At 34.9% G+C, this 72089-nt stretch overlaps 2 protein-coding genes across 2 annotated transcripts; both read right to left on the bottom strand.

The window, feature by feature from the left end:
* Positions 1 to 39116: 39116 nt before the first annotated feature.
* Positions 39117 to 43789, bottom strand: LOC132294949 (disease resistance protein RPM1-like). The gene is made up of 2 exons (XM_059793001.1): positions 40688 to 43789; positions 39117 to 39444 (listed from the first exon to the last, which is right to left on the bottom strand). Exon 1 carries the CDS (start codon positions 43514 to 43516, stop codon positions 40793 to 40795), a length of 2724 nt encoding a protein of 907 aa, XP_059648984.1. The 5' UTR covers positions 43517 to 43789; the 3' UTR covers positions 39117 to 39444; positions 40688 to 40792.
* A 1841-nt stretch (positions 43790 to 45630) lies between these two features.
* On the bottom strand, positions 45631 to 47125 carry LOC132294948 (MLP-like protein 423). The gene is made up of 2 exons (XM_059793000.1): positions 46848 to 47125; positions 45631 to 46101 (listed from the first exon to the last, which is right to left on the bottom strand). The coding sequence occupies exons 1-2, from the start codon at positions 47032 to 47034 to the stop codon at positions 45830 to 45832; spliced, it is 459 nt and encodes a 152-aa protein (XP_059648983.1). The 5' UTR covers positions 47035 to 47125; the 3' UTR covers positions 45631 to 45829.
* Positions 47126 to 72089: the final 24964 nt, after the last annotated feature.

The following is a 72089-nucleotide window of genomic DNA, read 5'->3' as shown; positions in this document are numbered from 1 at the left end:
AGGACTTTCAATCAGTGAGTAATATAGTAACGATTTGATAATGGAAAGGGGAGAAAATATAGATATATAAGGTGATAGAGAGAAAGAGAGAGAGAGAGAACGAGATAGAGAGAGAAGGATAGATAGAAATAGCAATGTTACTATATGGGAGAAGAGCTTGAGAAAGCAATAACAATAATAAAAGATTTTGAGGGTGCTGGACCTCTTATAAAGCATATGTATACAATTATTTATACAAATCATAAAGAGTCAAAAAATGAATAACTTCCTAAATATAAGCAACTAGATTACAATTGATTACCAAATTTATTCCATGTATAAGCTTTCTTCTCCACAAATTCACCGTAGTTTGAAAAATATGATGATATATCTCATCCTTTTATCTCCCACAAGATAAGGATAATTAAGTATAATAATACTTTAACTTGATCCAAAACTCTTATCTCTCCACATAACAAATCCTTAATTATCTCTTTCAACAATTCTAATTATCCCTTCATAACCCAAATCACATATGTAGCTGCCACATCATCATTCAAATACATGCCAACTCACTGCCACGTAATTTACCAAAATGGGTGTCAATAATGCCCTCAAATTTTAAATGTTTTATCGGCTGCCCGCCGCCCAAGCCGATAAGATATTTCAAATTTAAAATATATTGGAAGTAAATCAATGGTTGAGCTAATCACTTGGAATACGATGTCAAATCAATGAGCTCCAAAACTTTATTTATTATGGATCAATCCTAAGATGATCTTTATTTCATACCAGCCAGATTGGCTGATCTTGGTTCTTCCTAATTTCTCATAAAGTCAGCCGATATCAGCTGCCCAAAAACCCATGAAAGACTTACCCCCCACGTGTTTCCCAACTCCGCTAGCAATGTGTGATCACAATCGACTAGAATTAAGTTATTGTGAAGTGTCATTTTAGCCGACCTACTTATTAGTTGTACTAGATGAATGAAATTGTGCCAACAAGATGTTTTATTAGCTGATTTCCTTTTAGCCGATTGTCTTTCAACCGAATTTGTTTCAGCCGATTTTGCCTCAGCCGGTTTTACATTCAGCTCCATCAGTAGGATTGCATCATGCCCAAAAGTCCTTTGATCGGCAAGCATGACCTCACTATAATTGGCAGGAGTCGAGATTTGTTATATAATAACCTTTGCCGATTTTACATTCAGTTCAATCGGTAGGACTACATCGTACCCAAAAGTCTATTGATCGGCAAGCATGACCTCACTATAATCGACAGGCCGAAGTGGAGTGTATGGATCAACTAACTTTTGTTGAGGGTTTGCAATCACATGCCCCCCAGTAGCCGCTGGTTTTTTAGCTGATTTTTTTTACACCAATTTTGCTTTAGCCGATTTTCTCAACTGAGCTCTAGGTAACCTTTTGAAATTAACATCGGCTAGTTTTTTTTTCTTTTTTTTTTCTTGGAATTGGGCTGAGGACAGTGAGTTAAAACAATTCTTTTAGCCGATAATTGTTATTGCCGATTATTAGATGTCACAATCGGCGAAGAATTCAAGTACATAGGCCGCTTTGCTTTCAGCCGAATTTCTAGAGAAATTTCCTACTGAGATAGGCAAGGCTGGCCGATTTCAGTACCAAGCTAATAGTTTTTCTAACTTTGTTGTTGATAAGTCATTTGTTGTGATTGATTTACCACCTGCCGATAATCGGCTGCTGAAACTTGCCGATAATCTGATACTAGTGGCTGAAATTTTGCTAGTGACGGATAATAATCGTGCCGATCATACAGCTGATATTTTCTGCCGTTGAGAGTCACAAAATCATTGTTAGGCTGAAGTGGAGCATACGGGTTAACCCATTCCCATTGTGGATTGCAATCACATGCCCCTCGACAACCGCCGGTGGTACTGGTAGAGCTTGTAAGTTGTTCCTCCCTTATTCTGATTGCCTCCCGGCTCTTGGGGTTCTTTCTGAGGGGGAATCGGCATCACTGGTGGGCGTTGTAGAATAACCTTTGCCATTTTACATTCGGTTCTATCGGCATCAATGATATTTCTGTTATTATTGGCGGATTACTGATAGGTAAATTAGCAGTTACACTCGGCTAGCTAAGCCCTGCCGTTGTTGTTTGTGGCCCTTGAGAAATGTTTGTCAATGGTAAAGAAATACATTGAAAAATGATTCATGAGATGCCGAGTTTTCAGCTCGACGACGACTTTGGGTAGCTGATATCTCATTGCTTTCCGTATCTGATTAATCTCCCCCATTTGGGCAAATATATTCTGATTAAATTCTCCCATTCGGGGATTTATTTGTGATCTAATTTCTCCCATTTGTTGATTTACCACCTTTTGCTAATCTACTGCTGGTGAATGGTTTGCCACTTGCTCATAATCAGCTACTGTGTAATGTTTCTGATTTTCATCATTTTTTATTTTCTAGAATTTTTTGATTTTTTGAAGGTATTTTTGACTTTTTTCATTTTGTGAACTGGACACCGTGGGGTGTGCCGAATGTGTCGGAGAGTAGTTTGGGACATTTCCTTGAGTTCAGGACTCTTGGAAATATATTGGCAGCGTTTTTCTGTTTTTCAGACTAGGAGGTCCTAGGTGGGACCTGCTACATGGATTGTTGTACACAAGGGTTGTGTCACGGGCCAATTGTATGTCATGCATTATTTCATTGTGTATATTTATTTAGTTAAATGATTTTATGTGGTTGTGGTTTAATTTGAGTCTCTGTATATATATATATATATATATATATATATATATATATATATATATATTATTAGTAAAAGTGGGATTTGATTCATGTGGGACCGACCTTTGATGCTTTAGCCATTATAATGGCCTTAAGGCCATTTTGTGGCCTTTGTATCTCTCTCTCATGCCACTTTCCCGTTATCTCTCAACTTTCCTTTCATTTTCTTTTTCTTTAAATTTTAAAGCTTGATCTAGCTTCACCTTGTGAGAATTTGATCTAACCACTTCAAACTAAGTTGGAGAGCTCATCGAGGCCGTCGTTTTGATCGGAGCCAATCTCTGTTTGGCCATCATTTGGGGATTTCAAAATTCTAGGGTTTGGGGCTGAAATTGGGGCTTCTTGTGGATTTACTCTCTAATTGAGGTAGGGGTCTTCCTAAAGTACAAAGTTTTGCCTCTTTGTTTGAGTGAATTTTTAATTTCACTGATTTATGCCTAAATTGCAAACTTTGTTATGAAATTAATGAATTGGAAAGGTTTTAATGGTTAATATGTGAAGTTGTATGTGCTTACATGCTAACCTTGCTTGTAAATGATTCTTGTACATGTACTCCATGATATTGGTGTCTTATTGTATTAAGCTTTCAAGGTATGCTATAATCTTAGTTGACTATCATTGGTACCATGATGATATTATTCTAGACATGATGATGGAATTGAGATTTTGAGAGTGAAGGCACTATTACATAGCATACCATGACATAAAAGAGGGATTTGGGAAATTTGAAAGGAAAAGTTATTTTTAGGAAGTGAAGCTTCTTTCATGGAAGAAAAATGTTTTTTTATTTATTTTAAATAAACCGGATTTTACGAATCTGGGGCTAGCTTGACTTAGAGGGAGCGTGGCCCAGTATATGGCGTGAAAAAGTTGATACTAGACCCTTTAATGGTTGACAGGCCTTGCCAGAATTGAAACCGGGGATAGTTATCAATCTCGCCTCGGTAAAGTCAGTTAGCGGGTTTTCAAAAGTTGCAGCTTAGGCTTGTTCAGATCGAGTTGGAACGGGGTGCACTACATTTCATATCATGCACGACATTAGTAGAATTTATGTTTATTCCTGAGATTACTGCTTTACCTATTGTAAATGTTTCATAGAACCTGATGCATGATCCATTTATCTCGTATCCCTTTATGTGTTATGTGGCTCAAGGGAGTCCAAAACTAACGCCTTAGGCGACTTCTACTGAGCCTTATACTCACCCCTTATCTTAACATTTTCAGGGCATGGAAAGGAAGTGGCGGAAGAAAATCCACCACAAGCTTAATGGACTAGAAAATATTTTACTGTCTTTTGTTTATGTGATCCCATTCTCTTTTTGTAAAGCATACCATTTAAAATGTATCCATTTTGTAAAGAGGAATTACACAATGTAACAATGAACTCATGACAGTGTTTTGATGTATTTGGGACTAAGCCTATATTATTCTTCGAATGAGAAAATGATGTTTTAATTTAGGAAGTTGATCAATGCATGTGTCTATGGAATGCTATTTATGTTTGCCGTGAATTATAATGGCCTTAAGGCCATTTTGTGGCCTTTGTATCTCTCTCTCACCCCACTTTCCCTTTCTCTCTCAACTCTCCTTTCATTTTCTTTTTCTTTAAATTTCAAAGCTTGATCTAGCTTCACCTTGTGATAATTTGATCTAACCACTTGAGACTAAGTTAGAGAGCTTGTTGAGGTCGTCATTTTAATCGGAGCCAATCTCCGTTTGGCCACCATTTGGGGATTTCGAAATTCTAAGGTTTGGGGCTGAAATTAGGGCTTCTTGCGGATTTACTCTCTAATTGAGGTAAGGGACTTCCTAATGTACAAAGTTTTGCCTCCTTGTTTGAGTAAATTTTTAATTCCACTGATTTATGCCTAAATTGCAAACTTTGTTATGAAATTAATGAATTGGAAAGGTTTTAATGGTTAATATGTGAAGTTGTATGCGTATACATGTTAAACTTGATTGTAAATGATTCTTGTACATGTATTACATGATATTGGTGTCTTGTTGTATTAAACTTTCAAGGTATGCTATAATCTTAGTTGACTATCATTGGTACCATGATGATATTATTCTTGACATGATGATGGAATTAAGATTTTGAGAGTGAAGGCCATTACATAGCATACCATGACATAAAGGAAGGATTTGGGAAATTTGAAAGAAAAGTTTTTTTTAGGAAGTGAAGCTTCTTTCATGAAAGGAAAGTGTTTATATATATATATATATATATATATATATATATATATATATATATATAAATTGGATTTCGCAAGTCCGGGGCTAGCTTGACCTAGAGGGAGCGCGGCCCAATATAGTGCGGAAAATTTTCATACTAGGCCCTTTAACGGTTGCCAGGCCTTGCCAGAATTGGAGCCGGGGATAGGTTTCAATCTCGCCTCGGTAAAGTCAGTTAGCAGGTTTTAGAAAGTTGTGGGTTAGGCCGATTCAGACCGAGTTGGAACGGGGTGCACTACATTTCATATCATGTACGGCATTAGTAGAATTTTTGTTTATTATTGAGATTACTACTTTACCTATTGTAAATGGTTTATAGACCCCAATGCATGATCCCTTTATCTCGTATCCCTTTATGTGTTATGTGGCTCAAGGGAGTCCAAAACTAACGCCTTAGGCAACTTCTACTGAGCCTTATGCTCACCCTTTATCTTAACATTTTCACAGCATGGAAAGGAAGTAGCGAAAGAAAATCCACCAGAAGTTTAATGGACTAGCGGGTTTTCGAAAGTTGCGGGTTAGGCCGGTTCAGACACAGTTGGAACGGTGTGCACTACATTTCATATCATGCACGACATTAGTAGAATTTGCGTTTATTACTGAGATTACTGCTTTACCTATTATAAATGTTTCATAGACCCCAATGCATGATCCCTTTATCTCGTATCCCTTTATGTTTTATGTGGCTCAAGGGAGTCCAAAACTAACGCCTTAGGCGACTTCTACTGAGCCTTATGCTCACCCCTTATCTTAACATTTTCAGGGCATGGAAAGGAAGTGGTGAAAGAAAATCCACCATAAGCTTAATGGACTAGAAGTTATTTTACTGTCTTTTGTTTATGTGATCCCATTCTCTTTTTGTAACGCACACCATTGAAAATGTATCCATTTTGTAAAGAGGGATTACACAATGTTACAATGAACTCATGACAGTGTTTTGATGTATTTGGGACTATGTCTATATTATGCTTCGAATGGGAAAATGATGTTATAATTTGGGAAGTTGATCAATGCATGTGTCTATGGAATGCTATTTATGTTTGCCGTGAATTAAGGATTGATTGTCTATTAGGTTTGGCTCTCAACGAGTCCAGTTTCCTTGTGTTTTCAACTGCAGCTAACAACACTTTATGGCCTATTGGCCGGCTGACAAGGAGCTTTAGCCGACCAACAATTCAGTTTTGGGCATTCTAGAGAGTTGAGTCTCTGGAAGTGTCGTTTCAACCGGCCGATGAACCTCATCAGCCTACCGAACCTTCTCTTCCGGCCGACCGAACCCAAATCTCTAGTCAACCGAGAAGCCATTCTTTGGAAGTCCCGAAAGTATGCATATTTGTGCATCGTTTCGGCCGGCTGATCATTTTGGTCAGCCGATTGGATCTAGAGTATCAACCGGCCGACGTAAGGCTGCAAGCCGATTCTCTTCTTGCACCCTGCATTGAGATCCTTTATTGATGTTCATGGTTTGGGAGGGTTGTAGAGTTATGGATGAGGTTCATGTTTTGTGTCGACATAGGAAATAGTAGTTGTACCCTAAGTCGCGGGTTCAGGTAAAGACCCGGTTAATGGTTCAGACCCACGGGTTCGGGTCATTACAAATTTAGTATCAGAGCGATGATTCGAATACCACTAAGACGATGGGTAGAGGCCTACCTAGGATTGTATGGGAAGTTGAATTATATGTTTAATTGATTATGTGCTTAAGTGTTAAATTGTTTAAAAGGCATGCTTAATTGGTTAACTGCTTTTGTGATACATGCTAAGTGTTTAGTGTTGTTACATATTGCTAGCATGATAATGCTCATCATTGGTTAGGTTTTTCTGGGAGTATAGGAAGTGTTTAAGTATGGTCTTTTTCTGTCAAGTCATTCCTGTGAGGACTCCGTTCTCGTGTGTATCCTAGTGTCATTGTTTTTGACTCGTTCTCTCGTTTCTTCTTCTTTTAGCATAATGCCACCACGAAGGGATCCCGAGGAGAGTTCTAGCTTCAATCCCGTAGAAAGGAATCAGGAGCAGGTTGAAGAAGATATCTTGTAATGACCCGGTCATTTCCTTCCTTTCCTTTTTCCACAGAATTTTACGGATGAATTTTTTTCGTTAAAATTTCTTTTCTGAGTTCAGTTTCTCGTTACTTAGTGTCGTCTTGAGTGCTCGAAAATGGTTTATGAGACTCTTTTCTTTGGATTGACAACTTCCTTTGAGAACCGAGTCATTTCCACATTTTTCGTTTTTCGACCCTATTCACTTTCGTCCTTTTCCCTATTTCGTCATTTTCCCTATTTTGTCTTTTTCCCGTTTGTCACTTTGTTAGCGTAACCTCACTCTTTGTGTTCGAAGTTGGTTTTTGACTTCACATATCTTTACTCTAAGTGGTTTCCACAAAATACGTATCTTTACTTTTGCAAGAAAGTATTCTAGTTGCTCCCGGTATCCATAGGGGCATTGATGCAAAGTTTTTCAGAATCTTTTTCTTTTCTTGGGGTGTTTTTTGTAAATATCTTTTGAAGATATTTTATTTCAGGGGTTTTTAAGAAAATATTTTTGGAAGATATTTTCATTCTGGGGCATTAGTGCAATTAACCCTTTTTGGAAGGGCCATTTTGCAATTAATGAAAGTTATTGTAAAATACTTTGTCTTGAGCCTAAATCCTCGTACGGGATTCATATTCACTTTTCGTTGACTCGTAAATTCTTGGAATTTCCTTCTGGTCGTTTTTCTTCAGTTTCAGGGTTTCTGGCCCTAGTTGCCGCCGAACTTATTTGGGGCATATCTCTCTGCTCGGAACTCGATTTTCGATGCCATTTCTTCCGTTATTCATATTTTCTCATTTTGAATCTTTTTCGTTCATGGAGTTTTGCCGTTTAAATTTCACTTTTCCGGACCCGGCGGGACCCGTTCAGGGCAATTTTTGAGATTTTCTATAAATAGGGAGACTTAAAATTAAAAAGTCATCTTCTCCCCTCTCCATGCACGGCCAGAACCTGCTATGGCAGCCCAAGGGGGCTGCCACCCTTCTTCTTTCATTTGAACCTTCTTCCCTTTGTTAAAAAGTCGAAGTGCCTTCGTGTTTTGTGTTTGTCTTGACCACACGCATCTTTCCCCCTTATTAGAACCCGCTTTTGGCCAATTTTTGAGTTCGGGTTTGAAGTCAAGTTGTGATTTTGATGGGGCTTCTTGTGGATTCATATAGATCGTGTTGTCCCTGACAAAACCTGGAAGTTTCGTCGGATTCGGAGCACTTTTTTTTCGGTGGGCTTTTGAGATTTTCATCTCAAATTGAGGTAGGGGATGTCTTAGGTTTATATTATTGTTGTATTTATGGTTTTATAAGCATATACAACTTGTGAGCATGCCTTGTTCAAGTTTTTAGAATTTAATTTATTTATTTTTCTTGTTTAGGATTTAATTCTAATAATGATATATAGTTTAGAATTAAATTGTGGCATGCTAGTAAATTAGGCCTTGGTGAGTTGTGTAACATATATTAAATTTGGAGCATTTGAGTAAGAATTACAAAACTTATTTAATATTTATCTTTTGTGAAAGATTAATTCACATAGTTGTATCAAGCATGAAACCAACTTGTAATGTAATATTAAAGTATGCCTTGGTGAGTTCTTTAACATATATTGAATTGATGACATTTGGATATATTTAAAAATCTAGAGAAAAATTAATTAATGAGCTTAATTAATTTTATTTTAAGTGTGTTGGTCACTTAAATTGATATTGGAAGTAATAGGTTGATAATACCTTGAAATGTAGTCTGTTTAATCACCTTGTGAGCATGTTACTAATTTGATGTAGAATTAGTACTTGAGACTTCTTGAAATGGTAATTGGACTTAGCATGATATAGAATATCATTGACTTGCATAGCTTGTTTAGATATATCTTGTGTAGGTGTATAGCTTGTTAGAATATTACAATTGTTTAAGTTCTTAGCTAGTTACTAAATTATGACTTATTTAGTACTTGTGGCTTAGTGTGGTAATGTTGTTCAATTGTTGTAAAATATTCTTGTTTTGGTGTATAAATTGCATATTGGAGGCTTGACATGTCATATGCTATCTAGACTTGAATTATAGGACATGGTTTGTGTGGATTCAACCTTATTTGTGCATGGAAGATGGTTTTATGCATTAGTGGATTTGGTATAAGTTTGGTCTAACTTATTGATTTTTGTATAAGTTTTAGACTTATTAATTTTGGAAAACTTGTAAGGATATATTTCACGTGATGGCTAGGGTTTGGCTCTAGTACGAAAACAAGAGTCTTCTAAGTCATAAGTGCGCACTAGGTAGTACCTTGTGGGTCGTAATTGCCAGGAATAACTTATGCATGTGCGCACTAGGTAGTGCCTTATGGGTCGTAATTACCCGGAAACACTTGTTTGGTCTAGTGACCACATGTCCTAGTCTTTCTACTTTGATTTCGCATTCAATTTCAAATTATTAATCATGGATTACTTGTAACTTGAGAATTGGTGCTTGCCTATGTATTTTGATATCATTTAGTATACTTGAAATTGTATACTTGAACTTGTATCCTTGTTGGTGTATCTAAACTCTATCTAGTGTATTTACGCTTAGTATGCTTGTCTTGTGTGTGAGGATTTCATTTTTGTATACTTGTGCCATGTATACTTGTCTTATGCGTATGTGTTTAGCTTAGTATACTTGTGTTTGTATACTTGATTTATGAGTACTCTATACATATATCTTATACTTGTGTATGTATGCTAGATATTGCTTATCCCGTTTAACATGATTTAGTATACTTGTGAGCATGTGTACTTGAATGTCGTGTATCATGTTTTAATACGGTTTAGTATACTTTAGCATGTATACTTGTATGCTGTAGTACATTTCAATTGCATGAGTAGCTTAGGATGCTCCCTGACTCTCATTTTGATATAGACGTTAGGTGGCATGAGCCCTTTTAACATATTTCACCATAAGGTGATCTTATTGTAAAATGCTAGGTCGATGCATGCTCATCTCCTACGAGTAGCTTTATGTTACTCACCCATGTAGTGGGGACATTTTTCAGGTACAGGAATCAAGATTCGAGATTCTCATATTGCTTGAATGATTTGTAGCCTTGAAGGTTTCAATTCTTGTAAAAGTTGGCTTGAAATGCCACTTGTAGCCTTATATGTCAAAATGTGTATATTTCATTCTAATTGTGTAATGTGTACATAAGTACACTCTATGCAATGTATTTGACATGTATGAGACGAGGCCGGAGGCCAAAGACATGTATCTTGTATTCTATACAACTTTAACTTCATGAAATATTATGAAAATATTGAAAAATCCTATGTCATTGCTTCATAACTTTTGCATCGGGTGTGGGAATTCCATTTTTATTCTTTCATAGGGTCTTATAAATCATGTTTGAAGTGTGGCCAAGGGCCAAACGGTAATTTGAAATCATTTGATAATTTTGGTTTTCAAATTTCCCTTTTCTTGTTCATTTTTGCCTTTTGCCCGTTGGGGGGTCGGATTTTGTATCGGTGGTATTTTTAAGCCGTGGACCATTGTAGCGCGTCCAAATAGGTAAGTTACGTTTGTGTGCATGGTCGTTTCCGGGCAAACCATCTTTTTTGGTGAAATAAGCCTCCTATGGACTCATTTTGAAATTTTGTTGCATAATCTGATCTAGGGGCATTCTAGACCTTTCACATCAGTTTTAATTTCTTCTTTCAATATGGTTGAATAGAAAATGTGATTTTAGGGGGGGTTTTCTCTTCGTGTTTTTCCAGAAAATGTTGTCTTGGTACCGGAAATCCCTCGTGAAGTTTCAGTTTCCAGTTTGCATTTTAGCAGCTTTTTGGCCTTCATGACCAGATTTCATGGAGGGGCATTTTGGGCATTTTACAGTGATTTTTTTTGAATTCTTTTGCGAGTCATGTAAAAAACTCGATTTTAGGGGGGGTTTCTTCTTCGTGTTTTTCCAGAAAAACTCGTCTTGACCTCCGTTTTAGGCCTCAGTTCTGGAAAACCTGCTTTGGACCCTTACTGTCAGCATAGGCATGCCATTGGGCGCTAGCGCGCACGCCGGCATGGGCGCCGGGCGCGCATGGGGCATGTCATGGCCTTCGTCGGGCCTCCGCGACGTCAAAACTTCAAATACTCATTTCTCCCTCATCCGGACTCCAAATCGAGTGAAATTTTTTTTGAACTTGATTAATTTTTCGCTGCCTTTCCAACAGTGTACTCAGTTGTACCCCAATCTTCCTGGATAATTACCAATTTACCCTTTTAGCCTTAAGTGCTCGTTTTTCTGTTTTCGCTTCCGCAATTCGGATCCGTTATCGGGTCAATCTTCGGTTCATCACAGGACGCACTGGCCTGAAAAACTAGGACCGTCACATGTCTTGTTACGGGATTTAGTCCCACCAAGAGGGGGACAAGCGAGGGAAACCGTCGAGCCACCTCCTCAGATAAGTGATGAGTTGCTTAGGTTGGTTGTGCAGGCAGTCTTTCAGGATGCGTTTTAGACTACAGTGGCGTCATCGTCACAAGTTATGCCGTCACTGGCACCACCTCCAAAGAAAAGTGAGTCAACAAAGACTATTGATCACATTGCAAAGTTTGTGAAGTTGATACTGATTTGTGTCAGTTTATTACCCCTCGCAATAGCACAAATCTTTGTAGGATAGTACTATATAAAGGGTGTCGATCCCACAGGGAGATGAATATTATTTGCCTCGTTTTAAACTAATCAAACTTATTTCTTGGTTTACAGGTAACTATGTGAATTGATTGATTAATTGGTTGTTACAAACATAAAATTAAATTAAACTAAAGTTATCAGAGAGAGAAAGGTCTTAGGACTTTGACTTCACCACAACCTTCATACTATGGTTAACTATTTCGACTCTGGGGATTTAACAATTTATATTTCAAATGAATTGAACTCAATAACATTCGTTCAATTTAAGTTTTAAAGAAAGATGTTTTATAAATTACAGTTAACTATAACCTATATGTGGTTAGCATGGACTATCCACATACCTACTTTAACTATAAATAATTTTGTAAACAATCCATCTTTCCTAAGCATAGACTATTAAAACATTCATTTATAAAAAATATTGGAACACCATTACATGATCTCCATTTTTATGTCTGGCAGGGTTCCGCCAGGTACTGTCCAATAAGAATGGGGTGAGAATAGTTTACGAACAGTTATATCTAAGACAATGTAATAACTTTTTAGAAACTATTTAAAACATTAAAATCCAATTGAGTTATCTCAATTGCTCATAATCATGTAATCAGAAATATAATATATATATTAAAAATATCCCAGAGTTAAAACAATCAAACCATAGTACTTAGATCAGGTTACATCAGTGCCCTAAGAGAGGAATTAGCTACTTATGACGATGTAGAATATCATCTGTGTTGTTGTCGTCTTCATCGTCACAGACTGCACTTCTCTTCTTAGGATCTTCACCTTCTAAGGTTATGGAAACCCTAAAAGCCACCACCACAATATCAGCCTTCTGAATAATACGAGAAAAATGAACTTCTTCTATCAACGCATGTACCTTCTTTTATAGAAGAAATAAGGGTTTGGTGGGCTTTTAAGTCTTCTGGCCCATCTAGAGTGAAATACAACTTGGAAAAGAATAATCCCCATAACTTTAAATCTAATCTGTCCTAGAAGGCTCGAGCTTAAGAAGTAGAGCTCGAGCTATGGGGCTCAGGCTCGAACTTTAGGAACAAAGCTCGAGCTTTCTTGAATTATTGCTCAAGCTTCAAAGGATGGTGCTCGATCTTTACTTTTGTACTTAGTCAAATTTCTTCAACTATTTTCCGAAGCGTCTTTTCCGTCAACACTTAGAATATTTTGGGGTTTTCGTCTTTTAACATTGCTCGATCCAGGTTTCATAGGGCTCGAGCTTTAGGTACCAAGCTCGAGCTTTTGGGACTCAAGGCTCAAGCACCCTAGGGTAAGGCTCGAAGCACTACTGAATAAGGCTCGAGCTCTAAAGGTACAAGGCTCGAGCTTTAATGCCTTGATGATTTTCTTCTTTTTCTTGCAGGGCTCGAGCTTTAGAACTGAGGCTTGAGCTTTGGTATTTGAATTCTTCCAAACTTCACTATTTAAGCTCTCGGCTTAGTTTGAATGACCGACAACGACTCTGTAAGCTTCGATTTCAGTCTTTTCATCATAATGTCCAAGTTTTAACCGTTTCTCTGGGAAAGTAGCTATAAACACACAATAAGCATAAATCAGTCTAACAATGGATAGAAGTATAACTTTAGGCCTTAATATACGTATATTTAGGGGCTCGAATATGTAATATTAAGCGCTCATTAGATGCCGACTTTGTTTAAGGGCGGCCAAGATCCACTTGTTGTGGATAAATTTATGGAAAGAGTGGAGAAACATTTGAATGCTATAAACTTAGCATCGGATAGGTTGAAGATCACTCTGGCTACCTATAACTTTACGGGAGATACCGAGATTTGGTGGAAGACTATTTCTCGCACCCATAATTTGGACACAATGACTTATGATGCATTCAAGAAGTTGTATTATGAGAAGTATTTTCCGGTACCTAATCGGAGAGAATTAAAGAAGGAGTTCGATGGTTTGAAGTAAGGAAATATGACTATTACAGAGTATAAGAACAAGTTTACTTCGCTTTTGAGGTTTGCACCAGGGATTGCTAAAGATAAGGAAGGAAAGATTAAAAAATTTGTCGATGGCCTTGATCTCACCATCAGGCCAATTGTAGCTATCACAGAGCCGACAGAGTATGCAAAGGCAGTGAGGAAGGCCTTAGTTGTTGAGGCCGAGAGTAAGGATATGAAAGCTATCAAGGAGTCTTACAAGCTTGGTAGAAGTATGGGTGCTACTTCCGAAGTCCAATCACAGAAGCAGCAGAAGAATGAATAGTCAGGGTTTAGGGGATAGCAGTCAGCTAGATCTGTACCCATGGCTTCACTGTCTATGGGATCTTCCAGGCCAGATGTTGTGTGTTTCAAGTGCAAACAACCCGGGTATTACAAGTCACAGTGTCCACAGATTCAGATGGCGTCGGGAGGATGTTTTGGGTGTGGCCAGTAGGGCTACAGGATGAAAGATTGTCCACAGCAGAGCAGAAGCTCAGGTAGGGGTGGAGGTCCACAGTAGAGGCAAACACAGTCCGCCACAGTCCAATCAGGATTTTGACCATCACCACCACCTCAGCCATCCCAGCTAGCTATGTCATCCCAGAGTTCTCGATCGGGCAAGGGAGCCTCTTTTAGTACACCTACTCAGCAATCGGGTTATCAGACAGATGGTTCTCAGGGGCAGAGGACCCAGGGTCGTGTGTATGTAGTCACTCCAGCAGAGCAATCATCCAGTCCTTTAGTTGTCAGGGATATGTTTCTTGTGTTCCATTCTTGGGCTTGAGTATTGTTTGATTCCGGTGCTTCATACTCTTTCATTGATTCATTATTTGCACGGGCATAGGGGTTAGAGGTCAGTCAGTTAGACAAACCACTTTGTGTTGACACGCCAGTCAGAGGTTCAGTCACTCTTGGTAGAGTCTGTCGGGGTTGTTCCATTATCATTGTCGGACGCGTACTTGATTTCGATCTCATCCTTCTCAAGATGACAGGGTTTGACGTCATTCTTGGGATAAACTGGTTGTCATCCTTCAGAGTCATTATTGACTGTTTTAGGGGCAGAGTGTCAATGTGTACCCCAGATGGGGATTGTTTCTGTTTTATGGGAGATCAATGTGACTCCCTCATTCCCTCTTTCTATGGTGTTAGAGGTCAGGATCGACAGGAGTACTTCTTGGCTAGCCTTTTTGCCAATGATGATGTTAAATTGTATGAAGTTGATTATTCGGCGGTTGTGCGAGACTGTCTGGATGTGTTTCCAGAGGAATTGACGGAGTTGCCTCCACACCAAGAGCTGGAGTTCGTTATTGACTTGATGCCTGGTACCGCGCCAATTTCTATGGCACCGTACCATATAGCACCAATAGAATTTGAGGAATTGAAGAAATAACTTAATGATTTGAGAATGAAAGGTTTCATCCGACCGAGTGTGTCACCGTGGGGCACATCAGTCTTGTTCGCTAAGAAGAAAGATGATTTTTTAAGGTTGTGCATTGATTACCAGAAGTTGAATCATGCCACCATCAAGAACAAGTATCCTTTGCCGATGACAGATGATTTGTTTAACTAGTTGAGTGGAGCCAGTTGTTTTTCGAAAATCGACTTGAGTTCAGGCTATTACCAATTGCAAGTTAGGGATGAGGATATCCTAAAGACAGTTTTCCGTACACGGTATGGACATTATGAGTTCCTTGTTATGCTTTTTGGTTTAACTAATGCACCAGCGGCATTCATGGACCTAATGAACTGTGTCTTCCACGATTACTTGGACCAGTTTGTGGTAGTTTTGTGGATGACATCCTTGTGAATTCACGGACTCAGAAAGAGCACGAGATTCATTTAAGTACAGTGTTGCAGATTCTACAGAGCACCGTTTGTAAGCCAAAATATGAGAAGTGTGAATTTTAGCTACAAAAGGTGAAATTTTTGGGACATGTCATTTCGGAAGGTGGAGTGTCAGTTGATCCATCAAAGATTGAAGCAGTTTTGAATTGAGAGTGACGCAAAAATGTATTTGAGATTCGGAGTTTCCTAGGCCTAGCGGGATATTATCGTCAATTTGTAAAGGACTTTTCCCGTTTGGCAGCGCCTATGACTAGATTGACCCGGAAATGGATCAAATTTGCATGGAATGAGGCCTATGAGTCATCATTTCAGGAGTTAAAGACAAGGTTGACTACGGCTCTAGTATTGGTGATACCCGAGCATGGCTTGAGTTATGTGATTTATTATGACGCGTCACGTGATGGTTTGGGTTGTATGTTGATATAGGATGGTAGAGTAGTGGCTTATGGGTCTCGACAATTAAAGACTCACGAGCATAACTACCCTACTCATAACTTGGAGTTAGCAGCAGTCGTGTTTGCTTTGAAGTATTGGAGACACTATTTGTATGGTGAGAGATTTGAGGTGTTCTTGGATCACAAGAGTCTCAAGTACCTTTTTCTCCCAAAATGACTTAAACAACAGACAGAGGTGATGGGTTGAGTTCTTGGAGGACTACAACTTTAAATTACAGTATCATCCGGGCAAGGCAAATGTGGTAGCCGATGCTTTAAGCCGGAAATCTCATGGGACTTTGACTGGTTTGGCCATCTGGAAGTGGAAGATGCTTGAGGATCTAGCAGAGATGGGATTGTATTACTTTGATGACGACGATGGCAGTAAGTCGGCATTCTTGTTTAGTCTTGTGGCTCAGCCTACTCTTGTCAGATGAGTGATTGAGTCACAGAGATAGGATCCAGATTTGGACGTCATTCACACTTTGATCTCTAGTGGTAAGACAGTGAATGATTGGGCCTTACTTGCAAATGGAGGTCTACAGTTCAAGTTTGTTGGTTGTTTCCACAGGTTGTCGTGTTAACTTCTTACGGGAGTTTCACACTTCTCGCTTTGTAGTTCATCTAGGTAGTACCAAGATGTATCACAATTTGAGACGTTAGTATTGGTGGAATGGGATGAAGAAGGATGTTGTACAGTTTATGGCTAGATGTTTTACCTGTCAACAGGTGAAGGCCGAACACCAGACACCAGCTGGTTTGTTACAACCACTACCAGTAGTGCAATGGAAATAGTAGCAGATAGCTATGGATTTCGTAACCAGTCTTCCTAAGTCACAGTGGGGAAATGAGGCCGTATAGGTCATCATTGACAGATTGACCAAGACGGCTCACTTTTTGCCTATTAGGGCCACAGATGACGCGGAGACACTTGGTGTACTGTATGTGAAAGAAATTAAAGAAATTATGAGGTTACACAGAGTTCTAGTATCTATTGTGTCGGATACGAATGTCAAGTTCACTTCAAAGTTCTAGGAAGGACTTCATGCAGAGTTTGGCTCACCGCTGCACTTTAGTACGGCATTTCATCCACAGACGGATGGCCAATCGGAGCATACCATCCAGATTTTGGAAGATATGCTTCAGACATGTGTGCTTGATTTGGGAGGTAGTTAGGAGAATCACCTTCCACTTGTTGAGTTTACTTATAACAACAGGTATCGGGCGAGCATTCAGATGGCTCCATTTCAAGCATTGTATGGCAGACCTTGTAGGTCTCCTGTTTGTTGGACTGAGGTGGGCGAGACAGCCGCCTTAGGACTTGACATTGTACTTGAGACTACTGAGAAGATTAAGTTGATTAGACAAAGATTGTTCATAGCTCAGAGCCGACAAAAGAGTTATGCGGATAAACGGAGGCGGACGCTATCCTTTTATGTGCGTGACCACGTTTTTCTTCGAGTTTCTCCATGAAAGGGATTAATGAGGTTCAGGAAAAGTGACAAGTTATCGCCACACTTTATTGGAACTTTTGAGATCTTAGACAGAGTGGGAGAGGTGGCCTATAGGCTTGCTTTGCCACCACAGTTGGACAGAGTCCATAATGTTTTTCATGTATCTATGTTGCGAAAGTATGAGCCAGATCCATCTCACATTCTAGATTGGGTTGATATGGACATTGATGAGGATGTTTCTTACAAGGAAGAACCAGTTTAGATCCTTGACACACGGCAGAAGGTGTTGAGGGACAAGACGATACCATTGGTGAAGGTTCTTTGGAGGCACCACGGAGTTGAGGAGGCCACTTAGGAGTTTGAACAAAAGGTTCGCTCCAAGTATCTGATGTTGTTTTCTCCCTCAGGTATGGGTTGATTTCGGGGATGTAATATTTTTAAGTTGGGAAGAATGTAATGTTTTTGATTTTCGTCATTTTTCATTTTCTGCAATTTTCTGATTTTTATAGGGTATTTTCATCTTTTCTCATTTTGTGAACCTGACACCGTGGGGTGTGCCGGATGTCTCAGAGAGTTGTTTGGGACATTTCCTTGAGTTCAGGACTCTTGGAAATGTATTGGTTGCCAATTCGGCATTTTTCTGTTTTTCGGACCGGGAGGTCCCAAATGGGACCTACTACCGGGATTGTTGTACACAAGGGTTGTGTCACGGGTCCATTATATGTTATGCATCATTTCATTGTGTATATTTATTTAGTTAAGTGATTTTATATGGTTGTAGTTTAATTTGGGCATGTGTGTGTGTGTGTATATATATATATTAGTAAAAGTGGGATTTTATTCATGTGGGACCCACCTTTGATGCCTTAGCCATTATAATGGCCTTAAGGCCATTTTGTGACCTTTGTATCTCTCTCTCACCCCACTTTCCCTTTCTCTCTCAACTCTTCTTTCATTTTCTTTTTCTTTAAATTTTAAAGCTTGATCTAGCTTTACCTTATGATAATTTGATCTAACCACTTGAGACTAAGTTAGAGAGCTTGTCGAGGTTGTCGTTTTGATCAGAGCAAATCTCCGTTTGGCCACCATTTAGGGATTTCAAAATTCTAGGGTTTGGGGCTGAAAATAGGGCTTCTTGTGGATTTACTCTCTAATTGAGGTAGGGGTCTTCCTAATGTACAAAGTTTTGCCTCTTTGTTTGAGTAAATTTTATAATTTCACTGATTTATACCTAAATTGCAAACTTTGTTATGAAATTAATGAATTGGAAAGGTTTTAATGGTTAATATGTGAAGTTGTATGTGTTTAAATGTTAAACTTGATTGTAAATGATTCTTGTACATGTACTCCATGATACTGGTGTCTTGTTGTATTAAACTTTCAAGGTATGCTATAATCTTAGTTGACTATCATTGGTACCATGATGATATTATTCTTGACATGATGATGGAATTGAGATTTTGAGAGTGAAGACCAATACATAGCATACCATGACATAAAGGAAAGATTTGGGAAATTTGAAAGAAGAGTTATTTTTAGGAAGTGAAGCTTCTTTTATGGAAGGAAAGTGTTTTTTTTTTTTTAAAAATAAATAAATAAATTGGATTTCGCGAGTCCGGGGCTAGCTTGACCTAGAGGGAGCGCTGCCCAATATAGTGCGTGAAAAATTTGGTACTAGGCCCTTTAATGGTTGCCAAGCCTTGCCAGAATTGGAGCTAGGGATAGTTATCAATCTCGCCTCGGTAAAGTCAGTTAGCAGGTTTTAGAAAGTTGTGGGTTAGGCCGGTTCAGACCGAGTGGTGCACTACATTTCATATCATGTACGGCATTAGTAGAATTTTTGTTTATTATTGAGATTACTACTTTACTTATTGTAAATGTTTCATAGACCCCAATGCATGATCCCTTTATCTCGTATCGCTTTATGTGTTATATGGTTCAAGGGAGTCCAAAACTAACGTCTTAGGCGACTTCTACTGAGCCTTATGCTCACCCTTTATCTTAACATTTTCAGGGCATGGAAAGGAAGTAGCGAAAGAAAATCCACCACAAGTTTAATGGACTAGCGGGTTTTCGAAAGTTGCGGGTTAGGCCGGTTCAAACCCAGTTGGAACGGGGTGCACTACATTTCATATCATACACGGCATTAGTAGAATTTGTGTTTATTACTGAGATTACTGCTTTACCTATTATAAATGTTTCATAGACCCCAATGCAGGATTCCTTTATCTCATATCCCTTTATGTGTTATGTGGCTCAAGGGAGTCCAAAACTAACGCCTTATGCGACTTCTATTGAGCTTTATGCTCACCCCTTATCTTAACATTTTCAGGGCATGGAAAGGAAGTGGCGGAAAAAATTCCACCATAAGCTTAATGGACTAGAAGTTATTTTATTGTCTTTTGTTTATGTGATCCCATTCTCTTTTTGTAAAGCACACCATTGAAAATGTATCCATTTTGTAAAGAGGGATTACACAATGTTACAATGAACTCATGACAGTGTTTTGATGTATTTGGGACTATGTCTATATTATGCTTCGAATGGGAAAATGATGTTATAATTTGGGAAGTTGATCAATACATGTGTCTATGGAATGCTATTTATGTTTGCCTTGAATTCGGGATTGATTATCTATTAGGTTTGGCTTTCAACGAGTCCAGTTTTCTTGTGTTTTCAGCTGCAACTAGCAACACTCTAGGCCTATCGACCGGCTAACAAGAGCTTCAGCCGACCGACAGTGCAGTTTTGGGTATTCCAGAGAGTTGAGTCTCTAGAAGTGTCGTTTCGGCCAGCCGACGAACCTCGTCAACCGACCGAACCCTCTCTTCTAGCTAACCGAACCCAAATCTCCAGTCGGCTGAGAGGCTATTCTTTGGAAGTCCTGAGAGTATGCACATTTGTGCATCATTTCGGCTGACCGACAATTTTGGTCAGCCAACTGGATCCATAGTATCAGCAGGCCGACATAAGGCTGCCAGCTAGCCGATTCTCTTCTTCCACCCTACATTGAGATCCTTTATTGATGTTCATGGTTTGGGAAGGTTGTAGAATTATGGATGAGGTTCATACTCTGTGTCGACATAGGAAATGACAGTTGTACCCTTAGTCGACCTTGGGTTCGGGTAAGGACCCGATTAATGGTTCGGACCCATGGGTTCGGGTCGTTACATGCTAGTCACTGATAATTTTCAGTCCAACCATACGACTAATTGGCCATCGACTGCCCCCCGTGTACCAGAGGGTATTGTGGTGCAAGAGCAAAATGTTGATAGTCCATCAGCCAATAATTGACTGTTGGAGTCTGCCGATAATCAACGACTGGTTGCTGATAATTGTCTGGCCAACCATATGGCTGATTAGAATACTGATACATCAGCTAATATAATTGATCAGAATATTTGTACGTTAGTTGAAAAGCCGACTACATATTTTTACTATAAATCACTCATCTAGTGGGGTCCCACCAGGCATGCCAGAACCAATTCTAAATTGATATGTTACAGGCATGCCAGAACCAATTATATGGTTTGAGTGTGTATTGTCAACTATAGTCCCTTTGAGAATGTCAACTTTTAGGCGACACAAAGAGAAAGAGAACAAATATACTTCTCTTATGAGTTCAAGATTGCCTTAATTAAAAGGACTTTCAATTAGTGAGTAATATAGTAACGATTTGATAATAGAAAGGGGGAAAATATAGATATAGAAGGTGATAGAGAGAAAGAGATAGAAAGAGAAAGAGAAAAAGAGATAGAACGAGATAGAGAGATGGAGATAGAGAGAGAGAGATAGACATAAATAGCAAGGTTGCTATATGGGGGAAGAGCTTGAGAAAGTAATAACAATAATAAAAGATTCTAAGGGTGCTGGACCTCTTACAAAGCATACTTTTACAATTATTTATAGAAATCATAGAGAGTCCTAAAATGAATAACTTCCTAAATATAAGTTATTGGATTACAATTGATTACCAAATTTATTCCATGTGCAAGCTTTCTTCTCCACAAATTCACCGTAGTTTGAAAAATATTATGATATATCTCCTCCTTTTATCTCCCACAAGATAAGGATAATAACATTTCTACTTGATCCAAAACTCTTATCTCTCCACATAATAAATCCTTAATTATCTCTTTCAACAATTCCAATTATCCCTTCATAACCCAAATCACATATGTAACTACCCCATCATCATTCAAATACATGCCAACTCACTACCAGTAATTCACCAAAATTGGTGTCAACATAATGAATTCTTTTATTTAAATTTTTATTCATATAACTAAAAAACATATTGCTTCCTTGTTAGTTTAAGATATAAATAATTAAATAAATTCCTGTTTGCTTTTGTTGTCAGGATTCACAAAGTGCTTGGAGATGGAGTATGATTGATTTGGCATGGCTCAAAATTCAACTGGTATCTCAGCATACATAGGTAATTCTTTGTTCTACTTTAAATCAGTATTGGTATTAAATTAGATCAAGAATAATATGCTATTACTTGAGAATTTTGTGATTTTGCTATGATTTTTTTTTTTTTTTTTTTTTTTTTTTTTTTGCTTTTTCATGTGAAAAAAATTAAATATTTGTCATGTTTGTTAGGTTTTTTTTTTTTTTGTTCCCCGTCAAATACCCCCCCCCCCCCCCACCCCAAAATGAAATCCTGGCTCTGCCCCTGGTTTTAGGTTTCCAATTTGTGCCAAGTTACGTTTGAACATCTGAATAATTTAATTTTATTGAATTAATATGAATCATGGTTGATATTGTGATAGAAATTTATGTTTATGTACTTGAAAGATGTAATACCCCTAATTTTAAGAGCATTTGATTTATTTTATTTAATTGCGTTTAATCAAATTATTTATCTAATTGTTTATTATTTTATGTATTTAATTGTCTATGGGTGTTTAATTGTTTTGCTTGGAATGTGTTTTATCTGTTATTACTGGTGTGGTTGCTTGTGCTTGCATATTTATTTAATTAGTTGTTTCATTTATTTAATTTTTTAATTTTTTTTTTAGTAATGGGTTTGGTTGAAATTTCTTTGCCCAATGGATTGATCTTGATGTTAGGAGAAGGCCTTAAGGGACTTATTAGGCCTAAGGCCCATGGGATTATTTATTTAGTGGGATATTTAGGCCCATGGGATTATTTATTTAGTGGGATGTTTATATATATATATATATATATATATATATATATATAATATTTGTATTATTAATTACATATTAATTATATTGTGTAGGTGTTATTTATATTATATACATGTGTTTAACCTGATTAAAGTAGGAGTAACATTTGTAATATAAGGGTGGTATATATGTGTGTGTGTGTGTGTGTGTGTGTGTTAGTTTTTGGAAGGTTTTACGTGAGTTTTAGAAAGGCAGAGAGAGAAAGAGTAAAGAGGGGCTGCAATACAGAAATAAACATTGTGAGGTTTTGGGAGAAAACATGAAGTCGTGGGAAGAGAAATACTGAACTGTGGCAAGGAGAAGGTGAAAACGGACCAAGAAGAATGAACAACGGCAACCCGAAATCTGCCGACATTAGAGAAGAAGACCAGCGGCATAGATGTTAGTTTTTTATCCAAAAGGCAAATTCTATGTTCTACTATTCCCTCATAGTTCCCATGATCTATGCATCTTTAGCTTGGCTTTAGGATTTAAAAATAGAGAAAGTAAGCTTGTTTAATGATAGAATTGGGATTTTATTCACTCTATATATGTGTGTATATAAGTGGGTATATACAATGTTTAATCTTGGAATTTAATATGTTAAATCCATGTTTTTTGAGTGCTAAACTATATATATATATATATATATATATATATATATATATATATATATATATATATATATATATATATATATGTTGTATATGAATTATGAAAATCAATTGGGAGATAGATGCATGATTTAGGACACGTAACAATGGATTTCCAGGCTTAAAATGGACCTGCCGAACTTGATATGCGAACCAATGCTCGAGCACTAAGTTGTTTGTGAACCAGTGCTCGAGCACTGTAAGGGGGTGCTCGAGCACTGGGGTCCAGGTTTCTTCAAACGAACTTTTATTGGTCCCGAATTGATTTTATTAAGTTATAAACATGTCTGAAGGCTTCGGGAACAGTGTTATATGATTTAATTACATGAAATTTGTATTTAACTCATATGTTTCGGGATTTGAGGGAAAAGATTAAATGGATTAGTGGGAATTTCGCTGTCGAAATCAATCTATTAAATTGATTTTAGTTTTCAAAGTGAGGCGTTTTCATTAAAACAATTTATTAATAATTTCTGATTACTGGGGCTTTGTAGTGTGTCGCCGCACCAATGTCTAAAAATGTGCACTAAGAATGTGAGTGTGCAATGTGGCCAAGTTTTAAATTTATAAAAGCCACTACTACCTCTAACTAAAAATATAGCTAGGGTGAGTAAGGATCGTCCCAAGGGATTATAGGCGTGCTTGCAATGGAAACAATGTATAGAGTTAGTAGGTCGAGTGATCAAAAGGTGGTGTGTTTGGTTGATTAGACTACAAACTAAACTAAACAAGTTCAATGTAAAATAAGCAATTTAAATGAAATTTCGAGAAAACAAGAGAGTGAGGTCTTGAGGTCTAGAGGTCACCACTAAATATCACCATTCTAGACATTCAATGTATAATTAATGAGGGGAAACGTGTGTTGCAATTTAAGAGTGTGTGATTGATTGTTTCAACAAGCATGAGTGATCAATTAAGCATATATTGTCTAAGCAACCTAGTGAATAGCACAATTCATTAAACTAAGCCATTAATCCTTCCTTTAAGCTCATAATCCAAACACATCACATGGTAGAGAATATTAGTACTTGCATTCATAAGCATGGAACATCAAACAACAAGCATGGATTGTCCTCCCATCTAACAACAAAGGCAACTACACTACAACTAAAGAAAGGGCATGAAAATTAAACTAAATAAACTAAGAGAGAGGCACAATCCATCAAAATATGAGTATGAACCATCAAATAAACCACAATAGTATTCTATTAAGCACTATGCCTTGACAATCTCTAGATACATAACATCAACACACATAGACATGCATTAATAACACAAAAAACTAGAGATAAACACATGAACATCTTTTCTAACATACATAGACATATGGATAGAATGAAATGATCAATTGGAAGTATTAAACCACACAAATCATTGAATAAACAAGATTCATATATAAAATAAGTGTTAAGACAAGATTACAACATAAATCCCCTCAAAATACAAAGCATTAGAGTCTAGAAGGCATGCTTAGGGCTAACTCTAGCCCCAAGAAGATGTTTAGCCACTCATTGAAGTAGTCATCCAACCCTTACGGGCTATCTCCTTGGTAGGAATGACCTCCTTCTTGATGGAACCCTAGAAGAATAAAAGAACTCCCAAGAATGTGTCTCTAACCTCTCATCCTCTCCTTTCTTTCTCTCTAAGAATGTTTTTAAGTATGTGTGTAAAAAGTAGCTCAAATCTTTATATTCGTAGCTCAAGTGTCACACCCAATGGTCTGGACTCGTGTACAAGGGCTCCTCTAATGATTACACCATGAGACAACTTTTAATGAGTTAAATTTGATTTAATTCGCACTTGAGAGGGTTCGATCGATCGAACTATGCAGAGATCGATCGAACAATGGTGAGATCCATCGAATGCTGCAGAGATCGATCCATCATTGGCGGCGCCTTTTTAAATAAAGACAAATCTCTGAGATATTTTGGGATATTCTGGGAAAAAGACAAGAGTCGCAGGTGGGGTGGTAGATGAGGATAAGATCGAATATTTTCGATCGATCGAAGATAAGTTAGATCAATGGTGGAATCTTTTGGATAAGGACAAAGTGTTGGATCCATCTTGAAGTGCGTAGATCGATGTTGCTCTGATCGATCGAAGGAATGTTGAGATTGATCGAACTTGTTGATTTCCACACTTTGCTTCATTTTGCTTCTTTTTGCTATTCAGCTTGGGATTGCTTCTTTTAAGCTCTTATTTGGCTGAATTAACTTATTTTTGGGATAAGTACCTAAAAAAGGCAATAACATGAAATTAGTCTAAGACGGGAAAGTAAGATAGATAAAAGTCCTAAAATACCTAAGCTTAAGGGGTTTAATTGTGCACTTTTCAGCGCTCATCACACCCCCAAACTTAAATATTGTTGGTCTCTAGCAATGAACTACAAAGTAAAGGAATGAAATAAATGACTATACAACTATGAACTAGAAAGCAATAAATGGATAACGCCACTCTCGTAGGGAACACGATTGCATTTAGCGTATGCAACAAGCCTTTTAAACCCCTAGGTTACCCCTAGTGGACGAGTGAAATCTCGTGAGGGTTTCTAGAAATGGTACCCACAAACATTAAGCTCATTCTCACAAAAGAGGCACCAATATTGCAAACAAGCATTCGAAGAAAACTACCTCAAGTATGCAATTTTTCAACCATTTCCAAGCAATCTCTCAAAATCTCAACACCAAGTAAGCAAGTATGATCCTCCACACATCAAGAAAATGATCATGCAAATCAAAACAACTCTAGAATCCTTTTTGAGTGGACCGGTATCAAATATATTGTTATCTAAGCCAACTAGAGAAATGACCACATCCTTATCCTCAAACTAACACACAAATCTAGTACCGATCATCAAGACAAAGAGTCGATCTTTTATTAAAGCTTTATTGATCTAGCTGCGCTTATTTTTATTTTTTTTATTTTTTATTTTACTAATCCTAAGGATCAAAGATGGAAGCATGGTGCAATGTGTTGATCTATTAAGCTTTCTAGCAATCTATGAGATCAAGCGTTAGGTCAATGACTCCCAAACCGGACAGCTTTAGGGCACTAGGTGTTCAAGCACCCCTAAGGACTTACAAGCTCAAATCAACTAGGCTACAAATCAAAACAACCTCCATCTAATCATTTCCCACTTCTCACCTTTTGGGAAGTCCTCACTTTTTTATTGCTTTTGCAACTTCTTCTTTTTTTTTTTTTTTTTTTTTTTAAACAAGTTCAATTATTAACCTAGAGTTTAGGCCCTCCACCTTTCGGCGCAAGAAGTTCAGTGCTTGATGAGGCTAGAATCCCGACTACTCAATGAAAAGGGTTTGTTATCCACCTTTATCAAGAATAAAAGTTTTCAATGCACTACTAGCCCAATTAGGATATAACCATTTTAATAATTAACAAAGCATGTACCTGACAAATGAATGCTAGTGTGTACCTGTGCTAGTGTCGAATCGTAGAGTGAACCTCAAAACAATCACAAAATCAAGATGATGTGAACCACAAGTGCAAGCATGATATCAATCTTTCGAAAAATTTACTCCTAAATGGCATCCACAAGGCATACAAGGAGTATTGGACTATCAAGTCAAGCAATTTTTAAATTTTACGCAATATAGTTGTCAAAAGATCAAAATCATAGCTAACATGGATCTCCAATCTCAATCATGCATTTAAAACTCAACTTTAATAGAATACAACAATGTCACCTTACCCCCAAACTTAAATCGCACATTGTCCTCAATGTGTAATGAGAACAAATGGAAAAGGTGGAAAGAGTATACCATGGCGGCTAAAACATGAAGCCCGGCAATGATCCATTATGAAAAGGGTTTCCCCCATGCTTGGAATAAACAAGCTATTTGAATAACCACACTAGCAAACTCACCTCAAATATCAAATGGGATAAGAATAATCAAATCATACATTCTAAGGCAATATAGTACAAGATCAAAGAAATATGAGATCAAGCCTGACAATAAACATGAAAGCATGAATACACATAAGGGCATAATGGTAAAAATGATTTTTTTTTTTTTCAATAAAATCAAGATTAAACAAAATGCAAGAAAATATGAACAATGATTGCTAAGTTTAACGTCTCTAGCTAGACAGAATGCTGCTTTAAAAGATTAAGAGATTTTTTTTTTTTTTTTCTAGCTTCAGATCAATCTAAACTCAGGTCGATCTAACTTTGATCGATCGAAAATGTGAAATCCTGCAGATAAGTTCGATCGATACACAGAGAGCTAAAATATGCAGAGATCCAAAAATTTTCTAAGTATGGAACTGAGATCGATCAAAAAAAAAAAGTTCGATCGATCTTGGAAGACTCAAATCGATCTGAAATGAAGTTTGATCGATACACAGAGAGCTGAAATATGCAGGAAATTCTCGATCGATGGGACTGAGAGATGATTGGATGCAGAGATGATGTTCGATCGATCGAACCTATTCCAAGATCGATTGAATAGGAACAATTAAGGAAGAATTCGAACATCTCATTGAAAACATTGAATGTATTACTAAATCTCTTCATAGATTGGATCTACCAAAAGGGCAGCTTCCATATGCCTTTGAAAAACTTATCCCTCAATGTAGGGTTTCAACCTTTGCTCATTCACCTTAAATGTGTTACCATTCTTTAAGCTTTGAATTTCAACAGCCCCATGCGGCGCAACAGAGATGATCTCATAAGGGTCTTCCCATTTGGTTCGTAATTTTTTGGGAAAGAGTTTCAACCTAGAGTTGAAAAGCCAAGCTTTTGACCTGGCTCAAAAGATTTCTTCACAATGTGTTTGTCATAAAAAGCTTTAGTTATCTCTTTGTAGAGTTTGGCATTATCATAGGCATTGTGTCTCAACTCTTCCAACTCATTCAATTGGAGTAATAGGTTATCTCCGGCTTTGTCAAGGTCAAGATTGAGCTTTTTAATTGCCCACGTAGCTTTGTGTTCTAGCTCAACCGGGAGATGGCAAGGCTTTCCATACACAAGTCTATAAGGAGACATGTCGATGGGAGTCTTATATGCCGTTCGGTAAGCCCACAAAGCATCATTCAATTTGCGTGACCAATCTTTCCGAGTTGTGTTAACCGCTTTCTCAAGAATATGCTTAATTTCCCGATTTGACACTTCTAAACAGTAGGGAGTGGCGACTTTATGAGTAACGGAGTACTTAAGAAATAATTTCCTTAAGAATTGATTACAAAAATACTTTCCTCCATCACTAATCATTGCTCTTGGCATACCAAAACGAGTAAAGATATTGGATTTGATGAATTGGATAACCACAGAGTGGTCATTGGTTTTGGTAGCACAAATATCAAAGATTTCAACAATGAGAAAATTTGTTAAAGGCATCATAGATCTTCTCAACATTGAACCCATTTTTTGACATCTCTCACACTCCTTACAAAAATTGTAGGCATCTCTATAAATGGTAAGCCAAAATAATCCACTTTGAAGCATCTTCAAGGCAGTCTTTTTTGCACTAAAATACCCACCACATGCAAGGGTATAGCAAAACACAAGCACACTTGGAATTTCATTCTCGGGAATGCACCTTCTCATAATTTGATCTGGACAATATCAAAATAAAACAGGATCTTCCCAATAGTCATTCCGGATGTTAGTAAAAAACCGCTTCTTCGCTTGCTTTGACCAATTGGTCAAAAGTTTACCAATTGCTAGAAAATTCACAATGTCGGCAAACCAAGGCATTTGTCCATTAGAAGCTTAGAATAATTGTTCATCCGAAAATGAATCATGAATTAGTGGGCTCGAGGAAGATTCTACCACTAATCTTGAAAGATGATCGGCAACCACATTTTCGGTGCCTTTCTTATCTTTGATTTCAAAATCAAATTCTTGAAGAAGCAAAATCCATCTTATCAAATGAGGCTTTGTTTCATTCTTGGTCAAAAGATGCCTCAAAGCAGCATGATCAGAATAGACAATGACTTTTGACCCTAAGAGGTAGGACCAAAATTTATCAAGAGCATACACTACGGCAAGTAATTCCTTCTCAGTGGTGGAGTAATTCAATTGAGCTCCCGAGAGGGTCTTGCTTGCATAGTGTATGGCATATAGAAGTTTTCCTACCCTTTGCCCCAAAACCGCTCCCATGGCATAATCAGAAGCATCACACATTATTTCAAACGGTAATGACCAATTGAAAGGTTGCATAATAGGAGCAGAGGATAATAAGTCACGTAATTTATGAAAAGCATCCAGTCATGCTTGATCAAAGACGAATGGTGTTTCTTTGGCAAAAAGATTACACAAGGGTTTAGCAATCTTGCTAAAGTCTTTAATGAAACGGCGATAAAAGCCGGCATGACCTAAAAGGAAGTGAACCTCTCTCACCGTTGAAGGCAGAGGCAATTTGGAAATAAGCTCAACTTTTGCTTTATCAACCTCAATTCCCATTTTTGAGATGACATGACCCAAAATAATACCTTCTTGAACCATAAAATGGCTCTTTTCCCAACTAAGAACAAGGTTTGTTTCATGACATCTTTTAAACACCAAATTTAGATTTTTGAGGCATGCATCAAATGAAAACCCAGAGACAGAAAAATCATCCATAAAGACCTCAAGATACTCTTCCACCATGTCTAAAAAACTTGACATCATACACCTTTGGAATGTTGCGGGAGCATTGTACAAACCAAAAGGCATCCGTCTATAAGCAAATATGCCTAAAGGACAAGTAAAAGTGGTTTTCTCTTGGTCTAAGGGGTCAAAGACTACCTGATTATAACCCGAATAGCCATCAAGGAAGCAATAATATTGTTGTCCAGCCAATCTCTCTAGAATTTGATCAATGAATGGCAAAGGGAAATGATCTTTTCTAGTGGTGGCATTTAATTTGCGGTAGTCAATGCATACACGCAATGAATTGGCGGTACGCTTAGAAATTGCCTTACCTTTTGCATTTTCAACCACCGTAATCCCTGATTTCTTGGGAACTACTTAAGTTGGGCTCACCCATTTGCTATCAGAGATTGGATAAATGATATCGGCATCTAAGAGCTTAACAATTTCCTTTTTAACCACTTCTTTCATGTTGGGATTCAATCTCCTTCGGGTGTCTCTAAAAGGTTTTGCATCCTCTTCCATAAGAATGCGATGCATACAAATAGAAGGGTCAATTCCCTTTAGATCCGCCACACTCCATCCAATAGCTTCCTTATTTTCTTTAAGCATATCCAAAAGAGAATTCTCTTGATCTTTTTCAAGATTTGAAGAGATGATGATCGGAAGAGTCTCTTTGGGGCCCAGAAAGATATACTTAAGATTGGAAGGTAGAGTTTTAAGCTCAAGAGTGGGTGGAGATACCAAAGATAGAATCGGTGGAGTGCTAGAAAGTGGAGGAAGAGGCTCTTTTGGAGTTTTCCAAGGTGGAAAGTCCAAACTCACAACGGATTCCATTAATTCATTAATCTCACTCATTAATCCCTTATTGTCAAACCCACAACTTTCATACATTTCAAGGAGACAAGATGCAAGAGGCTCCTCGACTAAAAAAGATGAAAAATTGTCCTCGGTTGGGTTTTTTATAACCATTGAAGGAATGGACTCCTTCACAATCTCATCTAAGACATCTATGAGGCAACACTCGTCTTCATCAATGGGATGTCGACTTGCATTGAATACATTAAGCTTAACCATCATGTTACCAAAAGAAAGGTCCATAACCCCGGATCTACAATTGATAGTTGCATTTGCGGTAATAAGAAATGGCCTTCCTAAGATGATTGGAATGTGGTTGGTAGGATTAGCAATCGATTCGGTATCAAGGACCACAAAATCAACCGGGAAGTAAAACTTTTCAACCTTGATGAGAATGTCCTCAACCATGCCCCTAGGAGTTTTAATGGATCTATCGGCTAATTGAAGCACCACCGAAGCTGGCTTCAACTCCTTCAAACCTAGTTGGACATACACGGAGTAAGGAATCAAATTGACATTCGCCCCTAAATCAAGAAGAGCTCTACGAACTTCATAGGTTCCAATTACACATGAGATGGTCGGAGCATCGGGATCTTTAAACTTAGGTAGAGTGTTATGTTGGATGTGGAGCTCATTTGCTCCATGAGAAACACTTTTTTAGGGCCTTGTCCCTTGCTTTTCCTCTTTTGTGTGCAAAGATCTTTCAAGAATTTTGCATAAGGTAGAATTTGCCTAATTGCATCCAAGAGAGGAAGATTTATGTTGACTTACTTGAAGACTTCCATCATGTCATGGATTTTTTCTTCTTGCCTCCCAAAAGGCGAAGTTTCTCTTTATGCATATGGAAATGGAGCTTTTGGCTCATAAGACCTTACAATTTGAGGAGATGATGAAGAAGGTTGTGAGTTTTTGATAGTGACATTTTCATCCAAGGAAGTAGGAATAGAATTGGGCACGGGACGGGTGTCAACTTTAGGTTACACCGGTTCACTATCTTCTCTTGGTTGTTCAACCCTATTATCAACTTGCCTATCACTTCTCAAGGTAGTAATGGCTTGCACTTGTTCTTGGGAAGGATACCCCGAGGTAGAGTTTGCTTCCATAAAATATTGGGCTTTTGGGTTCCTTTCAGGTTGGCTAGGCAATTTACCCATCTCTCTCGCATTCAATGCATTAGCTATCATCCCTATTTGGGATTCAAGCTTTGATATCGATTGAGAATGAGAATGCAACAAATTGGTATTCATTTCCAAACTACCCAAAGCCGCTAAGACCTTATTTTCAAATGTGGAATTGCTAGAAAGTGCATGAAGATGATTAAAGCTGCTTTAAGAATTATAATCTTGAGGATGAGAGAAATGATTCATGCTTTGATGATAAAAAGAAGAAGGTGAAACAAACCCTTTTGAACCTCTATTTCTTTGATGAGGAGGAATGTATCAGTTTTGAAAAATTTTAGCTTGGAAAGGACTTGAATGTTCGTTCCACACCGGTACATAAGCATCTTGAAGAGGATAAGCAAATGCGACATTGACTTGTTCATAGTGCTCATCAAGCACATGTCCATGGGGATAATTGGAAGTAGTATGTAATACACTTGAACAAGTTGTGCATGGCTTACAAGAATGATGAATATGACTAAGAAGAGGAGATGATTGGGTTGCCGGTTTTTGACTCAATAGAAATTGATCAAGTTTTTGAGTGAGAGTTTTAACCTCGGCAACAATCTCCATTGGACTCTCAATTTGACACACTTTCAAATTTTTCTTTTTGTTATTAGAATCATGACTCAACCGAGAAGTTCGACACTTATGCAATGAATTTTCACTCATTTTCTCAAAAAGGTGCCAAACATCATCTTCATGTTTTCTGAAATATGATCCTCCACATGAGGTATCAACAATGTCCTTATGAATGTCAGATAGACTTTCACAGAAATATTGAACAACTTGCCATTTAGGAATGCCATGGTGTGGATATTTCCTTAGCAAGTTATTCAATCTTTCCCAAGCCTCATGTAAAAGTTCTCCTTCCCCTTGAGAAAATTCACGAATAGAAGTTCGCATAACATTAGTCAAACTTACGGGGTAAAATTTCTTTAAAAATTCATTTTGCATTTGTACCCAAGAAGTTATTGAATTTGCCCCTAAGTTGTTGAACCAATGTTTAGGCTTGGAGCTTGAGCTCCGGGAGGAAATTGGTTGAAAGGTGGATGTTCCATGAAATTCGGGTCTACATAACCAAGATAACCCTCTAGATTTTCCATTAGAATGATGAAGGGTTGATTATGACCGCACAAAGATCAAGTAACACAACAATGAAATCAACTAAGCAAACACTTTGCCCCCGCAACAAACAATAAACAAACAGCCTTCACATACATTAATCCCAGACTCCCATGCTTTAAACAATATGCAAAGAAAAGTAAATTGCCTCCACGCAGACTCACGATCTATCTATGAAATGAAAAACTTGTCACCACGCGGGCCAACGATTTAACTAAAGATTAAGTTAAAAAGATCTCACAAAGGGTCCTTAAGCAACTTCAATTAAACTTTCAAGTTTCAAGCCTTGCAATGCTTTGCAAATTTTTAGATTTTAGCTCTTTATGCTTTTGCTTAGCTTTACTTGGCTTCCTTGTTTCCTTTGCTCTTTAATTCCCTTTGCTTAACTCTCTTAGCTCAATGCACCTAGCCAATCAAAAACAAACACAATAAGTAACAAAAAAGAAAATAAAGTAAAGACACGATCAAAAGAGTACTAATTCCTATTTGTTTCCAAAACACGGCGTTACCAATTCAAATCCTAGGCAACGGCGCCAAAAACTTGATGTGTCGCCGCACCAACGTCTAAAAATGTGCACTAAGAGTGTGAGTGTGCAATGTGGCCAAGTTTTAAATTTATAAAAGCCACTACTACCTCTAACTAAAAAAATAGCTAGGGTGAGTAGGGATCATCCCAAGGGATTATAAGCGTGCTTGCAATGGAAATAATGTATAGGGTTAGTAGGTCGAGTGATCAAAAGGTAGTGTGTTTGGTTGATTAGACTACAAACTAAACTAAACAAGTTCAATGTAAAATAAGCAATTTAAATGAAATTTAGAGAAAACAAGAGAGTGAGGTCTTGGGGTCTAGAGGTCACCACTAAATATCACCATTCTAGACATTTAATGTATAATTAATGAAGGGAAACGTGTGTTGCAATTTGAGAGTGTGTGATTGATTGTTTCAATAAGCATGGATGACCAATTAAGCATATATTGTCTAAGCAACCTAGTGAATAGCACAATACATCAAACTAAGCCATTAATCATTCATTTAAGCTCACAATCTAAACACATCACATGGTTAGAGAATAATAATACTTGCATTCATAAGCATGGAATATCAAACAACAAGGATAGATTGTCCTCCCATCTAACAACTAAGGCAACTATACTACAACTAAGCTAAGGGCATGAAAATTAAATTAAATCAATTAAGGGAAAGGCACAATCCATCAAGATATGAGTATGAACCATCAAATAAACCATAATAGTATTCTATTAAGCATTATGCCTTGACAATCTCTAGATCTATAGCATCAACACAAATAGACATGCATCAATAACACAAAAAACTAGAGATAAACACATGAACATCTATTATAGCATACATAGACATATGGATAGAATGAAATTATCAATTGAAAGTATTAAACCACATAAATCATTGAATAAATAAGATTCATATATAAAATAAGTGTCAAGACAAGATTACAACACAAATCCCCTCAAAATACAAATCATTAGAGTCTAGAAGGCATACTTAGGGCTAACTCTAGCCCCAAGAAGGCCACTCATTGAAGTAGTCATCCAACCTTCAAGGGCTATTTCCATGGTAGGAATGACCTTCTTCTAGATGGAACCCTAGAAGAATAGAAGAACTCCTAAGAATGTGTCTCTAGCCTCTCCTACTCTCCTTTCTTTCTCTCTAAGAATGTTTCTAAGTATATGTGTAAAAAGTAGCTCAAATCTTTATATTGGTAGCTCAAGTGTCACACCCAATAGTCTGTACTCGTGCACAAGGGCTCCTCCAATGATTGCACATGAGACAACTTTTAATGAGCTGGAATTTGATTTAATTCTCACTTGAAAGGGTTCGATTGATTAAACTGTGTGGAGATCGATAAAACATTGGTGAAATCCATCGAATGCTGTAAAGATCAATCCATCCTTGGCGGCACCTTTTTGAATAAAGACAAATCTCTGAGATATTTTGGGAAAGATACAAGAGTGGTAGGTGTGGACAAGATCGAATATTTTTGATCGATCGAAGATAAGTTGGATCGATGGTGGAATCTTTTGGATAAGGACAAAGGCTTGGATCCATCTTGAAGTGCCCAGATCGATGTTGCTCTGATCGATCGAAGGAATGTTGAGATCGATCGAACTTGTTGATTTCCACACTTTGCTTCATTTTGCTTCTTTCTTCTATTCAGCTTGGGATTACTTCTTTTAAGCTCTTATTTGGCTGAATTAACTTATTTTTGGGATAAGTACCTAAAAAGGGTAATAACATGAAATTAGTCTAAGACGGGAAAGTAAGATAAATAAAGGTCCTATAATACCTAAGCTTAAGGGGTTTAATTGCGAACTTTTCAGCGCTCATCACTTTGCCCAAGACCCTGCCAGGGGGCACTGTCCCCTAGGCTCGACCAATAAATAGTTTGTGTAAGGGTCTCGTATTTAATTATGAATCATGTTATTAAATCATATTATTATTTGTAATGTGTAACAATTTGTGATTTATGTTATTGATCATGTTATTTATGGTATTAACTATAACGGATTATAACTGTGATTTATGACACTAATCATACAGGATTACTATAGAACATATGATGTTAATGGATTTAATTAACTTATAAGTAGTTTATGTGATCATGTTATTACTTTAATTGTTATAACAATTACAATAAATGGTATCATGATTTTTATCACGTTTTTAGTGTATTTATGATCTTAGATTTGATCTATGATTGTTTAAATTTGTTGTGTTATTGTTACATATGGCTTTGATGAGATTGATGAATGTTAGTAATGTGATCATTGAGATAGCTAATAAGCTAGGCTCCTTGATATTTTATGCCATTGTTAAAAAATTCTGGCTCTATCCCTGCTCTTGACCACCTTATGTTTGATTTTTCATGAGATACCCACTATTCGGTTGAGATTGCCCTATATTGCAGTAAGCATCTTAGTGTGTATATATAGGTATTGACTATGTAGCTATAACATGAGTTTGGCTAGGAATGTATCGTTTATCGGTTCTCTCTTTGGGTTGTAGTGGAAAGAACTTGTTCGTGGATCTAACACATACTTATTTTTCAGGTGTTCATCAATCTCATTCTCATAGTTGAGGTCATGCTGATCAGAGATAGTTCTCATCATTCGTTCAGACTCGTTGGCGTTTGATGCTACCTTATCTATTGATGTTGTAGATATAGAGTTTATGTAATCCATATTTCAATTTTATTTTAGGGGTCCTTGATTTATAGATTCTCAAGTTGTATATTGTGGATATTAGTTTTATTGAGGCGACATAACCTTTGGAGATTTATTATTAATTAATGATTACTCATTATTTAGTTTTCCATTCCGCCTATTATTATTCATTTTTATTTGTCTATTTGTATTCCGTGCTTTTTTATATACTTAATTGTTTTGATATCCTAGGGTTTTCGAGTGTGGGCCTGACCAACCTACATGTGAAAATTCGAGGATATCACAAAGGATGTGAATGAGAGAAATAATTTCTAAATATGGAATACATAAGATAATTTTTTTAATTATTTTTGACATTTTTTTTTTCAAATAATTATCAATAATTTAACTGGTAAAAATAGTTAGACTAATGGGGAGGGAGAGAAAGAGAGATCGGATAATAAGTGACACGGACAAATTAAGGGATTTGGTAAGAAAATAAGTTTGATTTTCAATTAAAAACATTTTCAAAAGAAATTTTACAGAGAAAATATTCTTGAGTTTTTTTTTTTTTGGTGTAAGGCGTATTTGTGTAAATATTAATTTTTTTTCATCTGACAATAATGTGAATATGTTCTCTTTAATTAATTTAGAATATATGAGGGATATTTTGAAAATTTTAATTTAAAATTCACTCTATTCCAAGTTCTAAATTGGTCTAACTAAACATTGAAATTGTAATTAGAGGAAAGTCTGAAAAACACCCTTACAGTTTTAAATTTGTGTGAATTACACCCTTATAGTTTACTTTGTTTATATAAATCCATACTAGATATGAAAATGTTGCAACTAACCTCCTCCGGTCAAAATTCTGGTATAAAACCTTAAACCCAAAATTGCCCTTCTTTATATTCCTAAACTACCCCTCACCATATTGTATGTATATTTGTATATATATCTGGACCCTATGCCCAATCTGCCTCTCCCTCATCTCATTCTCTGTTTTCCACCATTGTTCTCATAGATCAATCAAGTCTTTGCCTGCTGCTTGACCATTATGTTGAGAGCGCTCGACTCTCGGAAGAATCGATTCACGTTGGCTCAAGCTTCCTGGGGTCCACGTACTTTTGCTATTGGATCTTACATATGTGCTTACATGATTGACCCTTTGTCTTCTTATTTTCTATGCCCATTGGGTGTAACTTAAAGCGACTTTTTCTCCCTAGATAAGAGGTTTCACCATTGACTCTTGCCTACAGAGACTTATGCGAGGGAATTTAGAAAGAGGATAAGTGTTCCTTGCTTGAGGATCTGCAGTAAACACACGCATGCAGAGGCATACCCGGAGACTCAACTGGAACGAAACCTAAATGGTGTGGGAGCGGCAGACCCGTTAGTTATAGATCGGTATGGTACCAGATAGAAGGACACAATTTGGCTTAGGAGAACGGTCTTAGGTATTGAGAAGACATTGGTTGTGCGTGAAGCTGATCGTCAGTACCTCAAGGTAGATGCGTTTGGGCTCACAATGGGCTGTTATACGCACTATGATTTTTTTTTTTTTTTTTTTTTTTAAAAAAAAAAATCATAGGTGGAGGGCTATTTTAGTCTTTTTTGTAGCTCTGGTACCGGTCAATAACGGTCAATGGCCAAAAGGCACTAATCCGCACCAATTTTTTTATGTATAGGGGAGCTGAACAAACAATAGAGAGTTATACGCACTATGTCGATTCCATAGGGTGTAAAACGCACGCAAACCTTGTAATTACTATTCTATTATATTTAATTATTAAAATAGTAAAATGAGAATGTCCATTTCATTTATATATTATTCTCATTCCATTTTTTGCAACGTCCTATTCCAAACTTTATTTTGTTATTGCGTAACAAACGTATCTCCAAGCCTTGAGTGTCAAAATTGATATTTCAACAGACCCGAATGTCCTTGACACTGAATAAATGATATATTCCTAGAGCTACGATCAAATTGACTCTTAAAATTACTTTTCAGTGATGATATATATTAAAAAACGAAAAAATGGTGGTTACATTTTATTGACCAACAATATAAAAATAACAAATAATTTCATTTAAATAGTGATAACATTGTTTTGATTTGTTTTTATATATTATATGAGTAAAATGATAAAACAATGAAGCATAGGCTGTCCAGGGGCTTGATGGAGTTCGTAAGGCAACGATTTGAGGTGCCATATGTCTCATGTTGGACCGTTCATCCCATTATATTCTTTGTCCCGGTGCCAATTAAATAATAATAATAACGATTTGAGGACTCATTGTCACCGTCCGATGTAATTTTCTCTCTTTCGTCTCTCCGCGCCATTTCTCTATCCTCGAACAGGAGTCCCAAATTCTTCGGCCTTCTTTCAAATTCTAAGGTTTTGAGCTCAAATCTACAATCAAACCCCCTCAGAAGAAGAAAAAGACGGAAAACCTCATATCTGCCTTGTAGGACACATTAATCAAACTTTCTTGCGCTCTATTTGGAGATTACGGTGGTCGCAACAACAAAATTTGGGGCTTTTTGGAATGCTCTTGAATGCCTTTGCGCCTTTTTCAGATAATAGGTTAGTTCACTCCATCTCTAATACTTTAGAGAAAGAGAATTCTCTCTCTATATATTTGTATATATTTATACACCATGTCCAGAAATATTTTTAAAGAATTACGACTTTCTATTCAACAGTTGCTAGGCTTAACCACACTTCTGCCCTTACAGGTTCTTTGCATTTTTGTTTTTTTTTCAAGGACATTTCTTCAGCATCTTATTTTTATGCATTCAAAGTAGTCTCTTTTTTTTTTTTTCAAAATTAAAATTAAAGATAAGGAAGGAGCACAGTGGTTATACTATCAATCTGACAATCATGGTTTTGATACTATTTGCAACAATTAGGACTTTGAATGTTCCAACATGATTAGGGAGTCATTAGAAGAAAGAAAGAAACCACATTTATGAAGTTTTGATACGAAGAACCCATTAACCACTTTGAAGTGCCCTGTAAAAAGGAATCCATAAGAATAAATTTCTTTTAACTCCATCCCTGTCATGCTTCCCTCAAATTTCAGAATAATCTTCCCATTATTTTGAATTTGAGGGATGAACTGTAACAATACCAAATATAGGAATCTATCATCATACGAATGGACCACTAAATTTAAATAACTATTCAACCAATAAGGAATTGTAACATATGTAAAGTCTAAATCATTCCCTTCACCAAGAGATCACCACATAGCTCTCTCAGCAAAGAAATGTAAACTAAAAGGAACGATAACTCAAGCTTCATCATGTCCAAGCAGCAGCTGATCCTCCAAATCTGGCTCAAGTACTACCTGAAAGATAGTAAGGAATGAGCTAACGGCTCAACAAATTCATCGCTCAACAAGTAGCACTCTTGCCATATTTCAAAACAAAACAGTGCAATATTAAGTTGCTAGTAGAATTAATATTATAATTAGAAATGTATAGACTGCTATACTAACACAATCCAATTCTCATACAGGACTGTACAAAAACCGCACATGTTTGGGATCGAACACAATTACACAACCATATCAAAAATCTCATAAACAATCCTTATATTCAAGTGTGGGATCGTACACACCATCCTAAAATCTCGTAAATATTCTCACCTCTGGGATTGTATGGAACTATCCCAACCCAATTACATTGTTGCATTATTATCTTCTTAAATTCTTATTAGAACATTACATGCACTCATATAGATATCCTTATGGTTCTGAAATCAATCTTTAGTAAAATGAAGATACATTTGAGGCTCTGTTTGAATAAAATTTAGAAAAAAGACAATAAATCAAGAAGATGAAGTTAGTGTAATATGTGCAATTATGATAATGAACTATAGTATAGAAGCTTAGGGTTTCTTATAATTTTACATGGAAAGTGAGATAATTTTTATGCACAGCGGTGACTTGAAATAACAATACACTTTCCTGTCTTAGCAGTAGTAAACTTATCTCCTCCTCTGTTAAACCTTCCTCCCAAAGAAATTCTCTTCCACTTCTAAGTTTTCTCTAGATTATTGTGTACCATAAAATATATATATATATATACATATATATATATACATATATATATATATATATATATATATATATATATATATATCAAGTAGTTGAAAATTTGTTGTTAACTACCAAGCCTTTTCTTCTTTTGAACGTGGGTATTTGGGTTGAGTTGAGAATGGTCATTGAGATAAGGGCTCTATGTAAAATTAAATTTGAAAATTTTGAAATAACTTTATCTGTTCATCGCCTCATCCACATATCTATATATATAATATTTTAACTATATATATATATATATATAATGCCGGTTATTACAATTCCTCACTTTTAAATGTTATGCCTACACAGTTACATATATACTATTGTGATACAAAGTCTTTATTGTGGGAACAGAAAATGATTCTACCAATGAGTTTGTATCTATTAAAAAACCAAAAAAATTGGTTAACTAGCTTTTATCCCTCCATGATCCAGCTCCCCCAAATAAGTGTGTGTGTGTATATATAACAACTCACAAACACATGAACTAGGAGAGGAAACTACACACCTTGGTGACCCGGAAGGAATCATGTCAATTGATGTCTCTTATTTTCCTTTCGCCTGGCCTTTTGAATCAGGAAAGAATTGCAACAACTCATCGTTTTATTCTCTTTCAATTATTCATGATTTTTGGAATATGTTGGACTTTCCAGAAATCTTCACCATGTGTTCCTTCTATCCTCTTCAAAAAACTATAGGGCATATCCCATAGCAGTAGCGCTTGCAGGTTACTGAGGTTCTCAATGCCCAATGGAACCATTTCCAGTCCCGAACATGACACAATTTCAAGTTCCCTCAGCCCTGGCATTGCTCCGTCTGCCACTCTTAGGCACTTCAATTGCGCCAGAACACAGAGGCTTAGCTTCTTAAGGATTGGATATCCTCCCTTCTCACATTGTAATTCTTCCCCAATATAAGCTTGTCGTAGTTCAAGCACTACCAAATTAGGCAATCTCTGAAGTGATTTTAGTGGGTCAATGGTCAAATTAGAATATTGAAGGACTAGCTTGGTGAGGTATTTGAGTGCAGGAATCCACCCAGGCAAACTTGGTAAACGGCATTTGAGAAATAGACGTTGCAGATTGGGTGGGGGAGATGAGAGAGAGAGAAGTTCGAGAGATTCTGAAGTGTTAATTGAAACCATGTACAAACCTGTAAGGTGTTTCATCTTCTCCAGTGAAGAACATAGATTTATCCCGTCTTCTTGTCTTAGTTGTAGAATACCCAACCTCCTGAGTTGAGTTAGCTTTCCAAACTCAACTATTTCACAGTTGCCATTCACTTCAACACTTCCCAGTTTCTGTAGACTTGTTAATCTTCCTATTCCTGCCGGAACCGTCATTCCATATGTTTTTGGGAAGTATATTGAAGATTCAAATCGGTAACGTAAGTTACGCAACTGAACTAGATGTTCCAATTGTAAGATCTCAACAGGCAACGATGATATGAAAGATCCTTTGAGATCCAATATCTCCAAGTTCTTCAGTTTCCCAATGGACTTTGGAAGTTCACTTATACATGTGTTCCTCAGACTTAGATATCTCAGATGAATCAATTTGACCAGTTCTGGAGGGAATTCGTAGAGGGGTGCATATTCTAGCTCTAGAACTCTAAGTAATCTAAAACCGTAATAGAATTCACTGCTGGAGGATATTGAAGACCCTATTGATCTAAACACCAAGAGAGACCTTAGGCAAGGGAATCTCCTATCAGATGAGAGGTCCTCGCAACAGCCATGAATTGACAGTCTACGAATTTTCTCATCCAGTGTCATTCTTCTTTCATCCAGTATCATAACAAGCGATTCTTCCGTGGATTTTATCTGGATTAGTTCACGCATAAGGTCATGAACCCTGCAAGTCCTAACTCTGTTAAAATGGTCCATCTGCACCACTTGAATCATACTCCTACTGACTAGTTCATTAAGGTAATCTTCTGCAACCTCTTCCATCGTGAGGCCTAGCTTCTCCTCCACAAATCTTTCAACTACCCAAAGTCGGACCAGCTTCATTCTTTTGATCAAATAATCCTCTGGAAAAACACTTAAATACAAGTAACAAAACTTAAGGTAGTATGGCAAATCATTGTAGCTCAGTAGAAGTATTTTTTGTAGATTTTCAAGGCTAGAATTGCATTTCAGCTCTGCAGCAATGCTTTCATTCACTTTCTTCCATTCCATAACCTGTTTATTCTTCTTTGACAACAGGCCACCTATTGTTACAATTGCTAAAGGGAGTCCTCCACACTTCTTCAAGATGCTTCGGGACATCTCCACTAGCTCATCTGGACAGACACCTTTATTTTTCCCTCGAAAAGCTTTCATGCAAAATAGAGTCCAAGCCTCTTCATCGGATAGAGGTTGAAGATGGTACACATGAACATTGGTGTCTATAGATGCAGCTACATCACCTATACGTGTTGTGAAAACTATCCTACTCCCACGGTTACAATCAGGGAGTGCGAATTTCATAGCTTCCCAGGCACTAATGCTCCAGACATCATCAAAAACGACAACGTACCTTTTTTGTTGTAGATGGTTCCTGATCTTGTTCACCAATTGCAAGTCACCCATTCTGCCTATCCCTTCAGGAATTGGCTCTTTTGCTGCCTCCAAGAATCCCTCCAGTGCAGCTCGCAAAAGCTCCACCGTTGTAAACGACTTGGACACTGTTATCCAGGACTGACAATCAAAGTGCTTCTTAACAGGATGACTATCATAAGCTTTCTTCACAAGAGTTGTTTTTCCTAAGCCACCCATGCCCACCACTGAGATGGCTGTAAGATTCTGCTCTCCCTCTGTCAGCCAAGTAATCAGTAAACTCCTAGGATTCTCAATTCCCACAACATCAGCTTCATTAATGAAAAGAGACCCCAATCGAGGATCATGCCATGTCTGCAATTGCGAATTGGAACTTGTCGCTTCATCTATCCTTCTGAAACAAAATGCTGCTCTTCTTTCTGAGATGGCCTTAACATTCAACTTTATCTGCTGAATCTGACGAGCCAAGCGGTGTCGTGTTCTCAATTGCCGGATGTAGTGATAGCCTCTGCGAAGGGAATGGAAGAAACCATTCCCATGAGGAATTGACAAGCAAAGCAAAAACACGTCAAGAACATCTTCGGTGTCATAAGCCACGTCTCTCACTTGCTTCACCCATATTCTGACTCCTTCGTCATTCTCGCTTCTTGCTTCTGCATCCAGCAGGAAGGCTTTCATGCTCTCCAAATCATCGCGTAGTTCATCAACTTTCTGGTGAATTCCACCCAGCAACCGAGCTTCTTCATCTAGCATGGTAGCCAATTTCTGTAACACCAGGTTCACAGCTATCATCGCCATCTTTTCTTTTGCAAATGAAAGATGAACAATCTTCTCTGTATCCTCTAGTCTCACAATATCCTATTATTTCCTTGTTAGATCCAATTAGGAACATTTGACCATTTCTTGCCCAGCTATTTCATTTGTCCTTTTCTTGAATAATGATTAGTAAGAAATAGTTGACTCTAAGTCGCGCAAGTTTAAAGCTATCAACAAAATGTTGGTGGCAAGTTGTAATGTGAACGCACATTGGTATGGTCCATAATAGCTGTGACTCTGTCTTTTGTGGCTATGTTTGATCTTAGCATACCGTACGCTAATGAATTAATAAACCTCATTACATATTTTATGTTTGATCTTAGTAAACTGTGCACTAATGAATTAGTAAAGCTAGTCAAAGTGTCGAAGGTGATGTTTTTCTTTTGACCAAACCAAAAGTCCTTCCCCAAATGGGAATTTCTGTTAAGTCGGCCTACAGGCTTATTCGAATGGGGAGGGCTCCAGCTTCCTTCACCGTTCCTTCTTCAAGTCATGTTAAGGGCGAAATGGTACGTGGAAAGTCATTTGGCGAATTAAATTTCGTGTGATAACCCGAATTTTTTTTAGATTATAATTTATAATTTTATTTTTTTTGAGTTTGTTTTAGTGGAAGTATTGTTGTTGTAGTTTATATATATATACATATATATATACATATAGTGCTGGGAAGTGGTAAGAGGAGCAGCCGCAAGTGGGAGGAAAAGAGAAGGAAAATTGAAATTGGGCTTGTGCAGGTCCCACGTGGCTTGTTTCATGATCTCTGATGGAATTGGTTTGGTTGGTTACGTACTTATTATATATGTAATCTGATAGAAAATGAAGAAAGAAAAAAGAGAGAAAAAAAGGAAGAAAAGTTGGTGTTTTGGCGGGACTCACGAAGTGCTTTGTTTGGCCAAATTTTCTTTTGCGTTGGTTTCTTCCACGTGGCCTTATTTTGTGGTGTGGGTTTGATGAATGTTGAGATAAAGTTGAAAAGGGGGTCTACTTTTAAAAGATATTTTGTTAATTGAATCGGTCATTGTTGCATGTCGGTGGATTGTTGTCCATGTATTACTATAAAGCTTATTGTGTTGAAAAAAGTCACATGAAAAGTGTAACTTTTAAATGACCGTAATTTTTATAAATTGAACTGACACGATTTTTTATTAAAAATATATTTTTATTAGAATCGTGACTCTTACAAATTAAACTGACATAATTCTTTATTAAAATTACCTTATTTTTTAAAACGGAAGTAGTATATTGGTAAAGCTAGTCAAAGCCTCAAAGGTGATGTTTTTCTTTTGACCAAACCAAAACATCTAATTCATTATTTTTTAATGTATTTTTATATTAATTTTTTTTATTATAGGACCGCTTAGCTCGAGCAATGTGATGATGTGATTGGATCACTATTAATCGTACTCAAAACATGTTACTTGGACAGATATTGCTCAATTAGATGTGCATATGGCATGCCATATATCTAATTCATAAGTACTGAGGAGGGTTAGGTTAGAAGAGCAGCATCAGATTGCCTCACCTGTTGGTCAACCTAGGCATTAGAAGATTCAGCCTTGGGCTCCAGTAACTGGACTGCTGAAACTTGAAAGTCATTAATTCACCATCTAGGTTTTGGGCATTTAGTTTTGAACTTATCCTTTGTTAGCATAGTGACCCTCAGAGTAAGTTGGTAGTTGAGAAATAAATAGTGGGGGCCATTTAATTTTGCAATTCCAACTCTGCTTATGAAATACACAAAAATGCTGGTATATATGTTGTGATTTAACTTCTTCCCAAACCTTATTAGGCTATTAAGACCAGTAGACCACCACACATATCATGCTATATGATCACACATTTATATGACACACTAATGCTATGTGATCACACATTTGTACTTAAAAATCATTGCTACACATGAGACACATTTATATGACAGATCTTACTTGTTTCTAATACCTCACATTATCTGAATTTGTTTCAATGTGGCAATTAGGTTTTCACTAAATATGAATGAAATTTTTGTGTGCATTGTTATATTCATATTAGTTGGATAAATTGGACTTTTATTTGCTAATTGCTGAGAAAAATAATATAAAATTAAAACATGTTGCTGCAAGATAATGATATTCTTTTAATTTTTATTATTTGGATAACCAAAGAGTACATAGATCAAACCAGTAAAAAGAGACATTGTAGACCAAATTACTACACACAAACATGAACTTAGATCTATAGCTGCAGAGTGAGACTCCACATTATTTAGTAGACCATAAGATTAACCCTCCAAAAGACACTTAAAAACTTCCAATCCTATGCCTGGTGAATGTAATCATCCAACTCTTTTAAGTTCTTGACAGCGAAGTCTTTGATGATATGTGGAGCTTCAATGTCCTCTTTTGCCTTTTCATAGTCACAGGACCAGTGCACCAAGCTTCCATCTCCCTTTGGAGATACAACCAGATGAGCCTTGAAACTCTTGTAGAACTTGAGGAGATCCCCATCAATCACACTGTAAGACACCGACTTCTTTGCTTCATCAACTGCTTCAATCTTCTCTTTCGAGTGTTTTACGAGAGGTGAACCTAGAAAACAACCCACAAGCATTACATTTAGCAACAGGTCAAGTTCTTCTAGGACAAGATAAATGCTATATGGTTCAAATTCATCTCCCACTGAACAAGCTGGAAAAAGAAGTTTTATAGAGATGATCGCTTGTCGCGTCATGTCAGCTTCTTTAGTCTGTCTAAAACATCAATGTAGAGTGTATATATATATATATATTTTCCTTAGGGCATAGATTTCACTTCCTATATATTATCAAGTTCTCATTACCAAGAACACAAAAGGTCATTGATTTTGGAACCTTCTTAGTGAAAATAGAACCCGAAACCTTTGCTGTAAATTTTGCTGCTTTAGTGATTTTCAACACCTTTATATCTACTTTTTTCAGCCAGTGTTGAAAATCACTGTATTGAAAAACATTAATAACGTGTTGTGCAACAAAGGATCTGGGCTCAGGGAAGATAATGCTATTCATGTGGACATTATGAGGATCCTTGTCTAAAATTCAAGGTCCTCTCTCGGGGCTTCAACCCTTCTAAGAGATACCTACCACCTTGGCTAACAGGCCTGTGGTCAAGAACCTAGCTTGTCAAAATAAACATGCATAGACTTGAGTGGAATTTCTTCCACCTCAGAGGAGATTGAGGGTTTGAGTCTCAAATTAGGTCAAAATAAATGTGCGCGAGTGTCCTACCTATAAAATAAATAAATAAATAAAGATGAATTTGCAAATACTAAGTTCACTTATAATTGTCTTATAATTTACCTTCACCATATGTTATTAGGCTAACAGAGCCGACACTTTTTCCATCACCCTCAAGAACTTCAATGCTTTTGTACTGATCAGGAAAGGCCTTTGGGAAGATGTTGGCAGAGTCCCTAATGCTGTGCCAGAACTTATCTGCGTGAGACTTGACCTCCACTTGTACATCAAGCTTTCCTGTTGAAGCCATTGTTATACAACAATGAAGCAAAAGAGAGTGTGTGTGTGTGTGTGTTTGAAAAAAAACAAGTGCTTAAGAAACTTTGTGAGAACTTAACACACACATCTATCTCTATATATAGTGGTTTTGGAGAGTGAGAGCTTTAATTTTCATTTAATGGCTGGTTCAACTGCCATTTATCTGCCTGCCACTCGGTCATTCATCATGGAAAAAAAATGCTAGTGTCACATGTCAGCATAAGATAGATGTGCAATTGCATTCGATCCAAGTGTTGTGTGTTGATCTAAGTCACACAGAGCGGGAGCGGATGTAGGAGCCAAAGGAGAACGCAAAAATCTAAAATTTTTTAGAGCTAAGCGTCTTGAAAGTATCTATATATTAGGTTTAAATAAAATTATATCAGGTCATGACATATATATTTTATATATTTTTATTTATTTAAATTCATATGCAAATATATTCATAATTATTTATTCTATTAATGATATATGTAATAAATAAGTTAACTTTTCTTACTAATAGATGCGTGATTTATTTGTAATATTTTCTAATTGGGAAGTTTTTTAGTAATATATTTTCAAATATGTATAATTAATATATATAAATATATAGGGTAGTATAGCAATAAATGTATATATGGTAATATAAGTGTTTTATATCACTAGGACTCTTAACAAATTTAGATATATAAAGTAAATTCGTGTGGAAATCGCGAATTAGGAAAACAAATTTGTGAATTGCAAAAATTGAATTCTCGAATTTTGTGCAAATTCACTCCCAAATCGCAAATTCGCGTGTGGAACTTGAGAGCGGGGCCTTTTTGGATGGTGTGTGACTTAGGTGTTAATGTGCAAAAACTCATTGAATGTAATTGATTATTTATTATTGTGTTATCCAAGTGCTTTAAATTAAGTTGGTAGAAACATTAACTATTACCCATTACATGCAAGATAAGACAACAACTGATAGTGGAAGTCTTTGCCCATGTATTGATGTTTCTGGGAATTGTGATGGTCAAGGGATGGATTAGGCGTAAATGAAGCTCTCTTTAAGATTGCACAGCCAACCAAATCTCTATCTCTAAACCAGTGGATTGTTCTGTCAAATTGTAGTACAGTAAATATTCTGAAGTTGGAATGTGTATACTGTGACATGGTTTTTAATGGCCGGAGTAGGGAAGACGAACTATTATGTTTTGACATTGTTAGGAAAAATTATGGTCTTAAATAGAGTAGAATGACAAAACGTGTAGGGTTTAGCTAATAATGTATATATTACATTATACAACGTTGGTAGATCAGAAAATTAGTTTGTTTTGTTTTGTTTGTTTATTTATTTATTTATTTATTTATTTTTCAGGTAGAAGGTAAAGCAATCAGAAAAATCAGTTTGCTTCCAAGATTTGCCAAAATGCAGGAAGGACTTCAGTGTAGCCTGGTAATGAATATCTTTCTTTCAATATCCATTCCACATAATTTATGGTATTTTAAGATCAATGAATAGCTCTCTCATTTTAATTTTCACTAGTGACCTTGTGATCTTTGGGGTTATCCACTCATTTGTCACTAGTTACCTTGTAATCCAACCGTGTATTCTTTAAGGAACATTAGGGATCAATTAAGAGAATTTATGTGGCCGAGCTTCCGACCCATTCATATAGAATAAAAACAAGAATGATGATGATAATCACAATATATGGACTATTTCAATATGGAATTTGGATCCTCCTTTGTATTGACTTACTTTCATTTGTACTAGGGGTAGAAAAATAAGTAATGACCCACCAACTCGTCCAAATCTGCTCATTTAAAAACGGATATGGGTGAACCATTTTAAAATATAGGTCTGACTCATATTAAATGGGTTGAATATGAGTCACTCATTTTGACTCATATTTCACCCATTATATAAGAGACAATTTTACATCATTTATTTTATTCAAATTCACCTCTTCTTCCTCTCTAAAATTTTCTCATACGATTCCAAATTCTCTCCCTCCGACTCTCTCTCTCTCTCTAAGATTCTCTCTAAGATTCTCTCTCATCATCCTCTGTCTTTCTAAAATTCTTTTTAGTACTATAATATTATTATGCTACATCCACAACACATATAAAATGTATTCGTGTGTATATAAAATAATAAATTAGAGGATTTACAATTATTGATACATATTTTACAAGCTTATATCCATTCCAAAAAAATCTATAATAATGAGATTATCCAAAATAATAACATTTCTTTTTTCTAGAAAGGGCTAGTGTGTTATGACGGGTTGACCCGATCCATTTTGATTAACCCATATTTAATTCTGTACAAATTCGACCTAACTCACCCATTTGTCACTCCTAATTTGTACCTTTCAATAAATGCTCAAATATTCAGGTAGCATAATTACATGAGATGAAGATACTTGCACTCAATTGTGTGGGTTAGGTGATTGTTGCATGCAGTAGCATAATTAATGGTACGATCGCCCAAGTACTACATGGTTGCAAATCAGCATCCTTTGATAATGAACTTTTGAGATCCAATTAAAAAGTCTAAGAATTGCATGTGTATTTTTCTCCCTATAAAATAATGACCACAAATGTTTTTTGAAAGTAAAAGGTACATTGTCAATAAGGACGACTTTTTAATTCTTATAACATCTAACGAATGAAAATAAGTAGGTGAGGAAGTGGCAGAGGCATTTATATTTTGCATCGCCACCTCTGTGGTTGCCTTTTAATGAGAGCAGATGGTAGTTAAAATGCCGACGAAGTTGTTAGCTTCATTTTGAGGCCTACATTTTACAGGGAGGTTCTTGGCGATATACATATATCTATATATATATATATATATATATATATACCAAAATTCTATATAGAGAGATAGAGAGAGATTGGAGGGTGATTGAGAAAAAGGGGCTAGGGGGAGATACCAAAAATTGAACTCAACTAAATTCATTGACAGCATCACAATCATTGTACTTTTAGAGTATAACACTACTTATTTATTTATTTAAAAGGGTGCAATGTAGTAATTAGAATTATAACACCAAATATGATCGTTAGATTTTCTTTTTGACCAGTTTAAAAATTTTTAGACAAAATTACCCTATGGCCTTTAAGATTGTTCGCTCTCATAGACACAATTATTTTTTTAATGCACAGGAGCACTCGAATGTATGAAACTAGTAGAAGCAATATAACACAATCTAGCCTTTCCAAAAAAAAAATTATTTTAACACATTTTAAAGATGATGAGATACGGAGTAAATGAAACCGGCAAACTCCAACTGCTTCCCATGGATGCATAGAAATGAGGCCCACATCATCGGATTCATTGCATCTCCGGGGCCTATTTGGTAATTATTTTTGTTTCGTATTTTCTGTTGTGAATACAGTGTTGTAGCAAAACAAAATACTGAAACACATTTAATAACTTTAGTTACAATTTGAAGCGTTTGTTGCAAAAAAAAATTCCCAAATTGAAAATACCAAACAGGCTTTTCTTAATACCGTAGCGGTGAAAAAAAAAAAATTCGACCTTTTTTTAACTAGTCATATTATTTTCCAATCTTATAATTTTTTTTTTTTTACTAAACATATTTTTATATTTTTACTTCCAAAAATCTTACAACAAGTTTTATATTATCAAACATGCTTTCAATCATTATTACACACACTTTACACCAAAAACATTAATTCAGTACTTTCAAGCATCACTTAAATGAAATGGAAAAAAAATAACCCAAATGAGATCGTAAATTGCCTAGAAAATATAAATGAATTGTACAATTTAAGTGCCAAAGTTCTACTAATTTTGGCCTTTCTCCATCTTTTTCAATCAGTCTAAATAGTAAACGACTAGCCATAAATCACAAATTTGAATTCGAGGGTTTGGAAGCAAAAAAACCATCACCTAATTATTGGTTAGTCGGTTACATAAAATCATGCGTATTTTGGAGAGTTGTTTCGAGCATGATTGGATAAATTTTTTTTGTTTGAAACGCTAATTCCATAAAAAACTTCATTTTAATTAACTTTAACTTGTGCATGTCCATCTTACTATGGAATGGCAGAAAAAAATTACCATCGTGGTGAGATATTGGAGAAAACTAGTCTACTAAACATAAAGCTATTTGAATCAAAGCATATTAGTAGTGTTTGTATAAATCAAATTACGTTATATTCCATTTTTGACTAAACCCTAAATCTGGATGGCACTGATCTTGAGTATCTATTTTGCTAATTTGATATATTTATAGCATTTTTTTTTTTAACTTTAAAAATATTACAGTGTGCTTAAATTTTATGTAATAGTACAATAAATAGAATGAAATTTTAAATTGTGGATTTGGATCGAATTCTAAATTGTGGTTTTGGAACTCTGTGATTTTGATCTTCAATTTTGGGTAAAAATGTAACCTCATAATATTGATATCAATTACAACTGAAGCTACTCGTTTACTTTGTTGAAACATTGAGGTGGATTTAAATTACAAAAGGGGCGCATGATTAAAAAATAAAAATAAAAATAAAAAAATAAAAATGCCGAAGACAAAACACTAAATATGATAGTTACATTCTCTTTTTGACCAACTAAAAAATCTTAGACAAATTTAATGAACGGGAGCAGATGTATAAAGCTAGTGGATTCTAGCCTTTAGGGAAAAAAAATATTATAAACTAAAAATTAACACATTCTAACAGCAATATGAGATGGCCCAGGGCGTAGCGGATCCGGGAGGTAAGTTTTTAAAGTCTTGTTTTCGAATCGTACTTCTGAATTGAATGGTACGTGTGTTGTGGGGCTGATATACATATTCAGAAAAAAATAAAAATAAAAAAATAAGATAAAATAAAAATCAATATGAGATACCATGATATTTCCTCTACCTTCTAAAGTGGATGGTGAGAGTTTGAGTTTTCGGAAGAGTAAAGTGAGTGTATGAATATATTTCTTACAAATAAAAAATAAAAATCCTTGGATGCAATGAAATGAGGCCCGCAACACTGCATCCCCTAGCAATGGGACTTGGGCTATGTTTTCATTAAATTTTTTAGGCTTGGCAATTATTGCATCCGATGGCAACGAAAGGTAACTAGTCCAATAGTACAATCTCTCCGCCCTCAAAGAAGAGGGAGGGATTTGAGCGGTAAAAAATGTGTGTAAGTATGATTCTTGCCATTGATTTTTATTATTATTATTTTCAAGTAGCATTTGAGAGCACCTAATTAGTGACTTACAATTGGAGTAGAAAATTTAGTTAAAACTTTAAATTAAATATTCTATTATTCTAATTATAAAATGTAGATTTAGTACTCTCAAACATAACTTAAATAAAATGGGAAATAAATAACCAAATAAAACTGTGAATTGCCTTTGAGCATATCAATGAATACTACAATTTAAGTGTACAAGTTCTATCAATTTTGAACTTTTTCATTTTTTCAATTAGCCTAGTAAATGATTAACTATAAATTACAAATTTGAATTGGATGGCTTGGAAGCAAAAAGCATCACCAAATTATTGGTTACTCAGTTACACCTCAATAAATTGGTTATAAATCCCTACATGATTGTTTTGAAGAGTTGTTTCATCGAACAATTACCTCAATAACAATTATTGTTTCTTAGTTACACCTAAATAAAATTAGTTACAAATGTCATTAGGCTTCTTTTAAAGAGTTGTTTCTAGCATGACAGAAAAATATTTGTTTTGAACTACTGATTGCATGAATAACTTCATTTTAATTATTTGAAATACTGATTGCATGAATAACTTCATTTTAATTGTATTTGAAAAGCTGATAGAATGAATAACTTCTTTTTGACTAACTTGCCTTATTTGTTAAGCTTTGTGCATATGCTTCTTATTATAGGAGGAAAACATTCCCAATCATTATCAGATATTGGAGTAAACTAGGGTATTAAACCTTTATAACTTTCATCATAGGATCAATGTTTAATTGGCATGATTTAAAGAATCTCTATTCTAGACACATTAGAAAATAAAAATTGAAGCAATTTTCATTGCAAGAGATATTTTTTAACATGAATCGTGTTGGTACTAGAAATGATAACTCTAACAATTTTTATTTATTTATTTATTTTTATTTTTTTCAATGTCTCCTAATTTCAAACCTATATAACTTAATTTTTATTTGAATTTAAGTTGTTAGGCTGTGTATGGCACGTTTAAAGCAATTATCATCCCTTAGAAAAAAAATTAATCCTTTTAATTCAATTTGCAAATATTGAACTTAAAGAAAGAAAAAAAATAAACAAACACGTAATTTTGGATGTATTATGGGTAACAAATTGTAACGTATTTTGCAATAGTTAAGTGGAGGAAATGAACTTTATGTAAAAAAATTAGAGGAAATGAAATTTATGTAAAAAATTTAAAGTTTCGTTAGGTTGCATGAATTGTGTAACCGAAGCCTTAGAATTAAAATTATAGAAATTTTTAATTCAACTTCATATGTTAAATTTTTAAGCACAATATTCATAGAAGGGACTACTGGAGGGCTCACGTCATTGCATCCCTTAATCGATGGGAGTTGGGCCAACTTTTTGTCCATTCTCTTTAGTGGAAGAATCAACATTTTAAAGTAGCATTTGAGAGAGCCTAATTGGGACTCGTAATTGGAATAGGAAATTGCACGTAAATGAATAGTACAATTTAAGTGTAAAATTCTACCAATTTTGTCCTTTTTCATCTTTTTCAACCTGCTTAAATAGTAAATGCCTGGCACTTATAAGTTACAAAGTTGGATTGGAGGGTTTGGAAGCAAAAAAAGCATCACCAGATTATTAATTACAAAGGTCTTCATGTTTATTTTGAAGAGTTGTTTTTAGCATGACTGGATAAATATTTGTGTTTTAAACGCTGATTGCATGAGAAAGATCATTTTAACTCACTTTGATTTGCAGTATATTTTATTATGGAGTGTAGAAAATATGACAATCATTATGAGATATTGGTGGAAATTAATATACTAAACATAAAAATATATTATTTAAATTTACTCTGTTATTATGAAGTATCTGCACTGATTTAAAATGATATATCAACACCATCAATTATTAAATTTCAAAAGATAAATAGAATTAGTTGTATTTTATTGTAAGGTATATATGGAATATCATTTCCATTTATTTTTTTCAGTGTATTGTAACTTGTCGAATTTGTAATTACCTAGGTTAAAAATGTCATTCTGATTTGTAATCTATTTATTGCTACTATCAAAAACATCAAATTTATTCCAATTTATTCATCTATATTTGAAACTTCGGTTTGATATTGTTTGTACCCTTTTTAATGGGCAAAACGTAATGAAATTGTATAGTACCTTTTATATTAATTTTAAGGTATTTTGCAAATCAATCCCAATTCTCAACCCACTATGACAACTTTATGTGCTAAAAGAAAAGATAGAACTCTATGTAACAACTTTAACGATTTTTTTAAAAATATTTGGGGTTAGTTTTGTCACACCACGTATTAATTAAGGATAAAAATGTAACTTCATCAATTTGAAGGATAATTTTAGTATTATAAAAAATTATTTTGATAGAGTTAACTATCAACTAATAGTCTGTACTTTCTTGTTACTTTGTTGAAACTTCATAGAAGGTTAAAGTAATTCTGGATGATAATTTAATCTGGTGAAATTTGATCCAGTAAAAGTAACAAAGTTCACGGATAATTTACAAAAAGAATCAAAGAAGGTCAATTTTCTAATGGGATAATTTACCAAGTTAAATTACAAATAGGAATCAAAGGAGGTCAATTTTCTAAAAGCATTTCCAGTCGTCTGTTAAAATATCTTTTTGTGTAAAATATACAATGCGGTGTGTAAATTTTTTTCATTAAAAAATCAACCATATATTAAGTAAGTTTGTAAAAAGTTATGTGGGGTCCTGGCATGATACATGGTTAATTGTTATTGGGAAATATATTTTTACACAAAATGTATAAAACAACCGTTGGAGTTAAAATTAAATAATCCAAAATTTTTGTGTGAATTCATCATGACACATCAGATTTACACAAAAAAAATATACACAATGGTTGGAGATGCTCTATCGAGAGTAATTCAAAAAGGAATCCAATGAAGGAATAGAAAAATGGCTACAGTAAGCTTATAGATACAATCATGTTTATTCCATTTGTGACTTCGAGGGCAAGAGCCTAAAATAATTTAATAGACCTCATTGACTTGGACAATCAAGAACTTGAATGACCATATGTGAGCTAATAGGGCATGAGAATATGCTTCCTAAAAGAAAAGTTTCCATATTTATGTATCGGTTTGGAGGCCAAATGTTAAAATTTTGAAGCACAATTTTCATAGAAGGGACCCGTTTAATTGCATTCTTAATAACTAAAGAATGAGAGATAAAGAGGTGTGTGATTAGTTTAATTAGTGTACCCCGATCTTATATCACATTAAATACACATTGATAGGGATTTGCACTTAAAAAAATAGGTAAACATTACATTTAAGCTAAATATCCAAAACGTTACATTTAGTATCAAAACAAATTATCTGCAAATGTCTAACCGTTACATGCCTAACTCCTACAGATATTTAGGGTATAGTGATCATTTACATTAGGAAAAAAAATATTAAAATAATTGCATTTATAAGAAAGGAAAACGAAAATATGTCCTCATGTTATTATTATTCTTTTTCCTCGTATTATTTAAGGATGGATCCGGTTCGGTTTGGACCAATTTGAAATTTTTTTGTAACCAAGCCATTCCTAACGGTTTTGAAAAATCTGAAACTAAAGCGAACCATTTGACCAGAGGAACCAAACCAAACCATGAGAAACCGGTTCAGTTCGTTTGGTTCCACGGTTCCTCTTTTCCTTTTTCCCCTGTTTCAGAAGTATTAATATTTCAAAATTCAAATGCACAACAATAAACTAATTTAACTCGTGAGTGAATACATTAAAAATTGTTAATACATTCAGAACTTTTAATTAATTATTCAATGTCACTTATGAAGTGAACACATTCAAAACTGCTGATAGCATAATACATTTAGAACTACTGAATTCAATAACAAAAACATTTAACCACAATTCAGAAAACCAACATTAATAACACATGTATTAGCCATTTAGCCCAACCTAAGAACCTGACTAGAATTTATTTACTGTGTCTACAAATAATTGGTCCAAACTTAGAAATATTCGGCAACAATTCGAAAAACCAACAGCAATCCAACCACAATTAAGAAAATATTCCAAACACAAAAATTGTTTAACAACTCCTTTCTCTTTCTCTAAAATTCGAAGAAATGACAGGAGGTCTCTATTTTGTGCTATAAGATTCCAAATCATCGATAAATTGATAAAAATTAAGAGACTTAGAGTGGACTGTAGGATTCATAATATATTAAATTTCTAAGTAATTAGGACTGTAGGATACTAAGATTATATTATATATATAATATAATTATAATTATATATATATATATATATATATATCTTAACAATTCGGTTTGGTCAAGATCGGTTTCAAAGGATCACAAACCGTGACCAAATTATATTTTTACTGTTTCACAAATTTGGAACCATAACCGAACCAAACCATTAGTAAACCAAATCAAACCATCCAGTCTGGTCCGGTCCGGTTTAGATTTTCAGTTTGACCGAATTTTTGTGCACCCCTAATATTATTATTGAATATAGAGTTGTTTTATCCTTTTTGAATATTAGACAATGGTCACGTAGGCTTTCTCGACAGTGATCCATTAAAGTAAAAAGCAAGTCTCTGATCATGGACCTTCGGTACAAATGCTAGAGCGATATTGGGCTTTCCTGTACCGGCCCCTATTAGTAGTTGAAGAAAGAACTGTAACCGACCATTGCGGTCAAAAAGCAGATATATATATATAATACATCTATATAATACGAGTATAATATAGAAGAATTTGATTGTTTAGCTTCGAAGTGTCATCTTAGGTCCTTGTAAGCAATTTTTTTTTTTCCTTTTTTTTTTTTTTTTTTTTTTTAAGTTTCAGAAGCCTCTAAAGCATCTTATATTTTAAGCATGTCAACTCCCCATTTAAAACTAAAGATCTTTTTTCTACCACTACTATTATTATTATCACATTTTTTTTTTTAATCTTCTAGGTTATTACAACTTTTGGGACATGCTCGCTCTCGTGAATTCTCGAGTCCCCAAGTTATGATTCCGTAGGGATGTCAATATAACTGGCTTTGTGATACCTTTATTGGGATGATTTGGAATTATTCTTATAGAGTTGGGTGAGTTTAGAAATAGAACTATAAACTCGCAAAGTCCCAAACCCACCTCGATTCATAATAAATGTATAAATAAAATATATATTTTTTGAGTTATAGTTTTATTTTTCTTTCATCTTTATGATAATTTTAAATTTTAGCAACAATTTTTATTGTAGTTGTTAAGTATTTGTCAAAACTTTATTTTAATTTATTTTACAAAATTTATCTTAAATTTGTTTCAAGTTTAATTTTTTTTTTTTCTTAAAAAATATTTATGTTGGGACGCCCCGATCTCATCCCGTCTCCAATGCGTGATGCATTTAGGAAGAACTTTTTATTTGTGGGACAAATTTGGGATAGTGTGCTCGGTCCCAAACCGGTCATGTTGACCACTTACATGTGAATTGAATAATTCGATAATAAGTTGTGAGAAATTATTAAATGATTGTATAGCATAAATTATTTAGTGGTTCCGTTCAATAAAATTTTATTTTTCATTTATTTTATATTATTTTATTAAATTTTATGGGTTCACTTTTCAATGCTAGAGAATTGTAATTGAACTAAACCATATGGTCAACTATGATCAAAATAATTTCTTGAGCTGCCCATGGGAGAGAAATCTAACAATGTCGATTCTAGCATTTTCACTGTGTTTCAATTGAAATAATTAAGACCACAATGATACATATTAGATGGGCTAATACAAGTAAACATAATCACAAGCAAGCATACTAATACGCTTTTTTTTTTTTGTCCAACATATGTTTCAATTTTAATTAATGATGGTGAGTTCGTCTATTCTAATACCATGTTAACACCATCTACTCTAAAAGTTTAAACTATTAGAAATTGTATAACTTTAATATTTAAATCCTCTAACCATAAATGAGTAACCATAAATTACAAATTTGGATGGAAGGATTTGGAAGCAAAAGGCATCAGCAAATTATTTCAGTTACAATTCAATAAAATTAGTTACGAAGTTCTTCATGCTTATTTTGAAGAGTTATTTCTAGTGTGACTTTTTAAATATTTGTATTTGAAACGCTAATCGCATGAAAAACTTCAGTCTAGCTAACTTCTGCATCTCCACCTTATATGGAGAAAAAAAATTCATTAATTTTAACTAACGTGTGTATGTCCCTCTTATTATGTCATTAGAGAAAGTAGGACAATTGTTATGAGATATTAGAGAAAACTAATACAATCTACTTTTCTACTTCTTTTCCTTTTGTTTGAAGAAGGTAGGTGGATTGTTTCCAATTTTGGACTTCAATTTGCGCTAATAGAAAGTGTGAATGTAAATTTAAATTATAAATGGAAAATCTTAAAAAAGGCTATTAGTATCTTTTACTGGCGATGGACAAATTGATCAATAACATAGGTATGCATAGAGATACCAAAAATTGAACTCAACCAAGTTCATTGACAGTATCACAATCATTTTACTTCAGAGTATTGATGGGATTTATATGCCCTGACATAGCGAATTTTTATTTGGATTAAAGTGACATATGTTCTTGACGTATCTGAAATATTTATGCTTTATACAATTGGTAAATTCAACGTATTATGTTTCGATTCATTATGGAATTGATAGTGTCCACTTAATTATAAGATATATTTATATATGTATGTGATGGCGATCAATACATAAATATAAATAATAATCATAAATAATTCATAATTGGTAATTATGGACGGACTCATTATTAACTAAGACTTGAACTGAATCCGCTTTAGGTTGAGATATATTGTGAGAGCCGTCGTATGCAATTGACTCTTAAGCATGAGAGGAGTATAAACTCTTTTATTAATTAGTAATTACGTTGATTTGTTCGGCGGAATCTTCGGAATCCTTAGACCGACACTTTGGGTAATTATGTAATTAATAGTTAGAGGGTTATATTTTAAATATTTGTATCATTGCTACTTGTATTTATTTTATATTGATTATGGTTGATCACAAAGCAAATTCAAAGACCTTCGTGTGTTTTTAGACAAAATGATTTATTATATATTTATTTATTTAAATTATTATTTTTGTCAAACAAATATTTTATTGTGATCGAGCCAAATATAATCAAAGGTACCAAAATAAATATATTAATTAAGTAGTCGGATTGATGGTTTTATTTATCCGATAACTAATTATGCATAGAGGGGTTAAAGTGTAACATTGACTTAGAGATTATTTATTATTTAATTGGAGTTCAATTAATTTCTTTTAGTGGAGTAGAAATTAATTAATGAATTAATTTAATTAGATCCATGGACCAGGCCGATTATTAATTCATTGTAGCCAAGAAAATTATAAGCCCAATAGGATTCTCACTCATAACCCAACTTGATATTGGAATCATATTAGATTTGAGATGTGTGAATTAGAGATGGAGAATGATTTATTATTTCCTTTTTTGATTTTTATGTTGCCTATATATGCATAGGATCATGTATATTTTAGGAGAGACTTTTAGAAGAAAAGAAAAAAGAATATATTTTTTCTCTCTCTAGATTTTAGGGTTTACTTTTTCATCTAATGGAGGCTCCCACAAGCCTAATTTTTCAAGGTCGTTCATGGAGATTTATGAGTGATTCCTAAAGGTAAGACCATCACCAAGAAAATGGAGATCCATGGAAAAGGTGTCTAGCAAAAGGAATCTACAATAAGTAAGAACATTCATTTTAGAGAAGAAATCTAAGGTTTACTCAAACCTTAATGCAAGTTTTCAATTTATTAATTGAATTATACATCATATTTTATTTTTGCATAAAACTTGTCTCTATACGATAAATCAAGATCTATGTATGAAAATTCCTCAGAAAGATTTTAAAACTTGCACGTTTCCCAACAATGGTATCAAAGTATGGTTTGATTCATTACTAGAAATCATGTTTTTATGAAAATCATCATTCATGGATTTAATTTATATGCATATATATATTTGATGATATATGTATAATTGTGAATGTATGATGGTGTATGTTTGGGCCATAGATGAAGCTTATAGTTTAATTGAATGTAATTTTATCTTTGGATGAATATAATTAAGGCTTTGATTTAGCCGTTTGAAAGTTCAATGATATGATTTAATTTTTTCCATTGTATTTTAAATTATAAAATTTTTTAAAGCTATGTAATCTTCATCAAAGGATGCTATGAAGCTTCAAGAAGGTCCAAAAGGGTTAAATTAGGCTTCAGGAATTTTCTGAAATTTTTCTGGAATTTTTCAGAATTTTTTGGGCTTAATTTAATTTTCTTGGAATTTTTTAATTATTTTCTGGAATTTTCGACGTTTTTCCGGCGACCGAAGCGCTGTCGCCGGCAAGGGCGGCGCCGGAAAGGAAGCCAGTTGATCCGGTGCGGCGCACTCCACATGCGCACGCACCAGGAGCCATCCAATATCAAGATCAGCAAAGGAAAGATTCTGTGTGGGCGCACATAAAGTGCAATCATGCACCAACCAACTAACTGGCGCATGAGGAACACTCATCACACGCTAGTCACTGCCAACGCACCAAGCGCGTGGTAGCACGTGCCACGCACTGGTGCATTCTGCCGGCGAGTCCAGGCGCGTGGACGCGCGTGAAGACACTTTCTAAGCGCGTGTGGGTGCGTGGGGGCATTTGAGGTGTGCGTTTGACAATGTTTTGACTCCACAGGTGCGTAGGACGTTACGGTGGTCCTCCAAGCTTGTTTTAATGATTATTTTATGCTATTTTCGCTCATTAAAGAGTGAATTATTGCCCCAAAGAGGATTTTAACATTATTTTCCATTATTTCAAAATAGTGGGAGTTTAATGGGGTGCAATAATTATAGCATTTAAATGTTAAAAGCTGTAATACCCCGATAATTTAAAGGATTTATTAATTGAGATTAATGAATTTTATTATTATTTTTTTTAAATGATTTATTTTATTTAATTGAGTGTTTAGATTAATTGTCTCATTTTAGTTAGATTTTATTTTGTGATTATATATTTATTGAATTGATATGATGATTGATGTGTGTGTATTTAATTATTGATTGAATTGTGGCGTATTGATATGATGTGACTTAGTTGTAAATTCGTATTTGTTTATGTGTTTTATGTAATTAGTATTTTAATTTAAGCATTTATTTAATTATTTTATTTATTTAGATTAATTGGTTTGGGCTTAAGGAATGTTGGACCAAAAGATATGGTCTTGGGCTTGGATGAAGCCTTGATGGGTTAATTAATAAAGGCCAATGGGTATTTGATTATTTAAATAATCATTTTTATTGATTTAATTATATATAAATATAATTAATTGATAAGTGTTACAGAAGGATATAGGTTTATGGATATATATATATAGGATTTAGGATTTAATTAACCGATGGTTAATTATGGGAGATATATATATGCATAAGTAATATAATATATGTTTATATATATATTATATTATTTAAATAATATTAGTTTATTATTTTTATTTTGTAATCCTACTAGGAATAGGATTTAGGGTTTAATGTGTATAAATATACACATAAGGTTTAGGGTTAAGAAGTTTTCACGTCAGAAAAATAAAAGAGACAAAGAGGGAAGAAGAAGAGAGAACGGACAAGGAGTAGGCCGGATCTGAGAAAGCGGATACCGAAATTGGAAGAGACAATCAAAGGTTAAAGCTTCGATTTCATTTCGAAATCTTCAGGCAAGTTGTCTCTAACTCTCCTCTTAGGACCCATAAATTTATCACCTTGGGTGCCAGAATTTAGTTTAAAATCATTAATTAAATCATGTTAGATCGGAAAAAAAAAACAAACATAAATTATTATATTTAATTTGTGGATTCACTAAACTTTAATTATGTATATAGGTGTTGTATATATGTTTTTAAAAATCAATGTATAGGTAAATTTGTGACCCAAGATGGTTAATTATTTTTCTGGAATTTTTCTAGAATTTTCAGAATTTTTTTTGTATGTTCCTGGATTTTATTTATATTTTTCTGATATTTTAGAAATTATATATAGAATTATTTATGTGTATTATATATATACACACACACATTGTATACATTGGAGGCTTCAAATCGGCGCATTAACATAGGGTCTTAATCTGGTGCGGCGCGGCTCATTGTATTACTGTGCGCGTGGACCATGAAGGGCTGAGATGATTTGATGAAGTGGCAGATAATTTGATGCGGTGCGGCGCATGATAATATGGTGCACCCGCTGATCTGGACCGTTGGGTGAAGTGGATGAGTGGAGGATGATCCAGTGCTTTGCGGAGCATGGAGATTTGGTGCGCGCATGCATTAAGGTCGTGGATGAGGTTTGACCAATAGAAGATTGATCTGGTGTGGGCAAGTACACCAGAGCGTAAAGGGCAACCAATCAGAAGCAGCCACACACGCGCCGAGAGTGGATCAGGCGCGTGAGGGCGCGTGGAAGCTCCTGAACGCGCCTGCCAACTAATAGAAGCGCGTGGAGGCGCGTGCATAAGTTGGAGGAGCGTGTGACGGCGCGTGGAGGCGCGTGCAAGGGTGTTTGAGGTTCCATAAAGTTCCTGTGGGGTCCGGTGAATTTTCAAAATTTGTTTTAAGCTTATTAGGGTTGAAAACAACCACTAAAGGAGGTGTTCTTGGTATTCTGAAAACCATAGAGTGTTACTACGAGGATTAGTAGCATTTCTTTTGAGTAAATATAATAATTTATTATATTGTTATGGAAGGATGTGTATATATGTATATATAAGTATATATATATTTACCTATATGTGTGTATAAAAGGGATTTTATTAAGTTATGATTAGTAAGGAAGGAAGGATGTATATATATATATATATATATAGGCTTTAAATAACCAAGGGTTATTAGGGAAAGATTATACACATTTATATTATATTAAATATGTGTGTATATATGTATGTGAATTAAGATTATTAGTATTATTCTTTCTTATTCGATATATTTGGATAGACTGGTTATTAAGTTAGGTATGTGCTTATAATCAGTAGGGGATATCTATGTATAAATTAGTTATTGTTAAACTTACAATTTGTACATGGATGAGTTGCCATAGGCGTAATTATATTGCCTAGGTATTTGTATGAACAAAAAAATATATACATCGGAAGTATGGATGAGTTGCTAGGTTATTAGTATAAATATATATACTTAGATGAGGCATGGTTGAATTGCCACATGTATAAATAAATATATTTAAAATAGGCATGGTTAAATTGCCAAATGTATAAATAAATATACTTAAAGGAGGCATGGGTGATTTGCCAAAGGTATAAATAAATATATTTAAAGGAGGCATGGTTGAATTGTTAATATATAAATAAATATATTTTTAATATCATGGTTGATTTGCCAAGGTTCAATTATTGCTATGTGTTAGATGATTAAGATATATCATCTATGGTTACTGCATGTATATGTTGGATTATGATTAATTAGATATTCTTAAATTAGAATAGTCTAATATTTTCAGGATAGTATATTATTTTATACATGTTAACAAAATAATACTGGTGGTGACATGGATGATTTGTCAAAGCCTAGTTGTGTGATTTAAATACTTATAAATGATGGTTTTGGTCTAGGGATGATTAAGAATTAATCGTTGGTGAATGGTTTAATCAAATTAGTGAACCTATTAATTGATAGGATTACTGTTTTATATAAAAGTTTTTATATATATTTGTAACATCTTATATTAAAGGTTAAAACTTTAATTAGGATGATTTTGGTTAGAGATGCTTTATTTATTGGTTTTCAGAGGCTTGGTAGAGGGAACTTGCTCATGGGTCTAACCCACGATTTATTTTTCAGGTTATTAGAAGTTCCAGTCTCGAGATTGAGGATCCGCAGCTGGGAGACTGTCATTCATCTACTCGTCTTGTTTACCTTTAATTAGTATAGTTAATTATTGTTAAATGTTTTGTATAAACTGGTGGTTTATAAGATTTTGGTTTAGGGGTCCTTAACTTATGGGATTCCCGAGTTGTATAATATTTTTAGAATTTGAAACTCATGGAAATATTTTTATAAAAGAGATTTTATTTTATTACTAGAATTCCATTCAGCGATTTAATCATTTTTTTTTTATTCCTCTTGTATTCTGTGTTTGTTTATGTACTATATTGTTTTGATATTCTCGCATTTTCGGGTGTGGGCCTGGCCAGCTTTCACGTGGAAATGTGGGGGTATTACAGTTGGTATCAGAGCACTCCAGGTTCAAGTGTCTCTAGGGTGTCTTTCGTTGTGTGACTTCCGCGTTGTGTACTCTTTTACGTAGAGCTTAAGTTTATGATTCATTGTATTCTATATTCGGTTCGTTAGTGAATCCTAAAGATAAATCGTTTAGTCTTGTCAATAAATGGTAGGACATCGATTTGGAAGGTATTTGAGGAGGCAAGAGCGTAGGTGCCAGGATTGTATGCTAAATTAGTATGTAGGGAGACAATCGTTTATTGTGAAAACTGAGCAATGACATAGACTACGAATGTCAATAGTTTACGTTCACATAGTAAACATAAATGTGAGATAGAGTAGATAATTGAATTGTGGGAAGTTATTACTTTTACAATCAGGATTGTTCAGGGAGGATGCATGTCATTGCGCAATTGGTTTTTAAGTTCTATTTTGAGGATTGGAGTGTTCCAAGGTTATTTAAATCAAATTAGGTAATTTATATGGTTGAAATAGACTGGTTAAAATCTCAGAATGCATAATATACATTAATATGCTAAGGACTTGAACAATATGGAATTTTAATTAACTTACATGTTGTGAATGAATGATTTAGTTGCTTAATATTATTCTAGCAATTTCATTGTATATTTATGTGATTTTAATCATGTATTAGCATATAATATAATTATATATTTATCGAATTTTTATTATAATTACTTCTGGATTATTTGAAGTATAAATATATATGTTGCATGAATTATGGGTTTTATGTATTATGCACCATTAAAATAATATGAACGTATTTTAGGGATGGATTAACGGAAAAGTTAAGTCCTACCTATTTATTAATGGATTGTATGGTTTAATGCACCGGTATGGGACGGTGGCATTCTAGGGACGGATTAACCAAAGAAGTTAAGTCCTACCTATTTATTTATGGATTGTATGGTTTAATGCACCAGTATGGGACGGTGGCATTCTAGGGACGGATTAACCAAAGAAGTTAAGTCCTACCTATATATTTATAAGGGAACGGATTAACCATAGAGTTAAGTCTTACTTATTCGTGTCAGGTCAACGGAATAGTTGGATGGCATGCCATTGAAATAATATGGTTGGATAGTTTACTTTTATACTTGGATATAATAGATTTTATATATGTGTAGATATGTGCCACGATATGAGCTTGAGTCTCATGATCAGTGGATAGGATGGAGGCATATATTGCCGATTGAGACGGGTAGCTGGATTTATGGATGTGTGGGCCCTAGTAAGAGGAGGACTCGTGACCACCTTTGTGTGCGTTTTGAATGAGATACCCACTATCCGGATGAGACTGTTTTGGTCCAGTGAGAGTCTCTAGTGTGTACCTATATTTATCAATTATATAAATATATATGGAATTAACTAATTAGAGATATACAAATATTAAGGTATGTAGACTACAAGGTAAGGCGTATCATAATATAGAATGTTAAGATCGAAGACAAGAATGATAGTGGCAATAGCCATCATTACTTCTAAAGTATCTGGTATGTTCGTTATTAGGTGTGATCAATAGAGATCATTAGTGTTGTGCAGTCACTTTCCATATTAATGTGGCGGAGGGGAGATATTTCTGCAAATAATATTGTGGGAATATCCATGTTGTGAGGGAAGTTTATTTCCATTGGGGTCGTCACTAGTTAGATGACAAGGTGGTCTATTCGTTGTAGCAAGTACATGCAGCAAAAAAAAAGGAGTCCTAGATAATATGGACAATTGGGTCTTTACTCAAATTGTATCCCATAGGGGAAGCAATGTTGATTAGAAAGGAAAGGAGATTATCACATCACTATGTAATGAGTTATGTTTTAAATTGTTAGGAAATAGCCTATAGTTAGCAAGGATATAACTATGTATTTTGTACCATATGTGTAAAGGAGTTTTTATGTATTTCACTGCAAGAAAATACAGTAATAGGGATAATTCCAGTGCATGTCAGTTGGTGAGGTCACGTTGCACATACATGCAGCAAGTATGGATTAGTTTAGCATAGTCTTGATAAATTACAAGATATGTCTGCTAAGTATGAGTGGGTGTGGATGGATAAATTTCACACGAATAAAGGAAGAATGAAAATTTGGATTAAATAACTAGAGTTTCATGTCATGGGTTCGTGAATTCCGAGGACGGAATTCCTTTTGTTAGGGGGGAAGAATGTAATACCCCGATAATTTAAAGGATTTATTAATTGAGATTAATAAATTTTATTATTATTTTTTTAAAATGATTTATTTTATTTAATTGAGTGTTTAGATTAATTGTCTCATTTTAGTTAGATTTTATTTTGTGATTATATATTTATTGAATTGATATGATGATTGATGTGTGTGTATTTAATTATTGATTGAATTGTGGCGTATTGATATGATGTGACTTAGTTGTAAATTCGTATTTGTTTATGTGTTTTATGTAATTAGTATTTTAATTTAAGTATTTATTTAATTATTTTATTTATTTAGATTAATTGGTTTGGGCTTAAGGAATGTTGGACCAAAAGATATGGTCTTAGGCTTGGATGAAGCCTTGATGGGTTAATTAATAAAGGCCAATGGGTATTTGATTATTTAAATAATCATTTTTATTGATTTAATTATATATAAATATAATTAATTGATAAGTGTTACAGAAGGATATAGGTTTATGGATATATATATATAGGATTTAGGATTTAATTAACCGATGGTTAATTATGGGAGATATATATATGCATAAGTAATATAATATATGTTTATATATATATTATATTATTTAAATAATATTAGTTTATTATTTTTATTTTGTAATCCTACTAGGAATAGGATTTAGGGTTTAATGTGTATAAATATACACATAAGGTTTAGGGTTAAGAAGTTTTCACGTTAGAAAAATAAAAGAGACAAAGAGGGAAGAAGAAGAGAGAACGGACAAGGAGTAGGCCGGATCTGAGAAAGCGGATACCGAAATTGGAAGAGACAATCAAAGGTTAAAGCTTCGATTTCGTTTCGAAATCTTCAGGCAAGTTGTCTCTAACTCTCCTCTTAGGACCCATAAATTTATCACCTTGGGTGCCAGAATTTAGTTTAAAATCATTAATTAAATCATGTTAGATCGGAAAAAAAAACAAATATAAATTATTATATTTAATTTGTGGATTCACTAAACTTTAATTATGTATATAGGTGTTGTATATATGTTTTTAAAAATCAATGTATAGGTAAATTTGTGACCCAAGATGGTTAATTATTTTTCTGGAATTTTTCTAGAATTTTCAGAATTTTTTTTGTATGTTCCTGGATTTTATTTATATTTTTCTGATATTTTAGAAATTATATATAGAATTATTTATGTGTATTATATATATATATATATATATATATATATATATATACACACACACACACATTGTATACACTAGAGGCTTCAAATCGGCGCATTAACATAGGGTCTTAATCTGGTGCGGCGCGGCTCATTGTATTACTGTGCGCGCGGACCATGAAGGGCTGAGATGATTTGATGAAGTGGCAGATAATTTGATGCGGTGCGGCGCATGATAATATGGTGCACCCGCTGATCTGGACCGTTGGGTGGAGTGGATGAGTGGAGGATGATCCAGTGCTTTGCGGAGCATGGAGATTTGGTGCGCGCATGCATTAAGGTCGTGGATGAGGTTTGACCAATAGAAGATTGATCTGGTGTGGGCGAGTACACCAGAGCGTAAAGGGCAACCAATCAGAAGCAGCCACACACGCGCCGAGAGTGGATCAGGCGCGTGAGGGCGCGTGGAAGCTCCTGAACGCGCCTGCCAACTAATAGAAGCGCGTGGAGGCGCGTGCATAAGTTGGAGGAGCGTGTGACGGCGCGTGGAGGCGCGTGAAAGGGTGTTTGAGGTTCCATAAAGTTCCTGTGGGGTCCGGTGAATTTTCAAAATTTGTTTTAAGCTTATTGGGGTTGAAAACAACCACTAGAGGAGGTGTTCTTGGTATTCTGAAAACCATAGAGTGTTACTACGAGGATTAGTAGCATTTCTTTTGAGTAAATATAATAATTTATTATATTGTTATGGAAGGATGTGTATATATGTATATATAAGTATATATATATTTACCTATATGTGTGTATAAAAGGGATTTTATTAAGTTATGATTAGTAAGGAAGGAAGGATGTATATATATATATATATATATATAGGATTTAAATAACCAAGGGTTATTAGGGAAAGATTATACACATTTATATTATATTAAATATGTGTGTATATATGTATGTGAATTAAGATTATTAGTATTATTCTTTCTTATTCAATATATTTGGATAGACTGGTTATTAAGTTAGGTATGTGCTTATAATCAGTAGGGGATATCTATGTATAAATTAGTTATTGTTAAACTTACAATTTGTACATGGATGAGTTGCCATAGGCGTAATTATATTGCCTAGGTATTTGTATGAACAAAAAAATATATACATCGGAAGTATGGATGAGTTGCTAGGTTATTAGTATAAATATATATACTTAGATGAGGCATGGTTGAATTGCCACATGTATAAATAAATATATTTAAAATAGGCATGGTTAAATTGCCAAATGTATAAATAAATATACTTAAAGGAGGCATGGGTGATTTGCCAAAGGTATAAATAAATATATTTAAAGGAGGCATGGTTGAATTGTTAATATATAAATAAATATATTTTTAATGGCATGGTTGATTTGCCAAGGTTCAATTATTGCTATGTGTTAGATGATTAAGATATATCATTTATGGTTACTGCATGTATATGTTGGATTATGATTAATTAGATATTCTTAAATTAGAATAGTCTAATATTTTCAGCATAGTATATTATTTTATACATGTTAACAAAATAATACTGGTGGTGACATGGATGATTTGTCAAAGCCTAGTTGTGTGATTTAAATACTTATAAATGATGGTTTTGGTCTAGGGATGATTAAGAATTAATCGTTGGTGAATGGTTTAATCAAATTAGTGAACCTATTAATTGATAGGATTACTGTTTTATATAAAAGTTTTTATATATATTTGTAACATCTTATATTAAAGGTTAAAACTTTAATTAGGATGATTTTGGTTAGAGATGCTTTATTTATTGGTTTTCAGAGGCTTGGTAGAGGGAACTTGCTCATGGGTCTAACCCACGATTTATTTTTCAGGTTATTAGAAGTTCCAGTCTCGAGATTAAGGATCCGCAGCTGGGAGATTGTCATTCATCTACTCGTCTTGTTTACCTTTAATTAGTATAGTTAATTATTGTTAAATGTTTTGTATAAACTGGTGGTTTATAAGATTTTGGTTTAGGGGTCCTTAACTTATGGGATTCCCGAGTTGTATAATATTTTCAGAATTTGAAACTCATGGAAATATTTTTATAAAAGAGATTTTATTTTATTACTAGAATTCCATTCAGCGATTTAATCATTTTTTTTTTATTCCTCTTGTATTCTGTGTTTGTTTAAGTACTATATTGTTTTGATATTCTCGCATTTTCGGGTGTGGGCCTGGCCAACTTACACGTGGAAATGTGGGGGTATTACAAAAGCTAAATCCATTGACCATTTCATTTATTTGTTTTTGTCTGTCATTTATTTATGCATGTGATGAATGGAATAATTAATTGCTAATTATTATCGTTCATGCATTAGATCCATGATTTTTTTATTTAAATGGCTTGATTTATATTAATTAAATTAAGAAAATTAATTGGATTTGATTACTAATTAATTAGAGGGCACTAAAGGGGAAACGAAAAATTATTTTTGTAAATTATTTTTTAAAGTATGGCTCAAATTAAATATTATTAAATCATATAAAAGTCCAGATAGTTTCTAAATTTAATTGGATTAAAATCAAGGCGTTTTGCATGCATCATATCATGTAAATGAATAAATTGTAAACCCTAATTATGAATGATTAAAAATTGAGTGGGAGCGGGGATTTTTATACATTATCCCATGGCCTTCGATATTATAACCATTGTAATTAGATATTCGAAAATAAGGCCGCACACATGATTTGAAGAGTCTTAATATTACAAGAATGGTTGTTTCATGAAAGTAAAAATATTAAATGTTCATTGTAATTAGATCTTTAAAAATAAGACTCTACGCATGATTTAAAGAGTCTAGATTATAATGACAAGAAATTTAATGGTTTATTTTTCGTTGAAGCATTAATAACATTATACACTCAATCTAAAATGAATAGTATTAGCTCCCCAACGAAGTGGCGTACACTAGTTGATTTTAGAAAGGCTAAACAGAATCGGGAATCTTTTCATATAGATAGACAAAGCATTATCTTAAGAGATATGGAAATGATGGGATTTGCCTGCCAATAGCAATAATGAACTTCGCCAACCGAATAAGTTATTGGCGTATTGATTATCCGATTTCTCATGCAGTGGTTAAGTGATGAGCGTTGAAAAGTGTGTATTTAAACCCCTTAAGCTTAGGTATTCTAGAACCTTTATCTATCTTATTTTCCCGTTTTGTATTGATTTCGTGTTATTTTCATTTTCAGGTACTTATCCCCAAAATAAGCTAACTTAGCCAAATAAGAGCATAATTGAAGTAATTCTGGGGTGAAGCAAAGAAATGAGCAAAGTAGAGCAAAAGGAAGTAAAAGGTGGAATTTCAGCAACTTCGATCAATCTCAAGAAAAATTCGATCGATCCAACTTTCATCGATCTCAACACTTCAAGATAGATCCAGGCTATGATGTCATTTTCAGATATCCCAAAAGTTCGATCGATCCAACATCATTCTGTGATTGATCGAACTTTTTTGTCCTTATCCACATGCCAGATCTTATCCAGCTATACCACCCTACCAACCACTTTTGTCTTTTTTCCAAAAATATATTCAAAATATCTCAGATTTGTTTTTATCCAAAAAGGCGCCGCCATTAAGGATCGATCTAGTTTCAATTCGATAGATCTCAGCCATGTTCGATCGATCTCACCATAAGTTCGATCGATCGAACTTCCCAAATCCCGAGAAAAATCCAAATTTCAGCTCATTAAAAGTTGTTTTATATCCAATCATTAGAGGAATAATTGGTGTACGAGCCCAGCTCATTTGGGGTGATATTTGACCTACCTATATAAGGAATATGAGCCACTGTTACACATATACATACTTAGAGATTTGGGAGAGAATTCTTAGAGAGGAAGCAAAAGAGGCTAGAGACACCATTGGAGACTCTTCATCAACCAATGAGCATATTTCTTCCATGGGGCTTGCCCTTGAGGGTTGAAGAACATTATCCATGAGTGACTAGACATCCTGTTGGGGCTAGAGTTAGCCCTAAGCATGCTTTCTACTTCTTGATTTATGTATTTTTTAGGGGATTTGTATTGTGATACATATTTTGACACTTTTATATATATATAGATCTTGTTTATTCAATAATTTATATGGTTTAATGCTTCCAATTGATCATTTCATTCTATCCATATGTCTATGTATGCTAGAATAGATGTTCATGTGTTTGTCTCTAATTCTTGTGTTATTGATGCATGTCTATGTCTATTAATGCAATAGATTTAGAGATTGTCAAGACATAGTGCTTAATGGAATGTTCTTGTGGTTTAT

This window comes from Cornus florida, unplaced genomic scaffold (genome assembly GCF_030987335.1).
Source record: "Cornus florida cultivar Cherokee Brave unplaced genomic scaffold, ASM3098733v1 CherokeeBrave_3.0.0_Hap2_Chr02, whole genome shotgun sequence".
In the NCBI taxonomy this organism is placed as follows: Eukaryota; Viridiplantae; Streptophyta; class Magnoliopsida; order Cornales; family Cornaceae; genus Cornus; species Cornus florida.
Note: the sequence above shows the minus strand (reverse complement) of the source record. Positions and strands in the feature narration are given on the sequence as shown.

What these genes read in the sequence shown, in the direction of transcription:
- LOC132294949 (XM_059793001.1), bottom strand. Translation starts at nt 43,516, where the DNA reads ATGGCGATGATAGCTGTGAACCTGGTGTTACAGAAATTGGCTACCATG.
- LOC132294948 (XM_059793000.1), bottom strand. Translation starts at nt 47,034, where the DNA reads ATGGCTTCAACAGGAAAGCTTGATGTACAAGTGGAGGTCAAGTCTCAC. An exon ending in CCTAATAACATATGGTGAAG is followed by an intron (nt 46,102 to 46,847) that starts GTAAATTATAAG and finishes GTTGTTTTCTAG; the next exon opens with GTTCACCTCTCGTAAAACAC.